Here is a 51,381-nt window from a genome sequence, read left to right as displayed (position 1 = left end):
CCCCCCCAACGTCCATCCAGCCCTCACCCCCCAGCTCTCTGGGCTGCCTGGAGGACTACCAACTCTCTGAGCCACCCAGTGGATTCCCCACCACCTCCCTTTCCCCAAGTGTGGCTTGCTTCCCTGCGTAGGCAGGCAGAGTGTGAATGCTACAAAAGTGAGTTTTTTATTTTATTTTGTGACATCATAATTCAGGCCCCCTGAATTATTAAATCCTGGCTACGGGCCTGCTTGTAACTCTCCTGAACATAACATTAATGACTAAGATAATAGCTGTCATCAGTGATGTGGGTTTTCTGGAAAAACGTGTTCAAATTTAAGTAAATTATTTAAATACTTAAATCATGTTAGCAAAAGGAAGCAAATACACCATCTACAATCCTGGATCATGTACAAGGATTGAGGTTTGTCCATGCTTCATATACCACATTTAGGCCATCTAACATGATTGATTTGCAGCACAACAGCCCTGACAACTATAAACAGACTATATTTACATATATGGGAAAGAATCACTGGCTTGTCATATATCACCTGAGCAGTGTCTGTTGGATTATCTCAACATTTAGTGTAAAGATGGACATTTCTCTCCATTTTGCATTTGCATGGGGTCAAAACCAGTCATAAGAACACCAAAAGAGTCCTGCTGGATCAGACCACTGGTCAATCTAGTTCAACATCCTGTCTTACACAATGGCCAACCAGTTACTCTGAAGGGCAACAATAGGGCATAGAGGCCAAGGCCTTCCCCTGATGTTGTTTTCCCAATGATATATTATGATAGGAGAAGAAGGAAACATGTGGAGTTCTTATCAGGGCCTGGATTCTGGTTGGTGATACCAGCAAGCTAAAGATAGAATAATGCATTGAAGCTGGCTTTCCTCATGTTATAGCAAGTGACCGTGGCCTGCTTTTGTAAACTTAGCTGAAATTTGTGTAATGGTTTGTTAGTAGGAACCAACCTGAAAGGTAAGTAGATTCTTTGTTTTCAAGAATAGCCCTACGAAGAAGAGTGTCATTGTCTAGGGCAACAGGTCTAGCAGAACTGTAAGGGGATTTTCATTTTTCATTTAATTATCCCACAGAAATACATTCACGTGCCATTTACTTTCTTATGGGGCTGACTCTATACGAATAATATTAATTTACAGACCTCCAAGGACTGAATTCTGGGATTAAAGACAGATCTGAGCCCTGCTCTCCAAAATTGCTTATATCCAGTCTTGTGAAATCTCCTTTGCGTGCAGCCAGTTAAAACTTTTACACAGCCAGCTCTCACATTTCTGTTTTATTTTGTGTTTTACAGAGTGTTGAAAAGAATCTATTGAGCACGGTTCCTCCTCCCCACCTCCTGAAACTAGTCCAACCCATAGTCTGTAAAAATAATTGTTTCTTAAAAAACCATTTGGTAACTATGTATGGATTCTAACAGTCAACACTCTGACCTGTGCAGTTACGGGCTTTAAACCAGACTTCTGGAATACAGTTCAAGTTAAATCTCACACAACCCATCTGTTTATGAGACTTTTGCTGTCTTGTGTTTATAAAGTCGTGGTGATAAAAAGTGGCATCTTCTGATAAAGCAGTATTTTAGGTTAAGGAAGTTGTAACAAAACAATTGACCACATTGTAGGGAAGGAAAGGAAGGAATTAGCCTATCATTTAGGGCATTTTTTAAAAAAATCCAAGGCCAGTAGTTTTTGTTCTGTAACACTAAATGTCTTTGGTTCACAGGAAACTAACAGCAGATGTTACAGAAAAGATAGAAGAAATAGAAGAAAAACTATCCAAGGTGGCATCAGAAAGCAAAAGCATGGACAGTCAGTTGAATGACCTAGAGTCAGATGCGAAGAATGTAGACAGTGTTGTGAAGACAATTGCAGAACAACTGGAGTTAATGAAAAACTCCGATATTCGGGGTCAGTTTTGTCACATGTGTTGTTGCTTTTGTATGTGTCTTTTTAATTAGAAGGTGAAAGAGTTGGGGGGGATGAACTAACCAAAGGTGAACATGTTTAATCCCTATTGATTTCAGTACAGTAGACTGATGGCTGTCCTTGGTTTTCTTAGTGGGAGCCCTCTTAAAATATAAATTGAACAACATTGGTGACCCGTGTATTGTCTTCTTGTAATTCTATATTGTGCCTCTATTTGGACACTTGGAGCTGCCTTATACTGAATCAGGGCATCAAGGTCAGTATTGTCTGCTCAGACTGGCAGCAGCTCTCCAGGGTCTCGGGCAGAGGTCTTTCACATCGCCTACCACCTGGTTCTTCTAGCTGGAGATGCCAGAGATTGAGCTTGGAACCTTCTTCATGCCAGGCAATCTGATGCTCTACCACTGAGCCGTGGCCCTTCCCATTCTCATTCTTATTAAATAAATTAAGGTTGCACCGTAGATTTGTTGTTCCAGTTACATGTAATTCCGACCCATATTCTTCCTGAACAGAATCCTTTAATTCCATTCAACAAAGACTGAGGCCTTCCTTCAGCCTAAGGACCCTTCCTCTGACCCAAGTTTCTCTTCCACTGAGCATTTCTATTGGAGGAAGGTGTCGGATTTTGCTGAGCAGAGTGGTAGGATATTTATGTAGTAATGATTCACAGTACTTGATGAGAAATATAAACTTAGGGCCATAACTGAACTGCATGTAGCAGGCAGGCAGGGGTGTACACACAGAGTGTTCCCCCCCCCCCAACCCAGAAATTGTTCTTAGAGACCCATTTGGTGGTGCAAAGGAAGCAGTGTGGTTAATGATGGGCACAATGGCTGTTTTTTAACAGGATTTCACATACACAACTCTGGCCTCTCTGCATAAGAGGGGGAGAGAATCTGCCTGTACGGTAGCTGTTTGTGCACAGATTTTCTTGCTGTCTACAGATGCACATACCATGCGTGCATAGACCCTAACAGGATTGGGGCAGTTGGCAGCAAATCAGTACATCACTGGATTCACTGAAAGCCATTTAATTTTGAACATATTGAGGTGCTTGACACTGAATCAAATGGTTGATCCTTTTAATCCATTATGGGCAGAGGTCATTTCGGGGGGGAACGCGGGGGAATGCAGTTCCCCCAGGTGAGGTACGGGGGGGTGGGGCACATGACGAAGCCCCGCCCCCTGCTTCCGGCCCTCATTCAGCCAGGAGGAGGCAGGAGGAGGGTAAGTTGCTTCCTCCCTGCCTCTCCCCACCCCTGCCTGCCTGGGGCCAGGGAGGGCCTTCGCGGGGCTTCCTTGCACTCCCGCCGGCCTTGCAGGTCCACCGCCGGGCCACTCATGGGGCTCGGCAGTGGAGCTGCAAGGCCGGCACCGGCAGCCGGGACTGTTGGGGGTGGGGTGTGTGGCCTTATGACACATTTCCGGTGATGTCAGGAGGTGTGGCCTTATAACACACTTCTGGTGATGTCAGGTGGTGTGGTATATGCTAGTGGGTTATGCTAATGAGTTCCCCTAGCTCTTTTTCTACGAAATGACCCCATAATTTATGGGTGAGACTAGTGCAGCTCTTTAAAAGAGGGGCCCTTCACAGCCCTGCTACCTGGTAGCCTTTTAAACTGGAGATGCCAGAGGGTGAATATGGGGCCTTATGCATGCAAAACATGTGCTCTGCTGAGTTTTGGCTTGTCGGGGGAAAGGGTACTGTGTGATAGTATCAGTGGCAGGGTAAGAACATGCCTCATGCAGCTTGTGAAACAACCTTAACCCATGGCTCAACTGTAGGCAAGAACCCAACTATAAAAGTTTTTGTTTTGTGGCTTTGTGAAGGGACAGCCTTTGTCCTCAGCTGGACTCTCTCTGCATGTATGTGGTTTACATTGTGCCTTGCACAACGAAACAGCCTTGATTACTGTACTGTTTGATTTCTGCAGGGGCCTTAGACAGCATCACCAAATATTTCCAAATGTCTCTGGCTGCAGAAGAGAGAGTGAATGCCTCCACTCTTCTTCCTGGCAGCATAATAGAGCAGTCAGCTGAACTGCGCCTGGAAGTTGAAAGTTTGATCAATGAAACAGAATTCAAGGTTAAAGAAGAGGAACAGTCTCGACTCCTGGATCAACTTGCAGGGAAACTGCAAAGTCTGGATCTGGCAGACGTAGCTGAAAAGGTAAGCAGCTGGGCAGTGGCTGCAGCAAAAGGAGACAACAATGAATTGGGGCAGAAAGACAGGAGTGGAATGGGAGATGCTGCCTGAAAATGGCTTGGCATTGGCTCTGTAGTACTGGGGAGATTTCAGTGGATTACAGAATCGGAAAGGACACAATAAAGATGTAACATGTTTATAGGAAACCCCAATTAGAAGTACTATAGAGATCAACTCAGCAAACAACACCAACTCTAGTGCAGGTGTTTCGATCAGATCCAGTGTAAGCCACCGGGGGAAGGTGGAGGAGGAGATAATTTTGCACAATTTCCCTTCATTTCATCCTCACCTCTCTGGTACAGTGAAGAAGAGAAGAGATTGGATTTATACCCCACCCTTCACTACTCAAAGGAGTCTTAGAGTGGCTTACAAATTCCTTTCCCTTCCCCTCCCCACAACAGGCACCCTGTGAGGTAGGTGGGGCTGAGAGAGCTCTGACAGAAACTGCTCTTTTTCAAGAACAGCTGTGCCAGAACTATGGTTTGCCCAAGGTCTTCCAGCAGGTGCAAGTGGAGGAGTGGGGAACCAAACTCAGTTCTTCCAGATTAGGGTCCGTGCACTTAACCACTACACTAAACTGGCTCTCTCCAGTGGTCCATATTGTCCATGGGGTTCACCTAACCCTGATAGGATTTTTGGGACAAGTAGTTGACTGTTAGGTGAGACAGAAAACAATCTAATCTGCCAACTCCTTCCAAAGCTTTCCTGCTCTACTAGATCCAGTCCTTGGTTTGTTCATATCTCATTAAAATCTGGCCACAGTGTTCCTTATGTAATTTAGAGTGCACAGTCCTTTTCATCTAGAAAAATGGACTGGTGTCTATACATGTGAGAAGCCCTACAGTTTGGGCTTGCCATCTCTCTGTCTACCACATTTTATCTTGCCCTTCCTCTGGGGAGCTCGGGATAGCTCACAGGGTTCTCCTTTTTTCCATTGTCGTCATCACAATAACTCTGTGCTGTACTCCAAGCTAAGAGAGAACATCTGACCCAGGGTCACCCAAGCCAAGTTTTCCATGGTAGAGTGGGGATCTGAATCTGGGTCTTCCAAGCCCTAATCCAGCATTCTAGCTGCTCCACTGGAAGAGTTGATATCACATATGACCACAGGAGAAACTGGGATGACTGTACACGAAAGCCCGAGGGGGAAGAGCTTGAGAAGAACGGTGACATTTAAACTGTGTTCATTCTCATGTGGGCCTCTCAAACAGGTCTTATGCTCTTGTGTTTGAAATTCAACTGTCAAATCACAACTAAAAGTAACATATAGTTGACCAGTTTATGTGTCGTCTGCTCCCTTGGACACATGGATTCATTTCCAGGATGTGAGAGATTCATTGCGATCCTGTCTTCCTGAGGCACCAGAGATCCTTTTATTCCTACATTTGATAGATATCAAAAGAAGCAGTTCCCACTCACCCATTATCCAACACAATACTGGTGTTGGGGCACACCAGTAAGGCGACCCGCAGTAGTGTCGCTGAATTGTATGGGTATGGCCTGACTTGGAAAACCTAAATCAACAGCTATATGGCCAATGGGGCTTCCGGTCTAGCTAAGATGGAGGACTGAAGCGTTTCGCAATCGTGCGAAGCGAGCGACGGCCACTTTTGACAGTTTGGGCAATATACAGCCCAACGCATCACTCCCCAGCGAGGGGGGGGGACAAGCAGGCAGCAGCGCCCTAGAGGGAGTGTGAGGTTGGCGTAATCCAGCTTCGGAAGAAGCTGAATTGGGCTTTGACCTCCTCCCACGAAGAAGGCAAGTGCCAAGCAACTCTATAGTGGCCGATCGAGCCGGGCTACCGGCATAAATTCTTCGTCAGCAGACTTCTTTGAAGAAGGACAACAACTGTGAGTTAAAAGAAACAATGCGAAACCCGTTTTGAACGTGCTAGATAACAAAAACGTGCCGCTTACCTGAACTGAGTTTGGAGTCAATTTGAATTAAGCGGTTGAGCGGAAAATGAATAGTAAATCCCAGAAATCCGATTCCGGAGAGAAAAAAGTTGATTGAAGCCTTTAAAAACTGTAAAAACGCTTATTGTTTAACATTCCTGTGGTGAAGATGGAGCCGTGTGCGCAACTGTAAAATCGAAACTCACGAACAATAGCGTGGGAAGAGCAGGCTGGTGTCACAAAGAAAGAGGTCCGTGTGAAACATCCAGGAAGTTGAATTCCTAGACGGGCATTAGCGAAAGGAAGACAGTGGAACTTTTAAAGGTGCCGGACCGGAAGTGAGTTGTATGCGGAAGGAAGGGCCTGCAAAGTATCAATTTGACCTACTCTACATGAAATTACCATAGAGAAGTTGCGCCCGACATTTTGAGGAGGACTTCAACTAAATTTGCTTTTTTAATATATTTCTAAGGGTCTTTGGAAAGCGTAAACAGAGAGGCATGGAGGACTAAATCTTATCATCTAGAAGAGTGCTTTATCTTGCGAATCTGTGAATTGAAAAGAAATCGCCAAGACGGAGACCAGGAGAGGCAAGAAAAGAGCCGACTCAGACCCAGAACTTAAACCGGTTGTGAGACCTAGGATTGGATCTACTTCAACCCCCAAAATGTCAAGCGAAAGAGAGAAAAAAGAGATGCAGGCCTCCATGGAAGCAATGGAGAAGAGAATGACAGAGGCAATACAAGCCATGGGGGAGCAGATAGAAAAAACATTGGGGGACCAACTGGAGAAGCAAACTCAGATTCATCTGAAACATCTAGAAGAAGTCCAAGAGAAGAACATAACAGCATTGAAGGAATTGGTTACTACAGAAATAACTTCAATCAAGCAAGAAATGGAAGGAGTTAAGAAGGATGTTCAAGCAAATGCAACCAAGACTACAGAGACAGAGGAGAAGATACAAAAAATAGAAGAGAAACAAGATTCTTTGACTCAACAAATTACAAGATCAGAGACAATGATGGAGTTCAGAAGGATGCAGACTCATCTGAGATTCAGAGGCATTAAGGAAACAGAGAATGAGAACTTAAAAGAAAAAATGATGGAAGTGATAACGGCTTTTCTGGGCGAGGAGGAAGGGTCAATGGACTCAGACTTTGATTTGATTTATAGAGTGAACTCCAGAATTGCAGAAAAGAAGAATTTACCAAGGGATGTAATTGTACAATTTGTAACAAGATCAATAACAGAGGAGATATTCAAGAAGCAATTCAACGTCCCTTTTGTAATAGAGGGAAACAAAATTATGGTGATGAGAGAACTCCCAAGAACAATACTGCAAGACAGGAAAAGGTATAAATCCTTGGCGGACAAACTCAGAGCTTTGAGCATCAGATATAGATGGGAGATTCCACAAGGTTTATCCTTTACGTATCAAGGTGGGAGGATTCAGATCAGATCGATGATGGACTTTTATAAATTTAAGGCGGACAATGCGGACGTCTTTGGAGAACTTTAAAATAAAACGCATAATGGAGTACAAATTGTTGTCATGGAATGTTAATGGATTAAATTCACCAAACAAGAGGAAAAGAATCAATCATTGGATACAGAAACAGAAATGCAACGTGATATGCTTGCAAGAAACACATATTAGAAAACAGGATATAAAATATTTAAAGAATGCTTTATTTGGAATTGAATTTTGTTCTGCGGCCTCAAACAAGAAAAAAGGAGTTGTGACATATGTGAAGAAGGAGTTACAACCTACAGAAATTTTTAAGGACATAGATGGCAGATACGTGGGTGTGGAATTAATGATTCAGCAGAAAAAAACATTGTTGATCAACGTGTACGCACCCAATGGAGCAAAGGAAAAATTTTTTAAGGATATAACTGACCAATTACAACAATTGACTTATGAGCAAGTTATTATGGCCGGAGACTTTAATGGGACAATAGATCGTCTAGACAGAAAACCACAAAAGGACAACGAATTCAGCGGAAAATTGCCAAAGAATTTTTTTGAATTAGTTAAGCAAGAAAAATTAGAAGATGTTTGGAGGAAATGGAACCCGATGCAGAAAGACTTTACTTTTTATTCCAATAGACATTGCTCTTTTTCCAGAATTGATATGATTTGGATGTCTGAAGAATTATCAATGAAAACACATAAGACTGAAATTTTGCCAAGATGTAATTCAGATCACAATCCGGTGGTATGGAGTTCCACAGAAAGGAAAAAACCCTTTCTGTGGAGGATTAATGAAGACTTGTTGGATAAGAAAACGGTAATTGAGATGTTAAAGGAAGAAACGAAACAATTCTTTCAACAAAATTTAAATAGAGAAACACCGATACAGATTGTATGGGATGCTTATAAAGCGGTGATGAGAGGAATTCTCATCTCGCAAAACGTGAAGCAAAAAAAGGAAAAACTTCAAAAACAAACAGAAGTGTTAGAAAAAATTGCTCAGAAAGAAAAGGAATTAAAAAAGAAGCCTGGAAAAAAGCAAATTATTAAAGAATTAAAGTTGCTGAAGGAACAACTGAATGAGACTTGGAATCAGGAAATGTATTGGAATTTAAAGAAGTTACAACAGAAATCTTTTGAAGGGGCGAACAAACCGGGAAAATACTTAGCTTGGCAACTTAAGGCTAGAAGAGAGAGAAGAATGATAACCAAAATAATAGAAGATGGAAAGGAGTTCGTTGATCCTAATGGAATAAAGAGATGTTTCTTCAAGTATTATGCTAAACTATTCCAAACAACTAGAGTTGATCTTGAGAAGATTAAAACATATTTAAAGGAGATTCCACTACCAAAAATAAGTAAGGAATACAAAGATTTATTAAATGGTCCAATTCAAAAAGAAGAAGTGATGAAGGCAATAGAAGAGACAAAGTTGGGGAAGGCGCCTGGGCCGGATGGATTTACAGCGAAATTTTACAAAAAGATGAAAGAAGAAATTTCCCCGGTCCTGGAAGCTTTAACCAACGAAATAAGAGAAAACAAAAAGGTGCCGGACTCATGGAAAGAAGCAATTATTTCTTTGATTCCAAAGGAAGGACAAGATTCAACAAATGTAAAGAACTACAGGCCAATATCTCTTTTGAACAACGATTACAAAAAAACTGAATAACAAAGAAGACGATGAGTTTTTTGGAGAATGGAATGACTTTAAAATTTATCTGGAAAAGAACTGGGATGTGAAACAAAACTTAATATGTTTAGATCAATATTAAGTCAAATGATGTTATCTTTAGATTGTAATGATGAGAAACTGATATTGTTGATGATATGAAGTAATTTGGAGCAGAAACAGCTATATGGCCAATGAGGAAAGTGCAACAAACCTAAACAGGAGTATTTTGGCACCTTAAAGATGTAACAAAATTTTCAACATAAGTCCAAGGACTTTAGACCATGAAGACTTAATGCTGGAATAAAATGTTGCTAGTCTTTAAGAAAAAAAAAAAAAAAAAACAGCTATATGGCCAATGAGGAAAGTGCAACAAACCTAAACAGGAGTATTTTGGCACCTTAAAGATGTAACAAAATTTTCAACATAAGTCCAAGGACTTTAGACCATGAAGACTTAATGCTGGAATAAAATGTTGCTAGTCTTTAAGATGCCACAAGATTCCTGTTTAGTTTTGCTTCAGTGGGCATTGCCCAAAAAGGATACCAGTATAGTATTCTACAGAATATTATAAACAAAACTGGTTATAGAACTATGTGTCATAACGATTTCTCCCTCACTTCACCCCAGCATGTTGTATCCTAGGGAAAGTACTTCCGTGAGAGGAAATGATGTAGTGCATGAATGATTTATTTATTACAGTCAAACACAAGCTGAGAAATAAATACAATACCAGCAGTGATACATTAAAAAAAAACCCTGTTACATAAATTATGAGTGAGTGTTGTTAAGTAGTAGCTCAAAGCAGTGCTTGGAGACAACTAAAATATTTCCTCCAGAATGTAATTGCAGTTGTATTTCCATTCTGCTTTGTGCTGTTGGTAATGATTTTCATCCTGTTTCAAAAGGGTGATAACCTCTGACTCTAGTCTTCTGTCTAATCCTGTCTGTTGCAGACATGCGGAACTCCCCCTGGGGCTTCCTGTGCTGATTCAGAGTGTGGCGGCCTGAACTGTCGAACGGAGGAGGGAAAGAAGAAATGCGGGGGACCTGGCTGTGATGGATTGGTTACTGTGGCCCACAATGCCTGGCAGAAAGCCATGGATTTTGACAGAGACATACTTGTTGCTCTCGAAGACGTTGAACTGCTCTCCATAATGGTAACTTTAAACAAAAGAGGTAGCTCAAATCCGAATGATTAGAATGGAAACAAGCTACATAAAAGCGTTCGTGCAAGTCTAGGCAAAAGTGAACAAAACTGTTCATTCCATTTACACCGCATTCAGATAAGCGCTCTCGTAAATGGATCTGCATTGAGTGGAGATTCACCCATCTGTAAACTGTTTACAGTAGCTTGGGCTGCTCAAGAGATTTGTTGATGTTTTGGGTACCTCCATCGTTTTAAGAGCATTTACTGGATTTTATGAAAAACATCATCTCCCATGCAATTTCAGTGCCAACACGTTTCTCAGTATTTGGCGGGGGATGTTAAAAACTAGTTTTGTTAGAAATTGTAAACAGAGGTCCATCTTACTCAATCTGCTTAGGTGTCTGAAGCAAAGGCGAGGGCTGATGAAGCAAAACGGAATGCGCAAGAAGTTCTGCTACAGACCAATGCAACCAAGGAGCAAGTGGACCGAAGCAACAGGGACCTAAGGGACCTTATTAAGCAGATCCGAGAATTTCTGATGAGTAAGGACTGTTTTGATAGTGTTGGGCTCCTGATACATCTCCGTTCTGAAGAAATCCTCCTCCTCTTCCTCCTTTTCCTCAAGACATTAGTTCAGTGTCTGATTTTTTAAATCGGAAGCCTGCAGTCAAAGATTTGACTGATTATTTCAAATCAGTAGGTGAACTTTAACCTTCTTCACTCCTGCATCTCCCAGCCCACGTTCTCTCCCAGACTGCAGACTTTTCCTCTGGCCTTCTCTTCTTGCCTTCATCCTTCTGCACCACTCCCATTCTAAACCGCTTTTCCTAGCTGCCCATAGGCCCCGGGACCTGCTGCTCCTGCCTGCTCTTTTCCTAGGTCATCTGCCTGTGTTTATGCATGCCCCACTTTCCAGACGGACTGGATCCCCAAGCAGCTTGTACTTAAAATTCATAAAAATATGTGAAAATGGGAATGAGTGTGCATGGCAGAGAGGACTGGAGGGAGATATCTGTCACTCACTGAAAGGTCTGTGGGGATTTTTTTCCCCTTACATTTTGGTCACTGTTGACATAGTCCATTGGTTTAATTTATTCCCTCTGTGCATTTTAATTAAAGGATCCCAATTGCTGTTCTGAAAACTGCAGAGAAATGGGCAGCTCAGGTTTTCTGACACAAGTTTTCACTTTGTACCAAGAATCTGTTAGTGCCCAGAAGAATATTAAGAAGCTGGGATTTGTTGGTTGCTGGCAAAGATGGTGGGGGGAGCATCTTAAATGTTAGTCCACCGATTCTCATCTCCATCTTCTAGCTGACCGTGGCTTCTGACTGCTGATTCCCACAGTATCCACCCTTCCTTTCTGGTCCCATTGCATCTTTCCCTTCCTCTTGGGTCTGAATAGCTTGGTGGTATATCTACTTCATCCTTCTATAACATCAGAGCAGTTTCCCCAGGGCGACTTAAATTCCTGTGAATATTACCCTCTGCGGACAGGAAAACTCTATTCCAGTTGAATGCCAAGGTCACATTCTCTGAAAGTATTGCTTTCTGGGGATCTGCAATTGCAATTAGCGACGTGAACTTAGTGGTGGTAATTATTTGATGAAACATTCCTAGTTTCACCTGACTCCATAGTATCTGGATTTCCCCAGAGGAGAAATTGTGTGTGTATTTGTATCAAATTGCAAACAAGTGAAGCCGAACTAGATGCAGCAGTAGCAACAAAGGTGTAGATCTTTTCTTTTGAACAGGGAAGGAAAACATTGCTATGGCTTAAGCAAGAGCATCCAAGATGGCTGGCTCAGACCATGTCATGGGAAAACAGTTTATAAAACTGCTTCAGCTCCTCTTACCAGCCAAGATACTCTTGAATGAGCCTCCTCATATGCCATTATGTAGCATCATTCTTGAACACAGAGTGAGGAAAAAGGGACCATCACCCCAGTTTTAAATGCACTGGGGAGTGGGATGCTGAAATGGACTGTGTTTACTCACTGAGTTCTTTGTGCAGTGAATACCTTCGTTTGTACCAATTTTTAGTGTTTATGATCTGTTGCTTAGCCCAGTATTGAAGTAGGCTGAATGCAAGCTGGAAGAATGTGGATAATTATGCACACATCTTACTTCTATCTTAGGATAAAGGAAGCCAGATCACTATCTTTGGTAGGTAGTTGTGGTCAGAATTCATTGCATGCCTGGGGCCAGATTCTCACATTACACTGAATACAACAGCTGCCTTGTACTGAGTCAGGCCATTGGTCTGTCAAGGTCAGTATTTTTACTGACTGGCACTGGCTCACTGGGGTCTTCAGCAGAGGCCTTTCATATCACCTGCTACCTGACCCTTTTAACTGGACCTGGAGGGGATTGATCCTGGGACTGTCTGCATGCCAAGCAGATGTTCTACCACTACGCCACAGCCCCTCTTCCACTAACATTTTTAATATGGCTCCCTTTTGTCACATGGGGAACCTTTCTTCTGCAGAAAGTCTAGGACATCTGCCAGTTAATCAAAGATAAAGTTCTTCAGGTCTGGCAGGTGAACATTTCCATCATGTTGTTGTTTTGTTTCCTGGATACTGAGTTGCAATTTCATTTGCCAGCTCCTGTATGGAATAAATTAACAGCAGAGTTGCTGCCAGTCTTCTGTCGTACTCATTGTTTTCTTTTTGTTTGTTTGACATTTTAACAGAAGACAGTGCTGATCTGGACAGCATTGAAGCAGTTGCTAATGAAGTGCTCAACATGGAGATGCCCAGCACGCCCGATCAACTACAGGCCCTGGCAGACAATATTCGGGAGCGAGTGGAAAGCCTTTCTGATGTTGAGACTGTCCTACAGCAGAGCTCTGGAGATATTGCACGGGCAAAGATGCTGTTGCATGAAGCTAAGCAAGCAAGGTAGCTTACTACACCCTGACTGATAGTGAACCTGTCTTGCATCAGTTGAATTTGAAGGAACCAGTTGTCCCACATCTTCATATTTTCATCTAAATGCTTTATCCTATGAAGGGCAATGACAAGTCTGTTGCACATTAAATGAAGTGGAAAAAATTCCTTGTTTTGAATGTCATTAACATTGTTCCTTTTTGCTTTAATTTCCATCACCCAGTAAAAGTGCAACAGATGTTAAAGTCACTGCAGACATGGTGAAAGAGGCTCTAGAAGAAGCTGAAAAAGCCCAAAATGCAGCTCAAAAGGCCATCAGACTAGCAGATGAAGATATCCAGGGAACGCAAGACCTTCTTACCTCTGTGAGTTTTCATTGTTGAACTCTGTTTTTTGAAGCAGTTGCTAAAGGCTGCGTTGTGGCTATACAGGTTCCCAGTGCAAGTACAGCATAGGCAGCTCTCCTTTCACATAAGACTCTAAAAGCGTGGAAAGAGGAGATGCAGCACACTCGTGGCAGTCTGCCCGCTTCCGCATCATGTGCAAAACGACCCTCAGACTCTTCAAATTTTGCTAAATGCAATCAGCTGTCTCCATATGTACATCAGACCATTGGTCCTTTGAGGTCAGTCTTGTCTTTTCAGACTGGCAACAGTTCTCCAAGGTCCCAAGCAGAGGTCTGTCACCATCACCTACTGCCTGGTCCTTTTAACTGGAGATGCCGGAGACCTTCTGCATGCCAAGCAGATGCTCTACCACTGAGCCACAACCTATGTAACAGAAAAGCTACAGTAGATTTACCAGCACTGGAAGAAGCCACCCTGAGGCAAAAGGAAAGGTGGGGTATGAATATTTTAATAAATAAAAAATAAACGCCCCCTTCCTTCTTCATCTCTCCCAGTAATAATCGTGCAATTCGCTCTGTTTAGTTTTGTAATTAATAACATGAAAGTATTCAGCGGGCCATTTCAATTTGATATGGCCTCGTATAGACAGTTTATGGAGACTGCGAAAATCAAATCACTGGATTGTTGATGACTACAAGTCAACTAGGGGCCAAAACCAGAAGAGCCCTGCACAGATGGACTGAAGGCAAGAGAGCTGGGAGGGTCCTTTGCAGCCAGGGTGGACAGTCACATGGGCTGTGGGCCATATCTGATCAGACGTGGCACAATAATTCTGTTGCTTGATCTCTTGTTGTGTTTCTTACTGTCCCAGCATGTGGACACATGGCCACTGAGATGATATCTCCTTGGTGATACCTGGCTTCAACAGATGGCATTCAAGACAGTTACTGATAAGCAATATAAGCACTTTTTAATATTGGTAATTTTCATAAGGTTTTTTTGTGTTAACTATTGGCAACAAATATCAAGATAAAAATGACTTAAATAATTCTTGCCCAGGTGGGTGGGCTAGGATGCACCTGCTACCCAGACATGATCAGTCTCGTGGACTGTGCAAATGCAAAACATAACAAGCGGGAACCCACAAGGGTTTGTGGGGGGCACCTCATTTACCTCTCCTCCACTATTTCCTCTTTCCTTTCCTGAAAGCCCCCATAGCCTGTCCACTTTTCCTGCCTCCTTCAGTCCTTCCCACCAAACAGCCAACCCATCTTTATCTGTCTCTCTGTATTCAGGGTGGTATCAAGTCATCCAGTGGTTGCTGTCCGGCCTGGCCTAATGAGCCCTCCTGCAAAGGCCCAAACAGACCTGGATAGGATCCCTCCCCCTGCCTTTTGCTGATAGAAATCAAGCCCAAAATGCTGTGGTTTCCTTGCAGCTGCCAATGAGAGCATCCAATTTTTTTTTTAAAGCTACAGCTGGTCCTTTTATCATTTTGAGGTTTTTTAATCCTGTATTTATTTTTTTTAGGATTCAATTTTTGCAAACCTGGGGCATTTTGCAAATTTGTAGAAAGATTTGTCTTATCCGTTCACAGCTCTGTTCACCAGATTTAAGTATCTGCAGGTTTGGCCAAACTTTGCTATTAGAATATACAAGTGGGGACCGGCAAGAAATTTGTGGGGAGGGTGCATCCCTTCCCTCTCCCCCCTTCTTGAACAATCTTCCCTGACTTTCTTACCCTTTTCCCTTCTGTCAATCTTCCCCACCTCTTTCTCCCCCTCCCCTTCTCTGTCAACTTATTCCTTTCTCTGCTACCCCCCACACCTTCTCTGTTAATCTCCCCTTCCCCTACTCCCTCTTTCCCTCACCCCTTCTCTGTCAGTATCCCTCTCCCCTCCTGTCAACCTTCCGCCTCTCTATTCCCCCTTCCTCTTGTCAATATCCTCCCCCCTCTTTCTCCTCCCTCCTTACTTTACCAGCCACGGCAGCTGAGGTGTCTGGAAGCTGCTCTGTATCCAGAGCAGCTCCCGTTGCCAAACCAGGCACAGCTCCAGAATTCTGGGCCTGGTTGCATTGGTGATGGTGTCTGGGAGCTGGTCTGGGCTTGGAGCAGCTCCCAGAATCTGCCACCAGCTCTGAAGAAGAAAGGTAAGTGCACTGTCTGCACATGTGCAGACACTTTTTTATTTGGGGGGTGGTGGAATTTAAACTCCCCAATGTATTTTTAAGATTTGTTTTTTCTGCAAACCTGGGGGGGTGGGCCATGAAGTTTGCAGGAAAATCTTTCATGTCACTATGGCCCCGATCTGTGGATTTAGAGATTTCCAGCTTGGGGGGGGGGGTCATACTTGAGAAATAGATATATAGATGATTAAATGCCCTAGGCTGTCATTCAAGCATCTATCATGGCAAATTGAATGCTCTGTAATTTTTTTGTCACTTGGTATGTTGAGACTCCTCTTCCCTCCTTTTAAACCAAAGTGAACTGTGGGGAGAGCTGTACTTGGCAGGTGTCCCAGTAACCATCATGGTGCTCAGGCACACTGCAAAACACAAGGAAATGGTGAAATAAATCAGCCTATTCCTAATGCGCTGGAGTTCTGTAGAATATTCTGTTGTTCTCTTTTTACTATTAGATTGAATCTGAAACCGCGGCATCAGAAGAAACCCTGAACAATGCTACTATGCGCATTGCCAAACTAGAGAAGAATGTGGAACAGCTTAAACAAAAAGCTGCTACAAACGCAGAGGACATTAGGGCAGTTGAAGAAATTGTTGCTTCTGTCAATCAAACTACTGGCGATGTTAAAAAAGTAAGACCTTCCTCCTTGAGATTTGGGAGGGTTTTTAAATCTTGAAATTAAAAAAATTGCTTCATTACCAAGTTGCCTTGGAAGGCTTGCCTGTTGCCTTGGAAAGCTTAGAAAGTTCAACAAGATCCACTCTGGCCCAAACCGTCATCAACAATACTGAAAAGACAAGGTCATAATTGAGGCTCTTGGAGGCTGTAATTAAGTGTTTGGCCATTTAACATCAGTTTTATGGTCCGCTTCTAGTCTAAGAATTGTTTTTGTGAGACTCATTTGAAACCGTTCACGGTTGTGTACTGTTTTTATGCTTTTTATGAGTTTTTAATGGTGGAATTTTGAAATAGTTTATGGATTGGTAATAATATTTGTGCTTTTTTTGTGTGTTATCATAATCTTTCATTTTGTAAGCCACCGTGAGCAGGTTCTCTAGAGGTAGTACAGAAATGCACTGGTCTCTGATCCAAATTTGTTGTTAGCTTGGTTCCAACACCCACTAGCAACCTTTCAGGGAACAAGAAGCATCTGACACCCCAACGTTCCATGAGCAAACCAAACATTTGTGTGCTCAGTATTGCATAGTCCTAAGTGTGAGCTTTCTTCAGGCAGGGGGATTGGATTCTGCTTTTAGCCATCAGCAAAAAAGAGTATTTTAAAATTTTATAAACCATTGTGTGGCTAGGAATCAGTGGTTGAGGGGCTCAGATGACAACTGCAGCAGAGGCATTGTGTCAGAGAGGATGAATGGGATGTTGGGTCAATGCTGACTGCCAAAAAAAGGCAACATTTATTTATCCAGCAAAATGTGTGCACCACGTCTCCAAAGAATTGCTGAAGGCACTTACAAAGTAAAACATTATAGTTATAACAGCATAAAAATAATTACAATTAACAAACCGTAAAAAGACCCAGCCAGAGCATAAAACACAACACAAAGCATTTAATGAGTCTTGTAAAACGCAACCTAGAAGCAAACTGTCTGGATTTCGAAACATTGGTTAGTACTCTTTTTTAGGAAAGGATTTAGAACAGGGATCTGCACCTTGAAAAAAATCAGTATTTTTTGGATCCAGGTATCAAGGAGCTGGAAAACATCAGTATTCCCCATTATCTGGATCCCAAATGCTGGATTGGTGTTTGGAGCTGAGTGTGTGTTTTTTGTTGTTGTGTTGTTGTTGTTGTTTTGGGGGGAGGATTCCAATATTACTTCGCTCCATTATTCCCTATGGGAGATCTTCCTGGAGGGCCCTTAGAAGAAGCTGATCTCAATAGAAATCTTCACCTGTCATGCACTCCTGAGAGTAAACTCATACCCCCAAAAAAAGCTTCTTCACAGTTTATGCCATTCTTCTTCTGCTTTAAAATAATTATAATTTCCTTACTGTCAGGAGCACACTTATAAAACAAAGAGATTAAAACCGGCTGTGGCATTTTTCTAGCTAGAAGGTCAGCCATTGCCATGAACAACAAAACATACACATGGCATTAGTCATGAGAGCCACAGCATCCTCACTGACTTGTTTGAAAGAATGGGAATAGCATGCCACAGCTGGCACATTTTCCTTCTCGCAGGAAATAGTGGCAAGAAAGGGGGAAAACGTGCTCTGAACCACAGAGAATATGAAATCCCATTCTACAGCGCCTGCTCAGAGCACTGGGCCCTCTCTGGTCTGCAGGTCATTATTACAGTAATGCCTCTTGCACTGTCTGACAAATACTGCCATCTTGTGTCTGAAATTCATACTGCAGGTCTTAGACAACGATGTCAGTGACAAGTATAAAACGGTCGAAATCCTAATTGCCAAAAAAACAGGGGAGTCTGCAGATGCCCAGAAGAAAGCAGCAGCGCTGCAGAATGAAGCTAAAGTGCTGCTAGATCAAGCAAACAGCAAACTTCAGCTGCTCAGAGGTAAAAAAAAAATAGCAAAAGAGCCTTTTAATGTTCCAGAAACAAAGACACCAGTCATGTGTTCTCAATTACAGCACTGTGCTCTGCTTCCCCATTTCCTCAGCATCATAGTCAAACATGATGAGAAGCAGCTGTTCCTATTCTTTATTAGAAGCCCCTCCCCATATTAAGGGCCAGTCAACTGGTACGAGAAGACCCCGTTTGTTTCACCCCCAGACTGTCCCATGTTCATAGCCTGCTGTTAGATTAACCTAACTCTAATGTCTCCTTTTTTGCAGAATTGGAAAATACATATGAACAGAACCAAAGAGTCCTGGAAGAAAAGGCCAAGCAGTTGGTACAGCTGGAAGAAACAGTCCGTGGCCTTTTGCAGGCCATTAGCCAAAAAGTTGCCGTTTACAGCACCTGTTAGTAATTGGGGAAAGAAGGAATATCTTAGGAAAAAGTAAAGCCTTCATTCCCTCTTAAAGTTTACGTGTCCTAAATGGATAGTATAATCAGGTTGAATACTAGTTTTAATATCTTTTTTTAAAAAACCAAACCAAACCAAAGAACTTCTCTCTTCTTTATAAAATAAAACAGTACTTTTGTAACAAAGCATGATTCATTTAAATGATAATACTTTAATTATCCCAAAGAATGAATTTGATTAACCCATTTAAAATATTCTGCTAATAAAATCTTAGCTTCAAATGATGGAACTTAATAAATCAATTTTTGGTTTAGAGGGTTATATTCTCTGAGCTCAGGCACTATGCACCAATTTTCTGTGCCAGAAGGGCTTTGCTTACTGCTGTGGGCATTTCCATGGAATCATCAAGTTGAAGGCAGTTCTGTTTGACTGAGCAAGTGGGCTAAGGGAGGAGCTGGATACTGCAAGGCTGTCCACTGGCCAACTCTGCACTCATGGAGCCAAAGGGCATATGCCAGTGCCATCCTAAACAGAGTTACACCTTTCTGAAGAAGCGTGCATGCACACGAAAGCTTATACCAAGAATTAAACTTTGTTGGTCTTAAAGGTGCCACTGGACTCCAACTTTGTTATGTTGGTTCAGATGAATACAGCTACCCACCTGAGTCTACCTTCTAAGGTGTAACTTTGTATTGGTTTCCAATTCAACAACCCAGTGCCTTATATGACTTTGCCACATCCCCATTAAAAGCAAATTTATCAAATGTTGTATTACAGAACTTGTATCTAATGCACAAGTTTCAGTTTGCTCGTAATATTCTAAAATGTTTTGTAGGCCGCGGTCACACGGAGCATTAGACACGCAAGAGGGATGGAAGAGAGGCGGAGTTTCCGGGCGCGATCTCACCGCAACATCTGGGGAGCGTAGAGCTCCCGTGGCTGTTCCATGGCTACCGTCCGAAGCCGCGCAGTAAAAAACTAGTACCTCCGAGGTACTAGTTTCCGGGAACTGCGCAGCAAGGGCGGGCGCCTGATCGCGTCCCTGCCGGGCGGTTCCCCCCCATGCCTCCCGAAGCCCTCAACAGCACATGCGCACAAAGGCGCCCGGCATTGTTAGGGTCAAGAGGGGGCTGCGATGGGGGTGCACGGCAGCGGCCAGGCAGAGAGGGCCGCGTGTCGCGGGGGGAGGAAGGGAGGGCAGGCGGGATGCTGGTGGGGAGGGGGGACCCGGCGGGTTACTCCCCCCTCTCTTCCCCTCCTTGTGAGCGGCCCACGGACCCTGCCCAGAGTGGGCAGTGCACGGCCCTCCCAGAGGGGGCGGCTCCTTCCATCCCCTTCCCATCGGCTCTCGCTGGAGGTGCGGATGCTCGTGTGATCGGCACCTCCACCTTATCCACGGGACCTCGCTGGAACCTCTCAGGGACATCTGATCCCGCTGCCGCGGGGTTTGTTGCCCCAGGGCAAAAAGCCACACTCCCCACCCGCAGTTTCCTGCCCGTGTGACCGCCGCCGTAATAAAGAACACTGAACCTCCACAGTTTTCCATTAGGAAAAACAAAAATTCAAAAGGATTTCTGAAGCACAACATACCAGGGGATGGGTTGAACTAAATTTCCCAGTTTTAGTCTGGGGAAGGAATTATACCATCCTGGGTCACTGCTGAGTAGTCTCAGTGAACATTATTTGGAACAGCGACATGCCATTTTGGTTTTGCTTCATTTCCCCAGTAAAACACACTCTGTAAAACTTGGTACTAAATAAATAATAATCCATTTGGTGACAGTTGGGATATAAGCACTCTGCAGCACTGTTGTCTTACTGCTTCTTGATGAAGCAAGAGCCAGGAAGAGTGTCATGAATTATACTAGCAAAAACTCCCCAAACCACATTCCCCCCCCCAGCCCCCCAAAAGTTCCAGCCATTCAGATTTACCAATGTTTATCTCAACTCACTCATTGCATGGCCAAGGTCACGCAAAGCTTTTGTGTGTGTGTGTGTGTGTGCGAAAAGCTCAGGTTTTGCAGGCATGGGGGTTGAGAGAATCTCACTTTCACAGAAGTTTTAAGAGAGCAGTAAACATGAGGGGAAGATGTAATAACTACTAAAGAAATATCCTGATGCAAGAGACATCATTCCAGCAACTCTTCCGTATAATTACTTTATCACAGAACCCTTTTATAATGACCCCTTGTTCTGAAATTGCTCATTCCTTTTAAGACTGTTTATTGGCACACTGCTGAAGGGATTTGTTTTTTCTCCCCCCCCCCCCCCCCCCAGTTTCCCCCGGGGAACTATTTTCTCAGATCTCTGAAGGTGACATTATGGTACAGGCTAGTGGATACTAGAAATGGGTTATGTGACTAAGAAACCCAAATAATCACTTTCTTTGGTTAAATGAGCTGTGATATGGGAAGTTCAAGTCTCATCTCAAATTTTTCCACCTCCCTTCAGTCTTCAGGGCCATATGCACATGACAATATAGTCGTATCTCTAACAGTAGGAGTCAGTGCAGGCTGGCTCTGCGCTACAAGTGTGCACAGAGCACAGGAGGGCCAACAAGCAAAGGTCGAGAATTGTGAGGCCGAAAGAGAGCGAGTGAGAGAGGAAGGAAAGGACGGGAGAGAGAAGAAAGAGAGAGAAAGCTTCTGCAGTGGGAGTTGTTGCTGCCCTTTCCATTGCTAAAAGGAAAATGTCTCCACTGCTGAGCAGCTCTCCTCCTTGGCCTGCTGTTCATCTCAGGCTGCATGCAATGAGAAGCAGGCTGTATTGCACCTTTTGCACGGTTTGTGTCAGCCTTTCTTTCAAAAAGCTCTGTGGGGGGGGGGTCACAAATTGCCATGAGGGTTACATGGGGTTGGAGAGCATGGCTGTAGAGTCTTTTGGAATGTATACACACTCAGGCCATATATGTAACTTGGGAGGAAGAGGTACAGTATGTTCAATTGTTCTTTGAACAAAGAACTATACAATTACTAAGTATTATGTTCTATTTACAGCTGTGGCTCCCCAAATTCTGGTAGCTGAGGCTTACTTCTTTAAAAACTAAAGCCACCTTGCATCCCTGCACCCCAAAACTTCAGAGGGGATAGATAAAAATGTTCAAGAATCAGAACTAGCCACAATGACACCTCCAGCCATTCCTGCCTATGTCACCCTTCTGAGTCCCCCTCCTTCCAGGTCCTGTGTTTCTGCAATCCCTTCATATCAAATTACAGGCTTCCAAAAGAAGTAGATTTGAAGAAGAAAAGGTTTGGGGAGCAGCAAAGCAGGCAGAGCTGCAGCAGGCAGCCTCCACTAGGAGTGGGAATTTTAGGTTCACATGAGACGTTCAAAAATTAATTCATTTCTTGCTGAAGATTCGTGCTCCCTGTGATTTAGTCACTTCCTACTTTTCTGGGTCCCACCATGCAGGAACAGGGAAGCAGAATGTAAAGTAAAGAAGCAGGGAGCCTCACAAGTGTTTTTAGCTATCATCTTACTGCTAATGGTCTAGTCAGGACCCTTGGACTTGTCTAGAGAACCAGCACTAGCCAGCATCACAGGGGGGTAAATCATACAGCATGAAAGTTATGTTGCCAACACAGACTGCATGAAGGAAAACACAATTCCCACTCTGTCTAGCATACTAAGCCCTCCCAGTGACAGCATTTACTCATTATAGCTAATAATTTAGAATTTTTTTAATGAAGCTGGGAAGTTTCACAAGTATTCTTCCCAACTGTTTCCCAACTCATTTTTTTGCTTCTCCAAGATTTTATTTTATTTTGCACAATTTAATTAAACCTGAGGGTTTTTCAGTATGAAAAAAATGCAGAGATACAAATGCTATTCGTACAGCCAAATCAGTTTTGAAAGTCTCTTAGGAGTCCTCTATGATATAGGATGATCCTAGATTTACTTCAAGGTAATAAAGAGGTTGTGGTGTGATGAAATACACTGCTGCCCCCTCTTTCACTACAGACATCCCCCAGTGTGATGTCCATGGGTGCCATGGCATCCACCAGCACTTTTTTTGGTGTCCAAAGTGCTTCCAGAAGGGGGCAGGGCCAGATGGGTCTTTTGGCCAGGAAGGCTTCTGATTGGCCACTGGAGATTTTTAAAAAATGTTGCTTCAGCAGCAGCTGCCACTGCAACGCGAGGTAAGGTGCAGCATACATTTTGTGACTCACTCTGACTCCTGCAGCAGCCATTGTATGGTCACGATTTTGTGGCTGCAACCACCATGCTGTTTCAGAATTCCAAAGGTGCCGGTAGGCTCACAAAGTTTGGAAACCACAACTGCAATGTGCAAAGTTGACAGTAACGCATTTTAAAGTGCCAACTTGACACTGAAATCCCCATTCCTTAGCAATGACAGAGCAACAGCACTGGAGAGTATCAGCCAGTATATTTTACCCAGATACATGATGGAACCTTTCAGTCGCCCACAACCTTGAGATGCCTTTGTTGCAGTCTGTCCTCTGCAGAACTTTATACAAGCTAACAATACAAACATGTTGTATACACAGCTGCTGGGTGAAATCATTATTTTCCGAACCCCTAATTTGTTTAAATATGCCATGTTTTAAACAAAAAGTTCACTTAATTCAGTTCTAGAAGTATTCAAAAGACTCAACATTCCACAAAGATCTCCATCAGTTTTCACCAAAAAATGTGCTTTGTACATTAGGGATTTCCTTTTTTTAGAAGTTGATAGCCTTGCCAAACGATGCCGCTAGGTTGGCTTCCCTGAATGCTTCAGATACAGTCTGTTGAAAACAAAAAGAAAAACAATGATGGAAAGTGGCTGCTGCATACACAAGCTGGATCCTTGACTAATCCGCAAAACAATAAACAGTCTACCCACTTACCGGATGGGCATGGCAGACTCTAGCTACATCTTCACATGATGCTCCATATTCCATTGCAAGAGCAGCTTCATTCACCATTTCTCCAGCACCCTATAACAGAAAAGCAAGCAATAAAACAAAGAAAACCCAGGATGAAAAACATCAGAATAGAACGGCACAAAAATGGCAAAAAATCCTTTTTCATATCTGCATAAGCTATGCAAATTTACACACATTAATTTTGGAAAGGTTTAGGCTTGTTACCAAGGAAATCTTAGCCAACAGATTCTGGCTTTTGACACAATTATTACATTTTCATACGAATAAAGAATTTTCTTTAGATCATGTTGCAACAGGCACCATCCCCTCTAGGAGAGTCAGGTAGGGGGATGGATGCCTCTTCCACAATGTGAAAAAAGCCAAAGAAGGGGTCATAGTGCGGAGATTCATGCCAACAAACAAAAATAGAGAGCTACTAGCCAACAACGTGAGACAGAGAGCAAATGCCAGGCAATTTAAAGTAGGCCTGTTGCCACATAAAAATTTTGGACTGGCTGCTACGACTATAAATTTAGTAATTGGCTTGCTGCCATTCAAGTACTTGCAATGGAACTGAAAGTAAGTCTAAAATTATTCTAGTTAAAAATGATAACAAAACTATTCCATTCAGCTTCATGTCTTTTTCCACTCCTTATAACTATGCTTTTTATAGGATAATTTGACAAAGAAGAAAATAAGAAGCTATATTGGTTAAAAAAAGAAACTAAGCTGAACCTAGAGGTTGACACCTTCCAACTTTATAAGACTACTCATGAGGAAGATTGGTGAAATGAGTGCAAAAACTTGTGTGCTCGAGGATATGATTATGTTGGACTTTGCTTTGCTTATGTCAGAATTCTCTAACTATATTGTCAGATTAATAGCTTCACAAATTGATGCTCACAGAATCATTAAATGTGTCATTGTTAATTCTTTCACAATGTGATCAGCTTCTCACGGTTCCATTAAATACTTGCATTAAAACGTACTAAGAAATATTTTTAAATCTACTGTTTGATTAATCAGAGATATCTTTTAAATTTATTCAAAGATTTTAATTAGTTGACCTAATTGAATTAAGTGCAATTTTGCATAATTTATTCTGCTTTCATTCATCACAAACAACAGTAAGGTATGCAGAGCACTGAAACCTTCCTGATCACTGGTTTGGGAGACAATGCTTCCACACTTTCAAACTGATCACCATAGGGGGTGGGGGACTGCAGCGAAAAGAGGAATCAGGAATAATTACCCACTCCTCATCAGCAACACTGGAGGTGCGGTGGCTCAGAGGTTAAGACACTGAGCTGCAGACCAGAAGGTCTGTAGGTCAGCAGTTCGAGACCCTAGTGCCACAGGACAGAGTGAGCTCCCGTCTCTGGCCCCGGCTCCTACCAACCTACCAGTTCAAAAGCAAGAAATTGCAAGTAGATAAATTGGTACATTCAGTGGGAAGGTAACAGCATTCCATGTGCCTCAGCATTTAGTCATGCTGGCCACATGACCATGGAAACATCTTCGGACAGCACTGGCTCTTTGGCTTGAAAATGGAGTTGAGCACTGCCCCCTAGAGTTGGACTCAACTGGCTTTCGAGCAAGGGAAACTTTTACCTTTACATCAGCAACACACTGGCTCGATATTTTTTCCAAGGACAGACACACCTCTTATGGACCACACCGGGTTTCGTGTGAGAAGATGAGTCCTCATCAGAGGAGGAATAAATAAATTAAAGAAATAAAGAGAAGGACAACCTGCCACCGAGCCCTGCCTTAGTGGACTCTCAGGAATGGTCTTGCCATCTCAGGGCCTCCCCAAAGGGACTCTTGAGTTAGCACAGGCGCTACCCTCTGAGCCAGCAGGGCCCTCAGGCCAGGACATTCCAGCACGGACCTGCCTACTGCCGGACCCACCCACGGTCTCCTGAAGGATCCCAGGGGCTGAGAAGGCAAACTGCAAGGGCTGAGGTTTGGACCAGGTGGAGGAGGGCGTGCTTCCCTCTGCCCCTCGAGGGAATGCCAGGGGAAACTAATAAGCCATTGCAGGACCTGGCCCCCACTACTCCTCGTCAGTAAAGGAGCTGACTCAGCTTGTGGAGAGGAGCTTGGCAACTATTTATTTATTTATTAGAAAGACGCAGACATGGGACCAGCCTCACCTGCTGGGAAAACGCCCTATATAATAAAGCTGCAGTGAGGCTAAAGCCAATGTGGGATCAATCTGCCTGCAGCCTTGCTGCAGGCCCTACCAGTTGCCTGACCTGAGACTGATTCATGAAACCTCCTTACCTGACCCTTGGACTGCTTTTGGACCCTGCCTTTGGAACAAGCACTCCGACCCTAGACGGAGACCTTCAACTGCCTTCTGGCCTTGCATTTGGATTGCATCACTGGAACCTGGAGTCTGACACTGGACTGTCATTGGATCTGAAAATCCCTGCTGGGAAACCCTGTGGTTGCTGGGACTTGCCTCCCACCTGGTGGCCAGGACAATATCTCTAACTATAAAGTACATGACAACTTCTTAGATGTATTGGTTAACTCCTGTTATAAGTTACACTTTGCTAGTCATGGTTCTGCCAGCACATAACACTGAGGATGAAAAAGGGGGAAGAAAGATCCCCAACACATAATTATACCAAGCACCCTACCCTACACTGCTCAGCTGCAAAAGGACATGGGCAAGATACACCCCAGATCAGGAACTAAAAACCTCTTCCATGCAAAACATTCAAATGCTGCAAAAAGATTTACCTACTTAGAACTGCCTATGAAATCTGTTGCAGATTTTTAAAAACATTTAAGCACTTTCCTTGCAAATGCAAGAAGGAAAGAATACAGAGAACTCCAAAAATGGTGGAAGAGGAAGCAGGGCTGGCTACAGGAGAGAAATACTAGATATCTACAAGGAGTGTCTCAGGGACACAAAATTATTTCCGATTCTTACAATGGCCAACCAAGGCTTGGGGTCCAGGAAAAAACAGCTCAGTACTATGTAGTTAAACCCCAGACGCTAAAGATCTCAGAATTCTGCAGCAACAGGACTGGAACAATTCTCATCCCATACTCACCGCGCCTAGAATATGAGCTCCCAGCATCCTGTCTGTGGACTTGTGACTTAGAATCTTAACCAAGCCATCTGTGTCTGCATTGGTCTTGGCTCTGCTGTTTGCAGCAAATGGAAATTTTCCAACCTTGTATTCTGTCCCCTAAAATAATGCCAACAAAGAATTACTATAAATTATTGTAAGTCTGCACCTGAAAACCAAGTCTACGCAGCCAGAGATTTTCCTATAGTGAACATCAATATGAAATCTTAGTTCTTGCTGAGATGGCAAACCTTTGTCTATGAGGTGTGACATTGCAGAATGAAGCTGGCGCCTGACTGCCCCTGCATTCCAAAAACCACCTAGCACACAGAAAACTCAAGGAATGGACTGTATTCTTCTCGGGGGGGGGGTGTAAATACATGTGTGTGTAGCTAGATGGATGGATGATAAGAGATAACAGACATGGATATGTATGTATTTATACGCATATACATCATCTTGAGTCCCCACTTCCAGCTTGCCTAAATGTGTGTCTGTGCTGCAGTGTATCAGACTAGGCATGGGAACAAGCAGATCTGTCAAAAAAAACCTTAAAGCAATGGATGCAGTTTAGTTTAAGTGACAAAGGGGCACTTGGGTTAGGATTGCAGAATCCGCCACACCTGTGGCTTAGCTCTTTGCATCCCGTCTTCCTAGCTAAAGGCTCCGATACTGATAGAGGGCCTGACTCAAGGTTCACTTTGCCCTTTTGCCATGTCAGTTCTGTAAAAGGCAGTTTGCATTTTCAAGCAAATCCCCCCAACCAATGTTCCCTCTAAGCTGTGGAGTCTTGTGAGCAAAAATTCTACTTTCTGAGCTAACGGCATTAAAGTTGTGAGTGAACGATTTGGCTACTGCATAGATTAGTTTGCTCTGGAGCCCTCCTTCCTGAGCGAAGACAAAAATGTGTGAGCCAGAAGCTAAAAAAATTGTGAGCTAGCTCACATTAACTCAGCTTAGAGGGAACACTGCCCCCACCCCCCCCCAAATTACATATGGAACTGCTACTCAGTACAAAGCCTAGCCAGCAACCAAGAATTATGAACAAAACCAAAACAGAACAAACCCAGCAAAACTATTCTCAAACTGCAAGCTGAGTTTAAGTTACGTACATTTTCTCTACAGTAAGAACTTCGTATTTATCCCACAACTGCACTGTGAGTGAAACGAAGCAGGCATGGTACCTCCTCTTTCAGCTGTTCTTCCGATTTGCCGACCCAAGCAACCTCAGGGTGTGTGTAAATTACTGAGGGCACACAGTTGTAGTCAATGTGAACAGCACCTCCAGCCATTCCCTCGACACACAGAATCCCTTCATCTTCAGCTTTGTGAGCAAGCATCGGTCCAGCCACTACGTCACCAATAGCGTAGATACTGCCAGGTAAATGAAGCCAAGTTAAATACTGCTGCTGAAGGAATGGAAAATAAGCCTTGAGAGCTACAGTGACATGGATGCAAGACATTTGTAGCTGGAATAGGCTAAGTAAACAAAAAACAGTACCCTTAAAGGTCCTATCTTTGATATTTGTAACCTTCATTTGAAACTTTAATTTTCTAGGACGCAACAAGCAAGATAAAGCAAGCAATATGTAGTTACAAATTTCCTTTAACCTGCAGGCAAATGAGGGGCCCACATAGATCCGTCTGGACTGCCCTTTCTGTGCTGTCACAATAGATATAAATTATTCTTACTAGTAGTAGCGCAATCTATACAGTGCTGTGTAGAGTAGGCATGGGAAAAGAAAACACCAAAGCGTCTGATTCGATCAATTATAAAACATTCTGCATTCAAACTATGTTCTTACATTTGACCTATAACCAACTGTTAACTTAACAGGGAACTAATTTGTATCTTACACTCAAACTCCCAACTTCTAAACAACAACACATGGAATAAAAACCAAAAGTAAGCCACCTAGACACTCTTTTGTTGCACTTACTTGGGAATTTTTGTTTGGAATCTGTTGTTGATTGGGATTCTACCCCTGTTGTCTAGTTCAATACCCACATCTTCCAGACCAAGGTTCTTACTAAAAGGGCGCCGGCCAACACACACTAGGAGGACGTCACAAGTGATCACTTCCGCTTTGCCTCCAGCAGCGGCTTCAATCCTGTGGAATAAAAGAAGAAACAAAGTCCTAAGAAACAGAGATACTACATGCTGTTAATGAATCATGGGTCTCTGAACCCCAATTACGTCCTTCTTCTAATGGATATAGAATAATTACATGAAAAATAAATGGGAGATCAGATAGGAAGTTATTTAGAGTTATTAGTCATTGTAGGGTTAAGCCATACCAGACAGATTTTTTTTGACATTCTTGTCATTGTAGTAATCTTGATTAAATTAAAATTTCTACCCCGCCCTCCCGGCCGAGGCCGGCTAGTTACACCGATACATAAAAAAGTGAGGGCCAACATGGTATAGTAGTTAATAAACAAATACATTACTGGGTTTCACCACAAAAAACACAATATCTTATACACCCCTTTACACAGTTTCCACCTTGTTACCATCCTGACTGTCTTGAGCATGTAGCTCATTAGTCGTGCCACAAATGACCAGGATGGTATTATACCACTTCCATTTGTGTTCCATGCCACATTCAAATTACTTCAAATGTGTGAAGCTTCCAGATTACAAGAGTACATAATTGTCTCCTCCAACCAAACATCTACTGGGACGGAATCAACTATCTAAAGTGTCAGACCTGTATGGTCACCTTCAACTTCAGTTCCAAAGGGCAACAATCACACAAAATATGTGGGTGTAATGGACAGTAAATGGTTAATGCTTTTACCCAGTCTGCGAACCCTGAGTGACAGGGTATTCAAAGGGAATTCTACAGCTGACAGTGGCAGTTAAGAGTGGCAGTTCAGAATGACAGCTGAGAGTGAAGTGATAATAATGAAGGAAAATTAAGCAGTGGGAGAGGATCAAGGAAGATCCTGTATTAGAGAAGTGGGACAAGTAGCCCTCCACTGAGGGAAATAGCTCCTAGTAAAGAGGAATGATTCCTATCAAGTGATTAAGGAGGAAAACTGGAACTTGTATGAATGTTCCTGCCCTCACAAACTTAAGTATTTTTGAAACCAAGAAGCTTATGCTTGTTTAATTAAGCAGTGACTGCCAAGAAATCTCCCTTCAGTTTTAAAGATCTGTCTGTATAACCAAACACCTACTTGATTGTGACAAACTATCTACTGTTTATATTTATACAAAGTTACCTCATCCCTGTTACCTGTTCACCTTCTAAGTCCTAAACCTGATATCTACTTGACCAATTCCCCTCAAAAGTGAAATAAAGCAGTTTGTTAGTTTTGAATTACCATCAGCATCTTATGTGCCATTATCAGACAAAAACAAAAGAAGGATTTTAGCTAGCCCTCAACTGGATGGGACAGACAGAGAAAAAAGAAAGAAAAGGGGTTGCTAAGCCAATAAAAAGATAAAGGGAAGCCTGGGGGAATCATCATAGTGGAACTTGCACACTTTGAGATAAATAGGAACAAGGCTTAAATTAATGCCTTTAACATCAGAAACGTCACTGTGAATTTGTGTAGCATCAGACACAGATGACATAAGTAGTAACTTTCCTCAGTTACTAGTTGCTATCCAAGATTAGCAGTTCTCTTATAAGCAAGTTCTCTCTTTGATACTAAGAACAAGGTATTAATGGAATGTGTGGAGTCCTGTGCAAAAAGACAGAACCATTTCCCATAATGCCATCATCCCACTGCAACCAAACCCGCAATGCCGCATTCAGTTGTGCCCCTGAGGATACCACTCTCAGAAGTGATATACAGAGGGCACAGAGAACTACTATGAAAGGCGATATGGCCAAGATCTATTATATAATCAGAATCACACTCACAGTTGTTTGGCTCCAACCCAGTATATATTAATTCTACTATATCCAGTTTCTATGATGAACATTTTTAATCATAGCTAGAGAGATCACAAGTTTTTATCCCACACCACTGAAAATATATTTCAAATATCATAAGAACCAGCCATAGATATTTAAGATGTCAGGATACTAGATCTCTGGAATTTTTCTTGCTCCAATTCTGACCACTGGCTTATCTCGGTTTTTACAGGAGAAAGCAATCCTACTGCTACAAGTCCAACACTGGCTGAGTACTTACGAAACATCTATCTTTCCATCTGGTTTCTTGGTTGCACCAGTAACTTTAGTATTGAGTTTAAATTTAATCCCTTGTTTCTGTAAAATTCGTTGGAAGTTCTTAGAGATCTCCATATCAATGCCCAAACCACCGACATGGCCAAGGAACTCCACAGCTGTTACATCAGCACCTAGACGCTGCCACACTGAGCCCTATGGTCAAAAAAGCCAAGATTAAGAAGCAGAACTTTCAGGAAAAGTTGCCTATACGTTTATTAACAGCAATGCCCACCAAGGATAAACAGAACAGGAATTTTTAAACAGGGTAGCAATTATTGTGGAAATTACAGTCTACAGAATGTCTATATGCTCCAGTGACAATTCTACTAACTGGTCAAGTTCTTAAGATTTGAAATGCAACAGCAAGTTAACAGATCAGCTGAGTTCTCGCACATAAGACACAATAATGACCTCTTACACTTTGTAGCAGTTATTTATGTTTTTTTCAGCAAGATGACCCAGCCCGAAAAATTATTCCTCAAAAATTATCTGTAAAAAACAAAAGCTTACAAAGATACCATCCTCTGTCTGAATAACATGAGCAGCTGCACTGGAAGTGTATCCATAAACAAGAACCCTTGAAGCCTTCTGAAAATCAGACTCTAATCCCTACATCATTGTCTCCTTTACTTTCCCTGTCAAGTCTGCCAATAAAGATATTCTTGCATTTTTTGAAAATTACTATTTCTGTGGCATCCCCCAGCAAAAATCTGCAGTGCAACTAATCTCCTATAATCCTGGAATGGTTAAAAAATGCAAAATGGCAACCCAACATGGTAGTCTGGGTTGTATGATGCTCCACCAGCATGTCAGAAGCGAACACACAGCTGTCATGCATTCTGCAATTATGGCAATTTAAAAAAAGACTGTACAATTGCTGTGCAAAGTGGCACCCATATAAACAAATTGCACAATCCCAGCTGCTGGTAGCCCCAGGGCCATGAGAACAACCCCAGTAAGCCACAAACAGTTTACAAAGTTTATAGACACAGGAAAATTTGTATTTTAAAAAGAGCGAAGCATGTTACTCACTAGTTCCACACCAATGACTCCTGCACCAATGACCACCATTTTTTCAGGGACTTGTTTTAAAGATAATGCACCAGTAGATGATACAATTGTGTCCTCGTCAATCTAAATAAATGGAGAAGGAGGAGAGGAATTTATCTCCTTCCTACAAAAATAATTTATAGAACGTATACAAAATGCCACTGATTTATCTAACACCTACCAGACAATAACATGTTACATATCTGAAAACATCCACATACCATGCCTGGTGCTGGCTAAAAATAGCCCCTCGGCCATAAGAAAACCCAGCACAAGAATGAGGTGGTACCCTCATTCCTGGATCAAGAAGACCTTATTAAAGCTGTATTTTAAACTGATAGTTCTCTTAGTTTTTAAGTGCTGCTACCCGCTTTGGGAACAAAGTTTTTTTTAAACTGAAAAGCAGGGCAAAAATTCAACTAATAAATAGACAGCAGATCACTGTCAAGAAAAATTCAAAGTCAAGGCATACCGTAATTCCAGGGAAAGGTGTTACTTCTGAGCCTGTAGCAATAAGAATATTCTTCGTATTAATAACCTGATTGCTGCCGTCATCTTTAGTTGCTGTGACCTGATTTTTCCCTGTTATTTTTCCAAAACCGGACACATGCGTCACCTTCCCAAAAGAAAACATATTTACTCCACTTAAAAGCAAATAAACTGAGAAATATCTTACTATGACCCCAAACATACATCAGTTATGGCATCACTGCAGCTTATCCTTCTAAAAGAATTTGAAATTATATCTATAAAGGCAGTAAGACACTTCAAGCAGCTATCTTTAAGGTTACTTCCAGTCACCGAACAGAAATGTCCTTCACTGGTTATCAGATTCCACTGATGCCCCAACTCTAAAAGCCAATTGTTTTTAAAAACGTGAAGAAAGCATGGAAATTACTGTCAACTAGAAACAAAGCTAGCCATGATTTCCTCCCAAGACCTCATCCTGAACTGACAAGAGATAGCAAAAAGGACCAGATTCCTGACACTCTCCTGCAGCACTCGCCATCAGTTTACCCCTATTTTCAAATCCAAAATCACTATGAGGATCCCTGCATGTTTAATGGCAAGTGTGCTGCATGACGGAGTGAGCTCCCGTCTCTAGTTCCAGCTCCTGCCAACCTAGCAGTTCGAAAGCAAGACATTGCAAGTAGATTAATAGGTACCACTTCAGTGGGAACGTAACAGCATTCCGTGCACCTTGGTGTTTAGTCATGCCGGCCACATGACCACTGAAATGTCTTCGGACAGTGCTGGCTCTTCGGCTTTGAAACGGAGATGAGCACCGCAACCCTAGAGTCGGATTCGACTGGCTTTCGAGCAAGGGAACCTTTACCTTTTTTACAGTTGTTATCCTGGCAGCCTGATCAGCCATTTAAACAAACAAAAAACCCACACAGAACTACCTCTAAACTAAGTAAAACACTAGAGGACAAAGAGAATCTATTTCCATTATTTGTTATTAGCATTAAACAAACAGACAAGCTGCTGTAGTCCAGAGGCCAGACATACCTTATTCTGTTTAAACAAATGAGCAATTCCACCTGTTAAAGCCTTCACTGCACCACTCTTCTGTTCCATCATCTTCTCTAAATTCAGTCGGAGCCCTGTAACTATAAATGCTCTTTTTTAAATACAAGAGGTGTGTGTGTGTGGTATTTTGTAGTCTTAAACACTCAGCACTAAAGGGCAATTTAAAGTTCAGTTATGTACTACAGCAAGATGTCTAATCCAGTGGCTCCCAACTTTTTTGAGTTATGGCCCCTTTTTAACATCAAAACATTCTGTCGACCTCCCACATGACAATTGTTACACTACCAGTATGCACTGACTGATCAAAATAACAATACTTAGAATGCACATGGATTCACAGACTCCTTGCAATAACTCCACAGCCCCCCCACAAGACTCCATTCCCCAGCTTGGGAAACAGTGGTCTAAATTACTCTTACTAACTTAAGAAGCTATCCCATTTACAGCAATCAGCCTTTTGAATCTACAGTGCTCTCATAGGTATACCACAGTATATCACAGACAAAACATCAAAATGAAGCAGCAATTACTATAAGGAATAGAAATGAATTAGTTTTAACAATGATAATTTTTTAGAGTTTTAAGTGTGTTACTTACAGGGTGCGTACAGACGGGGCGTTTCTGCCGGCAGAAACTGCACCGGTTGGAACCGGTGCAGTTTATGCCGGCAAAAACGCGTTCATACTCACCCTCCATTTTGCGGAGCCCTCCGTTGGACGCCTGCTCACACGCTGCGGGCGTCGGCGTTTGTGTTTTTTTTTTTTAAGGACTGTTTGAGCATGCGCACAGGCAGCCATTCAGAGAATGGCGATTTTTGCGCATGCTCAACCCCCCCCCCCTACATTTAAACTTTAAAGGTAAGCACTTACCTTTAAAGTTTAAAGCCCAACCTGGCCTCGTTTCAGTCCCGGACTCCTCCGGGACGGTAAAGTAAGGGTTGTTTTTTCTTCTTCACAAACGCTCGGGGCAAAGCTTCGCCTGAGCGCATATCGCTTAGAGGTTAAAAAAAATGGCGGGGGAAAGCCGGAAGCCTCAGGCTTCCGACGGAAGTGGCTAGGCACCGGTGGAGAGCGATCAGACGCTGGTTTGTATCGGAAGCCACTGTTGTACTCTGTTTACCACCACTTGGGACCTAGTGGCAGAGTACAACGGTGTAAATGGCTTTGTAACGGTTAGGGACGGGAGGCAGATGTTCGCCATGTGAACGCTGGTAAGTACACCGGTTGGAATCGTCACCTATTCCGCTACAAATGCCGCGTCTGAACGCACCCACAGAGTTACGTGTGTGTGAATGTGGTAAAGACACAGATCTTTTCCCTGAATATTCAGCTTAGGTCTTTACCACATTCGCACGCAGTAAGTGTTGGATCCAAAGAGCCTTCATTGGTGTAGGATGGGCTGAGAAGTCACTGAGTGACACCTATTCCCTTCTCCAGGCCCACAAGGCATCACACACTGTTCCACAGGATCAGCAAAAGGTGTCCAGAGAACTCAACGGCCTAAAGCAAACCCAAAGTCCTGCTACACACAGGAAACGTCTTACACAGTTCTTGGATCCAAGACTCAGCCTCCAGCTCTTTTATTGACATAAAAATAATACAAGGAGCACACGTGATGTTCTACTCGGCTTCTCGGAAAGAAATAATTTGCTCCCTCCTTTCTAAATGACCTGACCAAAGGCACTGGGATAAACTGACAAGCACTTGTTTAAATTATTTGTATGCCACCTCTTCAGAGACTCACTTGAGGCTGCTCACAACCATAAGAAGGGGGGGGGAAATCACTAAGATTAACCACAGTTAAAGCCCAACCAATAAAGAAGCACAACCACACATAAAAGCCAACAAGCATTAACACATTTGGTAGCCATCACCTATTCTCATAATGGTCCTCAGGCTACAGGCAGATTGTAAAACCAATCTCAAAGATCACCTCCCTACTTAAAAGCCTGAGCAAGGTACCACTGCTGAAGGTGCCACAGCTGGAAAAGCCCCATTTCTGATTTCTACCAGCCTCACCTCTGCACAGACACCAAATCTTGACTAACTGGCAGGCTGGATAGTACTTCTATATATATTTAAATAATACTTAAATAATATTTCATATTTTTCTATTTTTAAATAATGTGCATATTTTCCTTCTGCCCATAGAGTTCTACAATGATTGTTAAAAGGTAGCATTAGTGGATCCCCCACCACTACAAACATTTTGCTGACATACCAAGAGGTGTACTGCATACTTACTTTCAATTCCTCTACTAGCAAAGTCTTTGCCATGGGCCAAATGATAGAGGTGTGAATTGTTCAGTAAGGCCTACCATCAAAACAAACAAGCAGAAGAATTAAACACAATCTACACAGCCAACATTCATGTGTTTGACATGAGTGCTAGTTATAAGATCAGAATGTAGTAATTTGGTTTGGCTAGCAATATCGTTTCAGACACATGTATTGATCACTTGATGACAGCGATACACGTGTGAATGGGCCATCACTAATATCAAAGTTCTTGCATCACCTAAATCCTTTCTAATGGAGCCAGTTTACACTCAGCTGCTGGTCATGACAATAACCAAGAGTATGTGCATATGTGCACAAGCTGTCAGTGTTTCATGTATACTGTATACAAATGAAAAGGGGTTATAAAGAAAACCCCAACTCCAGAAGATTCAGAAATTAAATTTCTAGATACTAAAAACAATCCTCACCTTCTTAATCTTCCTTTCTAATTAGCAGCACTGGGCAACCACAGCTATTACTTTTCTAAAATTCAGTTTCCCTATCCCAGGCCAGCATTTAATCCTTCTTTAACTGCCTATCATAAGTGAAGGACATCAAAATAAAGAGACTGCAGGAGACAGTAGGTTGAAAACCCACATGAACTTTTCAGAAGTACACATAGATCTATACTATCCAACCCTAAGCTGCTTGACGACTGCCAGTAATACACATAGATCAGGGTGTAAATAGACACACGGTGAATGGCAGAAGCTGCTGGATTTGGGTTGCTCATTGGACAGCTTCATTCAGTGTTAAAAAAGTTACCTTGGAGCAGGTTATAGACCAGCAAACATATGTTGCTTGCGACACAGTGCTTGTCACAAGCAACTTTCTCCACCAGGTTCTCCAGCCATTAAATCTGCAATTGTGTTTCTTTTCTTATATAAAAGAGGGCATAATCAGATCCAAAACCCAGATTTTAATACAGTTTCTCAATTCATGTTGATATGACCAAGTTTTGTTCTGTTCCTTACCATGAATCAGGTAAGTCCCATCAGTACATCTACAGAATAATTTTTATACTTTCATCCTGTATTCAATGGAGATGTGAATAACATGAGAGACTAGTACTTACTTTGGAAGGTATACATCCGACATTCAAACAGGTTCCACCTAATGTCTCATTTTTCTCCACACAAACAGTCTAAAATTGAAAAGGAAAGGCATTTTTATAAAATTACAGATGGTTTTGTTTATAATCTTCCCCCGAAGATCAAATGGGTCTCAGTATAGTCCTGTAATAATCTTGTAATTGTGAATGTTTTATTTGCTGGGTAGCATTCCATGTGCTACATATCAAAAAGCAAGTTTTTACAACTGATGCTAAGAACACTTTTAAGAGAATGCTGCAAGTATGGTTAAATGTGGAACCTGGCTATTTAAAAGCAAATGATCTGATGGCCATTTATTTGTCAGATCCTCTAAATAGGCAAGACAGAAATAATTTGGTCCGAACTGTTAGAGAGAAACAGCATCAGACTCCTTTGTTGAGGGAATGGATGACAGCCCCCTTCACAGGCATCAAAAAAAACCCCAATAAAATAATACAAGCTACACCCTTACATGATGGAATCAGAAAAACAGAAGTTAGTAAATTGACTAATCTGCAGTGCCTTCCTTCCAGATAATGCATTTATCCAAGCAGTCCATTTACACATCGTTTACAAACAGCCTTAAAATGCATGACAGCACTTGTTCAAGCAAGCAATTTTACTTCCCAGTATGTGCAAAGATTTCTGTACTGTATTCAATGCAATTAAAATCCTCAGAATGCAGACAGTCACGCTCTAAGAAATATTTTGCCTTCTGACATAATTGCAAGAACCTTTTGCAAGATCATGTGGATTAACACTGTAATACCTGACATATTACCATGCTTCCTCACCTTAAAGCCAAGTTGAGCAGCTTTTATGGCAGCAACATAACCTCCAGGACCAGATCCAATGACTGTAACATCAGCATCAACTAACAGAAAAAACAGGTGCAATATTTTTCAAGATATTAGAAAATATCCTGTATTATAATTAGTTTCTACAAATATAACTTTATTTCACAAACATATTGAAACGTTAAGAAAAAGATAATGCAACCTGGCCTTTAAATGAAAGAAGGAATAAAGCTTAATTTATTTCCAATTAAATAAAGGGAAAAAATCTGAACAGAAGATGAGAAAACTGTTAAAATTTTTCTGAGTTGTATTATTTTGGTTTTATTTTTCACTAGCCTGCTACCCATGCTTTGCTACGGTATTTACGTAAGTTCCGTAAATCCAATTATAATACTGATGATATGAAATCTGAAATGTGACATTTGTTGTAGGAATTCTAACAGAGAAGATTGTAGTGTAAGAAATGAAGTGAGACATAGGTACTTTTCTCTCTACTGAAGGACCTCTCTCTAGACCACACTGGTGGTTCTGCCCTCAGGTGCTAGGATCACCAGGCTGCTTGATGAGCTCACTCTGGAGAGGGCCACATAGAACTGTCCATTTAAGAAGCAGTCGTCTGTTAAGTCCACTCCTGCTACCTTCCACAAAAGTGATGGCCTCTCTACTTGTGTTCCTGGATTGTTTTGCTCATATGGAGACTGTGTTGTTCTGAGCACCTCAGGGTGAGCTTACTGGTACTTGGCCTGTGCAGCTCAGTGCACTGCAGGAGTGCTATGTGCAAATGTCTTTGCCTAATTCCTAAGTGTCCTCCTCCTTGTAACGTTGGTGTATCTGGCTCGACGTTTGCCAGGAGCTTTCTTGGGGGCAGTAAGAGGTGAGAGGTGTGAGGGGGAGCTGGTGTGAGGGAGTGCAACTGTGCCTTAGATAAGGTAGGCTAACAACAAGCATGCCATTAATTCTAAATTGACCAAAAACCTTAACCTGCATTTAAGAAAAACAGGAAATCTTGTTGCAGATACTTCAGCATGATATACTGCACTAACTCTCCTTCTGATATAATGAGCTGTGCTACTACTTTTAATAATGCTGGCCTGTTCTTGATTTATTTGCCTATAATATTAAAGTCAGACTGCCAATTTTTGCTGGGGAAATATTTAAAAAATGAGTAATTTAGTCTTTGGGGGAAATGTCCATGACATGCACACCAATCCAAAATGTAGACAACACATTAACTAAGAAAAATATATAGCAGATAGTAATTTCCACCCCAAAATATATAGAAGTAGAAACGTACACTGCAATCCTAAACAGAGATAAGCCCTTTTAAATTCACTGAAGTCAATGGGCTTAGACTGGAGTAACACTGCTTAGCACTGTACTATTAGAAAGGCTTAGGCTCCTGAATGCTGCCTTCCAAAGGAAACAAAGCTGCATTAACATGGATGCACTCTTCTCTGCCAACACACAGTGCATGTAGTCTCTGTACAAGTACTTGCATTCCAAAGGACAAGGCAGCTTGAGAAGCCACCTCTGGAATTCACGTAGTTATACAATTCTATACAGTAGAGTAGATGCGTTTGTATATTATCCTGCAAAGCAGCTTAGAAATAGGAACAAAAGCATTTAACACGTACTCCATTTTTTTAGTTCGCGAGTAATTTAAGGTTAAATAATATTTACCTTGATCAGCGTAAGTCCTTAAAGGCACTGCGGAAATACCTTGTAAGCCATGAATCCGGCCACAATGACTTCTCTAATGAAAAAAGAAGAAAGGCAAGTTTCAGTTCTCCCACAAGAGAAGGGTTTTACTGAAGGATCTGAACATGACATGGTAGAATACTGTTTCACAGTCGACATGCATTTTACAGTGATTTAAAATGTGTTATTTTGTTGTACAAAAGTAATTTTTAAGCTGAACAAGAACAATATTATTCAAATACTAATTCTGTTCCCACCTCCACCCATGTAGTCCTAGGGAAGAAAAAGTTGCCAACTCTCTACAGCTATTTCTTCATCACACTTGGAAAGTCTGGCTTTTAACACAGTCTAAAACAGGGGTCCCCAACCTTTTTGAGCCTGTAGGCACCTTTGGAATTCTGATACAAGATGATGGGCACAACCATAAAACCACTGCTGCAGGAGGCAGAGCCAACTACATAGGGAAAGCCCAAGGGAAGGGGGTGTGATTTCAAAAATATACTGGGAGGGGGGGGGGCGGTGAAAATAAAACCAACACTCTACTGGAAGCTGCCACTGAAACAAAGTTATTTTAATCTGCCCAGCCAAATTGATTTCCAGGAGCCAATCAGAAGGCCTACTGGGCAAGGTCCCCACCTGGCCAGTTTCTAAAAACACTTAGTAAGTACCAGGAAAGATGTTGGCGGGCACCACGGTGCCCCTGGGCATCATGCTGGAGACCCCTGGTCTAGATCAACACTGACAGGAGTGGCAATACTCTTAATATTCATTTATAAAGCCACAGGCATAACGACTCTAGCCGATAGCTTTAAAAAGACAGAGGCTGGCAAAGTTTTTATGCTCAAAGAATTTAAGTTAGTTCAAGCCAATGAAGTTCACAGTGCTACCAGGAGTAGCAATTTGAGATTTTTTAAATTGTCAGTCTGTAAGCAGATAAGTTCATAAGCCATGACTTACTTCTGTTCAGTATTTACAGTGTGATCCAAAACAGACTTACACAGTCCACTGAAGTCAAAAGGCTTAAAAAGGAGTAACTCTGCTCAGGATTGCACTATTAGATCTGAATGTGGTCTTGGGTACAGTTTTAGCATATAGCAAAATGTTATGCAACCAACTGAAACGGAAAGGCTGACAGATTCCAAACAGCTCTGGACACTGTGGAGCCAGAGAGAGGCTCCCACAGAATGTCAGAGCTCTCTTATCAAAAAGAGGTTTTCTCTGTTACAAAAATGGCAAAGCATAAATGGCCCTTTATTTAAAGTACCGTGGAGGGGGGGGGGGGATCACAGTTTCCTTATTTCTGAATTTTTTGTGTGATAAAGTCAAAGGAATAAGCTCCCTTCCAGCAGAGATGGATGCCATCAAAAGAACACAACAGTATTCAGCTGTTACCACAAAAATGTTCAGCAGTGAAGCTATATTATAGAAAACAAGACTTCAGAATGTTTCTTTACTGCAAGCAAACACTGATGTCAAGCTCATTTGCTCTTTTACTAACATCTGAGCAACCAGCCTGTGACCACCAGCATTCTAAAAGAGGCAACAATGATCTATGGTGTACTTGGGCAGGGAAACCCTCGAGCTTGGCTGATGATCTAACCTCTCAGTTGTGTTCTTGCTTCCTCCCTATACTTCACAGCCTTGCTTCCTAGCTGAATAGGTGTATACACCACCATGAAGGACTATAACATGCTAGAATGACTCTCATATTATGTACCTGGCATACCTGTCAACTGGTCAATCACTTTACTAACAGCTGCCTTCCCCCTTTTATGGCATGGTTCCTAATAAAAATGGACTGGATTCTTGTGGCACCTTAGAGAAAAGGTGAAACTTTTATTCCACCAGAAGTTCTCAAGGACTAGACCCTACTTCTTGAGATGCAGTGAGTGGCTCCTCACTAGGCAGACATTTCATGAAGAGGGCATGGAAAGAAAAAACAAACAGCAGGATCAAGAGACCACAAAATGCATAAAGTACAAAGTGAAATTGTAACTACATAAAATTCATGCCTAATCAAGAAAAATATAGAGACTGTTCATGAGTAACACTTGCAATCAATGGGGGATCCCAGGTTTTGCTGAGGTACCTAGCAGCTAGAATGAAACAAAAATCCCAAATCCTAATGGGGGGGGAGGGTAGGGAGGAGTATGAAATCTTTCAGCCCATTCTACTTCAGAAGTTTCAAACTTGCATAGTAGGGATACATGCCTGGCATCTGAATAAGTGGGCTTTACTCCATGAAAGCTTCTGCTCGAGTAAAATCCTGTTAAAGTCCTATTCATTTTGTCTGCAATAGGCCAGAAAGCCTGCCCCACTGGAATTATTACTCAGCACAGGACTGCACTTAGTCTGGCACGGCACAAAACAAGTGTCTAGGCAGCACTTTAAAGAATAACCAAATTTTCTTCTAGTGTAGTTTTTGTGACTAGGGAACACTTCATCAGATGCAACTTAACAGATATTGGGGGAGGTCTGCCAGCGAGGATCCACTACATTGCATCTAAAGAAGTACTCCAGAAAAGCGTCTGCTGAAATATAACCTTGTGAGCCTTTAATATACCACTCAATTCCCCTCATTTGGGGCTCCAACCGGCCTCTGGAATTACTGTGCGCGACAGAGTGCCCAACATGAGGAGAGCCCCACCTGTCGAACGCCTGCCTGCCATTAAAGGAACAAGAGCCCTGTCAGAAGAATATATGTGGTGTTTTATTACCTCCTCACAGAAAGGCATGCTGCACACGCCGGTGAGAGGGAGGAGGAAGGGACAGAGCAACCAAGCTAGGCCAAGGATCCTCACAGCCCCACCAAGGTCGGACCGGGGCCCACAAATACGGCCGCTGGAGCGCCCCGAGGGCCACACATCGGGCTCGGTAGGCCCCAGAGAACAGCCGGCTTGCGGGTAGCTTCTTCCGCGCCGCGTCCCGCCCAACCTACTGACGGCCACCCACTGCGCCTGTACCTGGCCGAGAGCCCAGCAGACCCGGCCCCAATTCTGCATCTTGCCCGGCCCAGACCGCCGCCAGGCTGCTGCCGCCGCTGTCTCTTCTTCTCTGCCTGCCGTCCAAGGCAGCAAACCCAAGGACTCTTAGGACTCGCGCAGGCGCTTTGAGCGGGGAGAGGACGGGGAAGTAAGGGAGACCGCATCCCTCCACTCCAAGGCAAAGTTCGTCGTCCCGGATGGAGGCGGTCTAGGAGCATAGAGGAGGACAGGAGGGCCCCTCATGGCGGCAGTTCCAAGGCAACCCCTGGCGGAGGCGGACTCCTGGTGCAGGAGTCTGGATCAATAGTCCGCCCTCACACCCGCGCGGTCTTAAAAGCTTGTAACTCCGCCCCGTTACAAGGGTTGAATCTGTTGTATCATTCTCTGCCTAGATGGTAGTAACACGCACACATACCTAACTTACGCAATGTTCTCTCTAAGCTGTGGAGTCTTGTGAGCAAAAATTCTACATTGTGAGCTACTGGCATTAAAGTTGTGAGCGGGCAATTTGGCTGCTGCATAAATTAGTTTGCTCTGGAGCCCTCCTTCCTGAGCTAACACAAAAATCTGTGAGCCGGAGGCTAAAAAATTGTGAGCTTTTAGGCTTTTCTTCTAGCTCTCTATTGTACACTCTGAGATACATACAAAAGTCTTCTGCATCTAAGATCCAGTTCTAATCTAGTCCTCACACTCGCTTTTCTGACAGAGGTAGCATAATTACCAGCACTTCATACTCTTCATTATTGGTCATTAAATGTTAAAAATGTTAAAATAGTTTTTACTGTTACATAATAGACTTTTGAGGCTACTTGATCCTTATATCTTGTTGTTGCTTGTTTAATGCTTTTGATGTTAATTGTTGTTAACGATTATTTTAAAATGAGAAAAAAAATCATTCTCTGTGTGTGCCCCATAGGGTTTTCAAGGGAAGAAGTGTTCAGAGTTAGTTTTCCATTCCCTTTCTCTTAGTAGCATCTCTGGACTTCCTTGGTTGCCTCCCACCCCAGGTACTGACCAAGGCCACTAAGCCTGGACCATTCAAGTCAGAATCCTCATTCTCTGTCCCTTAATTAATGTTGGCAGAATTAGATATGCAGTAATACAGAGCACAAGCTGTTTAAAGAATAAAGTCAGTTTATTGAGAACAAACTCTGTAAGAAAGAGAAGCCTAACTAGCTAGGAGGAAGTCAGTAAACTAATAGTTCTCAGGAGGAAAGAGCCCTGAGCCAATCAGAAGACAGAAAGGAGACTACTGGAAAATAGCAGGAAGTCCCTAATCTCACCATGCTAACTAGTTGTCCCTTCTGCTGCCCCCTGCAGGAGGTTCTTGTCATATTCTCTATCTACGAACAACAGACCTTGCATATTCCAACAATGAATGTTAGTTTTTGTATGCTTCAGACTGCTTCTTGATGGTTAGTTTATTGTCATGGATCAGTCAGGACTCAGTGATAACAAGGGCTCTTCAGGAGAAGAGAACTTCTTAGGAGAAAAAGAGCCTCATGTAGCCAGTCCAAAATCAGCAGAAGCCACAAGCAGGAAGATGAGGTGCGGGTTTGTCAGAGTTCACAGCCAATAGCTGGTGCAGAGCCACTGACACCCTCCAGCCCCCAATTCAACAGGTGTAACTCAGCTGGCCATTTCCAGCCATCTAGTATTACCTACACCATTAGAGCGTCACCAACTGAGGCTAGGATTAGAGCAACAGGAGAGATGACAAATAGCCTTGCCAGTCCCCAGGTGGGGGCAAGGGATCCCCCAATTTCACGGGCTCATGCCTGCCACCAACCGCCTGGCAGGGGAAGCCCCACCCACAACAGTGGCCACCAGGGGGCACCCCTCTCTCTCCCCTCCTGCAAAATTTAAAGGGCTCTCCAGCTGATCGGTGGGAGCACGTGGCCGCCGATCAGCTGGAGAGCCCTTTAAATCTCGCAGGAGGGGAGAGAGGGGGGCAGTTGCCAGCTGCATGCCTGAACTCCAAGCGGTGAATTTGCCACATGGAGTTCAGGCACGGGCAGCGCCCGCTTGCAGAAAACCATTTAAAGGGAACCTTCCCTTTAAATGGTTTTTTGTAAGTGGGGCCTGCCCACACCTGAATTCCAAGTGGCAAATTCACTGCATGGAGTTCAAACTTGTGTGGCGCCTGCTTGCAAAAACTATTTAAAGTTAAATGGTTTTTGCAAGCAGGCACCACTGGTGCCTTCCAAGGGGCTGTGTCCCCAATCCCACATAAGTGAGACATCATTGTGTCGGGGATGTATCTGCCCCCTCCTGGAGTGTCCCCAAAGCCCCCCACTGGCAACAAGATAGGACCTGGCAACCCTAACAACAAAGTGTGTGCCTACTGGCCCCATGCCAGCAACTTGCTGATAGCAAAGATGCGTAGCTGCAGGATTAGTCTCGAACAGCTGGCTGCAAACATGACTGTTCAGCATAGGGCTATAAAAACCACTCAAGGGAGACTGTGAGTTGTGGAAGTAACAAGTCACTATACCCCAACTTTGTGATCACTGCTGAGCTCTGTCTTGCTCCTGTGACTTTTGGACTGACTCGTGACTGTGACTTCTGGACCCGCCATGACCTTGTTTGTGAATGACCTTGGACTGCTAGACCTTGCCCTTGGATGACCCTCTGGACTCAGCCTTTTGTCATCCCAGTAACTGACCTCTGGACTGAACTCTCAGCTACAGTACTTGGGACTAAAACCTCTGTCTGTCTGCACTCCTGGACATCTATCCTACTTCATTATACCTTATTTATTTGAACTCCAATGAGAGGCTGAGCCTCTTAACACATTCATCATGCATAACAAGCTAGTCTGTTCCACTCCCCTATACAGAGAATCACACCTGTGAGATTTATGACAATATTCACACTAAGCCTCTCTCTGCCCTTCAGTCATTTTCTGTATTAAAACCTGCAGGTTCTTGCATATTGGGTCTGAAGAAGGGAACTCTAACTCACAAAAGCTCATGCTGGAATAAATGTTGTTAGTCTTCAAGGTGCCATGGGGCTTCTGTTTTATTTTTAATTGCTTGCCCATTGAGGTAGAGATTCCATCTCTCCTCTTACTGAGATTATTTCAGCCATTCAGAAAGAAGAGATTCATGCTTTTCTTTTTGGTCCAATGGCTTTCTCATCATGTAATTTTATATACACACTCACCTTCATGCAGGAAGCTGCAGTTTTATGATGCAAACGGCATGGCCTAGGTGCACTGGACTAGGTTCACATGACGTTTGGCTGGTTGTCCTTGGGCCAATCACTATCCAATCACTCATCTTTACTCACAGGGCTGTTGTGAGGATGAAATGTGAAGGAAGAGCTATGTATGCTGCCCTGCTCCTTAGAGGAAGGGCAAGATTTAAAAATGATATATTGGACTGCATAGTCAAGACTGCAAGTAATGTGGGAATGCCAGTTGCAAATGTAGGTTTTTATTTTTTAATAACTTTTATGTATATAATATAACAACGATTTACAGTAGCACATACTATTAGGAAACCACTCTCCGAGAGAGCTTGGATCTCCCCCTGCTCTGGAATAATAACGAACCATCTTTGTATTGAAGTGCGTTGCAAATAAGTCTAGGCTTGGGTATCCCCACTTCTGAAATACTGGAAGCAGAACCTCCACAGGGAGGGACCATTCGTATCTGCTGTCTGACAGCCGGCTTAAGCTGTCCGCTGTCACATTGTTTTTCCCTGCAATATGAATGGCGTGTAATGTTGTGTGGTGTTTTATTGCCCAGTTCCAAATGGCCTCTGTTTCTCGGCACAGAGCTAAAGACGTCATTCCCCCTTGTTTGTTTAAGTAATACATCACTGTTGTGTTGTCTGTTTGAATTAACAGTACTCTGTTGGTGAGCATAACTGCAAAAAAGTTAAGGGCATTCTTTACTGCCTTCATTTCCAATAAATTAATATGCATTTCCCATTCAAGCGGGGACCACACACCACAAGTTTGAATACCTTCACAGTGTGCTCCCCACCCTGAATCTGACGCATCAGTCGTCAGGACTGCATTGGGAGAGGATGATCCAAACGGGACTCCCTGCATCAAATTGACATCTTGGGACCACCAATGTAAGCCCCTCGAAATTGATCTGGGAATGGTTAAATACTTATAAGGGGAATCCACCCCCAGTTTAAATGCTCTGATAAACCAATTCTGCAGTGGCCGCATTTTTAGCCTACCCCATGGCACCACAAATACAGATGCAGCCATAAGACCCAGTAACCTCTGAATCGTTAACACCCTCTGATGACGATTAGATCTACAGCCTGCAATCATCCCTTTGGCAGATACATCTTTGGAAGGTGCAGATGCTGCTTTCCCCTTGGACTGTTCAGCGTAGCATAAGAACAATCGAGGGGAACACCGAATTTGTTTTGTCCTACTCATGTAATATAAAAGTGCTCGTCTCACATCTAAAGTATGAAAAAGCCTCTCTTGGTCTGATGTGGTAGAAGCAAAAAAGGTAGGGAGAATTATCTCCTGACTTAGGTGAAACTTTGATACCACCTTCGGCAGAAATGTCAAACTTGGTCGAAGCACCACTCTATCTTCATAGAATTTTATATATGGGTGATCTGCTCGTAGTGCAGCCATCTCACCCACCCTCCTAGCCGATGTTATAGCCACCAAAAAGGCTGTCTTCCATGTAAGTTCCTGCAAGGAACAAGTCCCCATGGGTTCAAAAGGAGGTCTCATTAACTGTGAAAGCACTAGTGGAAGCGACCACTGAGGTACAATGGAGGGGACTGGAGGGAATAAATTTGCCAAACCCTTTAAGAATGCCTTTGACATTGGATGGGAAAACACTGAAGTCCCCTCTATTGGAGCATGAAAAGCAGAAATTGCTGCCAAATAAACTTTTATTGAAGAGTTAGCTAGTTTCTTTCCTTTCAAAGTCAGTAAAAATTTGAACACAAGTTCCAGAGGACAAGAATCAGGGACGAATCCTATGTCTTGCACCCACGTTGAAAACTTAACCCACTTAGCATTATATGATGCCCTAGTCGAGGGCTTCCTAGCATTTTCTATAACATGAAACACAGAGGGGAAAACAGATCCTACAGCGGTTGAAGGAGCCATGCTGTTAGTCTGAGACGTTGTAGGTCCGGCTGCTGCCTTCCATGTACCTCCAGAGAGGTCTTCCCCCATGGGAGGTGCATATATATGCCCTGGGACCTTCGAAGCAGTACCTGGAACCATAGCTGTCTTGGCCAGAACGGGGTCACCAGAATGCAATGAGCATTGTCGTGTACAATCTTTGACAGTACCCTTCCCAGTAGTGGAACGGGGGGGAATGCATATAGAAACTCCTGGGACCAATTCAGTTGAAAAGCATCTCCGAGAGAGCTTGGATCTCCCCCTGCTCTGGAACAATAACGAACCATCTTTGTATTGAAGCGCGTTGCAAATAAGTCTAGGCTTGGGTATCCCCAGCCCTGAAATACTGGAAGCAGAACCTCCACAGGGAGGGACCATTCGTATCTGCTGTCTGACAGCCGGCTTAAGCCGTCCGCTGTCACATTGTTTTTCCCTGCAATATGAATGGCATGTAATGCTGTGTGGTGTTTTATTGCCCAGTTCCAAATGGCCTCTGTTTCTCGGCATAGAGCTAAAGATGTCGTTCCCCCTTGTTTGTTTAGGTAATACATCACTGTTGTGTTGTCTGTTTGAATTAAGAGTACTCTGTTGGTGAGCATATCTGCAAAAAAGTTAAGGGCATTCTTTACTGCCTTCATTTCCAATAAATTAATATGCATTTCCCGTTCCAGCGGGGACCACACACCACAAGTTTGAATACCTTCACAGTGTGCTCCCCACCCTGAATTTGACGCATCAGTCGTCAGGACTGCATTCGGAGAGGATGATCCAAACGGGACCCCCTGCATCAAATTGACATCTTGGGACCACCAATGTAAGCCCCTCGAAATTGATCTGGGAATGGTTAAACGCTTATAAGGGGAATCCACCCCCAGTTTAAATGCTCTGATAAACCAATTCTGCAGTGGCCGCATTTTTAGCCTAGCCCATGGAACCACAAATACAGATGCAGCCATAAGACCCAGTAACCTCTGAATCGTTAAGGCCCTCTGATGACGATTAGATCTGCAGCCTGCAATCATCCTTTTCAACACAAGTGCTCTTTCCTTTGGCAGATACATCTTGCCCATGCTGGAATTTAATACTGCCCCTATAAATGGCATCACTTGTTTTGGCTGTAAATGGGACTTTTTCCAGTTGATATGAAGCCCCAACCTAGCACAGGTTCTAACAGTCAGATTAATTTGACTCTGTAATTGACCCTTGGACTGTGCAGTCAACAACCAGTCATCAAGGTACGGAAATATTGAGCAACCTCGAGATCTGAGATGTGCCACTACGACTGCAAGGCATTTAGTAAATACCCGAGGTGCCGTAGATAAACCAAAAGGCAGTACCATATATTCATAGGATTTGCCATTTAACATAAAACGAAGATATTTTGTATGGGAGTCATGAATTTTAATATGAAAATAAGCATCCTGTAAATCTAGGACGGCAAACCAATCTCCCTCCGCAAGAAACTGTGCTACTGAGGACAATGTAAGCATTTTAAATTTTTGAACATGTAAGAACTTGTTTAAACCTCTTAAATCCAAAATAGGACGGGAACCCCCATCTTTTTTATCAATGGCAAAAAATCTTGAATAAAATCCCACAGGAAACAAATCCAACCTGGATGGTGCCACTGCCCCCTTTTGCAATAACCCATTTAAATCAGATAATAAAGGAGAATCCACAGCCTGAACATTAGGCATCTCCTGTTTAGGCAGTTGAAGAGGTGGCAACATAGTAAACTCTAAACAATAGCCCTTTGAAACTATAGAAAGTACCCATTTGTCATTCGTAATCTTTTCCCATTCACCTCGACACTTAGTCAAACTGTCTGGAAAAAAAGGCTGATCATCAAAAAGAAGGCTTAACAGCCTGCCCCTGATCTTTAACTTGCCCATGGGCATTATTAGTCCCCCTGGATCGTGGTGGAGGACGTCGGGGATTAAAATGCGGGGTAGCAGTGAAGCCTCTCTGCTGCGGATACGCATTCTGGAAACGCTGCTGGTAAGGACGATGCTGGTTCTGGAAACCAGAGTAGAACCTCGGCTGGAAACGCTGTCGGTAGCCTTGGTAATTGGCAGGGGCTGAAGACACACCATACGATCGTGCCGTTTGCCTGTTCTTTGTCTTCTGCTGTAGGAATTCATTAGTTGTCTCCGAGAATAGGGAGGAACCTTCAAAGGGCAAATCCTCAATCCGATTACGTGTATCGGGTGGAAGTGCTGTGGGACGGAGCCATGCATGCCTTCTAATTACAATAGAAGACGCTATGTTTCTAGATGCTGTATCTGCTGCATGCTTGCTAGCATTTAACTGTTGCTTGGCCAGTTTCTGTGATTCTTGCAGAAAAACATTTGCCAATGCTTGCTGCCCCTCTGGCAGTTGCTGAATGAATGTCTCTAGCCTCTCTCCCAGGAACAGCTGGTAGGCGGACATAATTGCCTGGTAGTTTGCAATCTTAAAATTCAAAGACGCTGAGGCATAGAGTTTGCGCCCCGTCACGTCCAACTTCCTACCTTCTTTGTCAGCTGGGGCAGTGTGAGCCCCCGTTCTATACTTGTCTTGCATCTCCTCTACCACTAACGATGAAGGTGAGGGGTGAGCAGCTAAAAACGGGCAGTTGTCTTGTTGAACCTCATACATGTATTCCAACCTGCAGGACGTTGCAGGAATCGATGCTGTTTTTTTCCAAATATTTGTGGCTATATCCACAAACCCTTCAACCACTGGAAAGGCTTTCCCTGTTGGCACTTCTGGATGCAATTTGCCTAGAATCTTGTTCTTTGTTTTCGATTCAATGGACATCAAGTCTATTTCAAGAGCCTTTGCCATATGTTGCATCTGCTCTACATCTATGCGTAGGTCTTCTGTATCAGGCTCCTCTTCCATTGGATTAGTCGGTATGCAAACCTGCGATTTAACACTCATGCGAGATCTCCGATCCTCCTCCTTGGAACCATAGGGCTCTGCCCATTCACCTTGCCCCTCATTTAGAAGAAGCCTATGCGAGGCGCTCACATCATCGACCTCAAGCTCCATTTCCGGATCACAGCTGCCATATTCTGATCCGTGTGTGTATTTATCAAGTGCACCCCAACCTGAGCCCTCAGTAATAATTTCTTTACGTTGGGAGGGTATGGACTCCCGAGGCAGTGGGGAGTGCATCGGCGGTATATAAAGTGAGGAAGGCGTCTTTGGAGGTTCAGTCAAAACAGCTTCTGGCAGAATCTCCTTACTAGTGGAAAGGGACCGCATCCGATCTGGTCTTAGATTTTTGGGATTTGTGTTTAGACCGGTCCTTATGTTTCTTATGAGGGGGTTCTGAAGTAGATCTACTTGGGACTGAGGGGGGAGACGCCATTCTTTTACAACTTGGATCTGATCGTGGTACTGAATGGGATGATATAACTGAAGGTGCTCTTGAGCCAAGATTAGAGCGTGGTGTTTGAGCTACCACATCATTTTGTTTAACCTCGGCAGATGAAGTTGCTGCCGGGATATTAGAGGCTGATAGCGCCTTTTCCCATAGCGCAGCCTTCAGGCGGGCTGACCTGTCAGATCTGACCTTTGTGGTAAATTTCTTACATTTAGGACATGAAGCAGTATTGTGATTTTCTCCTAAACACAATACACACAGGTCATGATCATCTGATATTGTCATCTTAGTCTAACATTGACATTTTTTTGAACGGTGACATTGTGACAGGATCCCTGAGGTAAAAAAAACCCCACTAGCTGGTATAGAAACAACCTTTACCAGCGGCGGCGAAAGAAGAACTGAGGGAGTGTGTGGAGCCCCCCCGATCACGTAACCATTAGGCGGGAAATGGTTACGATTCTCCAGTTGGAAGGGGCTCCTCCTACTTGGTAACTAAGCTAAGAAAAAAACCTTCCGGTGGTTGGCTTGCGGCTGCGCAGAACCCATGTGGGACTGCACAGGACAATGCAGATGAACCTATGAATTACTTTATTGGCTTGATAGAGCTGGACGACGTGAC

The 51,381-nt window shown here is 43.1% G+C and overlaps 2 protein-coding genes across 3 annotated transcripts in view; one reads left to right on the top strand and one right to left on the bottom strand.

The window, feature by feature from the left end:
* Nucleotides 1-18,818, top strand: part of LAMB1 (laminin subunit beta 1) — a 98,602-nt gene extending 79,784 nt beyond the window's left edge. The window contains exons 25-33 of the mRNA XM_015422523.1: nucleotides 1,735-1,919; nucleotides 3,872-4,107; nucleotides 10,141-10,344; nucleotides 10,732-10,876; nucleotides 13,028-13,235; nucleotides 13,447-13,588; nucleotides 16,210-16,386; nucleotides 18,130-18,289; nucleotides 18,568-18,818. Coding sequence (XP_015278009.1) covers nucleotides 1,735-1,919; nucleotides 3,872-4,107; nucleotides 10,141-10,344; nucleotides 10,732-10,876; nucleotides 13,028-13,235; nucleotides 13,447-13,588; nucleotides 16,210-16,386; nucleotides 18,130-18,289; nucleotides 18,568-18,701 — 1,591 coding nt within the window. The 3' untranslated portion in view covers nucleotides 18,702-18,818. The remainder of the gene's footprint in view (nucleotides 1-1,734; nucleotides 1,920-3,871; nucleotides 4,108-10,140; nucleotides 10,345-10,731; nucleotides 10,877-13,027; nucleotides 13,236-13,446; nucleotides 13,589-16,209; nucleotides 16,387-18,129; nucleotides 18,290-18,567) is intronic.
* Nucleotides 18,819-20,990: 2,172 nt separating this feature from the next.
* Nucleotides 20,991-42,456, bottom strand: DLD (dihydrolipoamide dehydrogenase). Of its 2 annotated transcripts, none has more exons than XM_015422530.1 (14): nucleotides 42,254-42,456; nucleotides 39,273-39,345; nucleotides 37,590-37,669; nucleotides 36,780-36,848; nucleotides 35,669-35,738; nucleotides 33,405-33,505; nucleotides 32,365-32,508; nucleotides 31,875-31,976; nucleotides 30,805-30,995; nucleotides 28,596-28,766; nucleotides 27,840-28,029; nucleotides 26,638-26,775; nucleotides 23,552-23,641; nucleotides 20,991-23,449 (listed from the first exon to the last, which is right to left on the bottom strand). In XM_015422530.1, the coding sequence occupies exons 1-14, from the start codon at nucleotides 42,290-42,292 to the stop codon at nucleotides 23,384-23,386; spliced, it is 1,524 nt and encodes a 507-aa protein (XP_015278016.1). In that variant the 5' UTR covers nucleotides 42,293-42,456; the 3' UTR covers nucleotides 20,991-23,383. The 2 variants fall into 2 exon arrangements, with proteins under 2 accessions (XP_015278016.1, XP_015278017.1); XM_015422531.1 differs by lacking the exon at nucleotides 42,254-42,456 and adding an exon at nucleotides 42,008-42,040.
* Between the last annotated feature and the right edge of the window lie 8,925 nt (nucleotides 42,457-51,381).

Source organism: Gekko japonicus, unplaced genomic scaffold, assembly GCF_001447785.1.
Source record: "Gekko japonicus isolate JY-2015 unplaced genomic scaffold, Gekko_japonicus_V1.1 scaffold1338, whole genome shotgun sequence".
Taxonomy (NCBI): Eukaryota; Metazoa; Chordata; class Lepidosauria; order Squamata; family Gekkonidae; genus Gekko; species Gekko japonicus.
Note: the sequence above shows the minus strand (reverse complement) of the source record. Positions and strands in the feature narration are given on the sequence as shown.

Excerpts from the sequence above, each read along its gene's own strand:
- DLD (XM_015422530.1), bottom strand. The coding sequence starts at position 42,292 with ATGCAGAATTGGGGCCGGGTCTGCTGGGCTCTCGGCCAG. Across the intron at positions 35,739-36,779 it reads TCGGATGTATACCTTCCAAA|GCCTTACTGAACAATTCACA; the intron begins GTAAGTACTAGT and ends TTTTGATGGTAG. Across the intron at positions 31,977-32,364 it reads CACCTTTCCCTGGAATTACG|ATTGACGAGGACACAATTGT; the intron begins GTATGCCTTGAC and ends CCATTTATTTAG.